The following is a 72,089-nucleotide window of genomic DNA, read 5'->3' on the forward strand; positions in this document are numbered from 1 at the left end:
CTGTCACATTACTACAAGGAGGTAACAGAGTAAAGGCATACCTTAGGCAGGAAGAGGGCAGAAGAGGGCTGGAAGCACAGGAAGCAGTTTATCTAAGTACTAATAGCAGAAACAATAATATGAACTCGAAAGCTGTAATACTCTAAAAATGCTCTCTCTCCTTCTAACCTCAGAAAGATTCAAATTGTACTTGACTTTCCCTAGAAGACTCACTCATCTCCTTCCTCCATAAAACGAGACTACCAGAGGAATCCTGTATTTTAAAAAAGTTTAATTTTAATCCTTCCTAGAGGAATACAGATCTGAATGAAATACATTCATTCCATACATACATTAGCAGCAAATCCTTCCCACCAGAGTCCTCTACTCCAACCCAGAGGTTGTGCTTTGAGCAGGAGAGCATGTTCCATCAACCCTGTCAACTTAAGGATGGGTCTGCTTCTGAAAAATGCTGGATATGCATGGGAGACACAATGACCAGGGGCACAGGTGACTTAACTAAGCTGGGACCCTGAAAACAGACCCATATGGTGACCATTCAGCCTTCTTTACCTTCCAAAAATACTTTGGCATCTTCCATGCTTCTCTGATGAGGTTCCTCAGCACCAAGACAACTGGGAAGACCTAACTTTGCACATGCATTAAATAATTTGTTATTTTGAGTTGGCAAAGTTTTAATACTTTTCATAAGGTAAATGAAACATAAAAGATTATTCCCTTCCTTCCCTTCCTCAGTTGAGTCCACATGTACTCGTCAGGAGACAATCCAGCAGGCATTATTTGGGCTCTCTATATCTCTAGGCCCCCTTTGTCTGAATGGCTGGAAGCTTACCAGAGACAGAGAGCCATGTCTAAACTTACAAACACCTCCATGTCACAATAACCAGGTGACTCACGCAGGCTTCCATCAAAGCTAATTTCTTTGGCAGAGGCCAGGCATCTCTCCTCTTGTTCTCTCCATCGTTGACTACTGACTGACTGACTGCTGCTTTTTTATTTGCCCTCCAGGCACCTGCTGAAACTTTGGAAAGCAAGATCTACCCTAAACTCCCAAGTAGCCAGGAGCAGTTATGGCAGGTGCTGCTTTAAACTTACTAGCTGCCAAGTAGCACATTTATGCTGCTGTGTCCCAATCCATAATGTGGTTAAGTCACAGGAGTTTGCATAAAACACAGTCAATCAGGATGGCTATGGGGCAAGGACCAAGTTTAGAATGTTACCAAGTCACAGGACCAGCAGGAAAATGGAATAATGGAAGAATGTGAAATAAATCTGATTTGTTTGAGCAAAAGGCAGCTTTGATTCAGGCATAAATGCATCTCCCAGATTATCATGTAAATAAACAACAGACCTCAGAAGTCGACACTTCCCTCCCAGTCCATCACTTAAAAATAGGACACATGCTCAATTTTCCCAATTTTTTTAAAGTATTTTCATTAGGATATTCTTCTGTAAGTGCTTTATTCATTCCCAGTCTGTTGCGATTATTGGCTGAAAATAAATCAGGAACCATTTTATATAAAAACCATTATAGTAGATAACTGGTTATGCATGGTTTTCCATTTGCATTTTCATCCAAAATAGCTTGTTTCTTTTCCTTTTATTTATGTGCAGAGAGAGACTCATCCGCTGAATATACAGCACTGTTAATCCTACAGTCTTCTGTCCCCACAGAGTCTGCTAGATCTTCCTCCTCTGAGTCATCCTCTTCTTCCTCCTCTGGTGCTGATGAACTGGAGGTGGGCCCTTTGCAGGTTTTCAGGTGGCGAGTGAGATGGTATTTGGTTAGATAAGCCTTTGTACATTTTTCACAGACATAATCCCGTTTTCCTTCATGAGAATTGAGATGCTTCTTTAAGTGATTTGTTCTCAAGAACAGCTTATCACACTTGGGACACTTGATCTGGCGTTCTCTAAGAGGAACACAAGAAAAAACATTTGATTTGGGGTTACAAATAACAACTGAGGCAACACTTATTCTTCATAATCGCAGGCCTTTTGTCAGAGCAGCTCTATCCTTCCAAATCAGGCTTCTGCATAGGCGATATATAGAAGACTCATAAAACGAGTATAGTTTAAAACAGTGTAGGCTGATTTTGCCTGTTTTAGAATACTATGTAAATTCTTGAATTCTATGTAAATTATATATGTATTTCTTTTGTCTTGCTGCATTCTCTCAATATGAGGCTTATAAAATTCATTCAAGTTGCTGTATCAATTGTTCCCTTCCACTGCTGTATACTATTTACAAATATACCACAACTTATCTATGGTACTGGATTTGTCTCTAGCTAATGAATATTTTGGTGGTTTCCAGTTTTTTATCATCACAAGCAAGAGTGCTATGAATGTTTTTAAATTTTTTAAAATTATTATTATTATTTTTTAGAGACAGGGTCCCGCTATGTTGCCCAGGCTGGAGTGCAATGGCTATTCACTGGTGTGATCATCGTGCACTGCAGCCTTGAACTCCTGGGCTCAAGTGATCTGTCCACTTCAGCTTCCCAAGTGTCTGGCTCTATACGTGCATGCCACTGCACCTGGCATTTGAACATTTTTATACTTGTAAGGTGCCCTGCAATACATATGTTTCTCTAGGGTATATACCCAAGAGCTACATAGCTAAATCAAAGGATATGCACATCTTCAACTTTACAAGATAATGACAAATGGTTTTCCAACGCAGTTGTTTCAATATACACTTCCATCATTGACGGTTCTGGTTGTCCCATATTCTCAACAACTGGAAGACTCAAATTTGAAAATGTCTGCCAATTAGCCAGTACATAATGGTCTCTCATTACGCTGTTATTTGTACTCCCTGAATGCTACTTTTATGGAATTGCCATTTTTCTGTCCTTTTCTTAGACTAGTGGTTCTCAAGTAGGGGCAACTGCCTCTATAGGGGCATTTGGCAACGTCTGGAGGCCTTTCTGATTGTTATACTGGGGAGGGGCGGTACAATTAGCACCTAGTCGGAAAAGGCCAAGGATGCTGCTAACCATTCTACAATGCACAGGGCAGCCCCACAACAAAAAATTAACTGGGTCAAAATGTCAATAATGTCAAGGTTTGAGCAACCCTGGCCTAAACACTTTAGGGCTGAAAAGAACCTCAGAGATCACACAGACCAGGAATTTTTTAACTTTTTTTTTTTTTTTTTTGAGTAGCTGAACCCCATGTCTTTATGAAAGCTCAATATGAAACAGTTAAAGCAAGTGATTAATGAAATCCTGGAAGGACTGAGAGGGTGCAGTCGGGCGTTCTGAAGCCTAACTTCCTTAGCATTTCTCCCATCCTCTTCTAGCAACAGATGGCACTGAAGAATCCTTGGAATTCCCCGGAGCAGTTTTACAACCACCAATCTAATCTAGCCTCTTAATTCTGCAGATGGGGAACATTATGTGCATAAAAACTACAAAGGAACTTGCCCAAGGCCACAACAAGACCCCAATCAAAAGTCTGACTTTTAATCTTCTAGTCTTATGGTTTTTAGAGGTTTATTCAACACATATTTACTGTGTCTAATATATGCCAGGCACTGCTCTAGATACTAGGGCTATAGGATGTAGGTAAGCTAAGTCCCTGCCTTCCTGAAGCTTACGTTCTAGTGGACAGATTATACCATAAACAAATGTGTAACATATCAGATAGCAATAAAGACTATGAAAACATATGAAGCCAGGTAAAAGTGAAGGGGTCCTATTTTAGATAAGATAGTCAAGGAAGGCCCTCCTGAGGAGATAACATTTGAGCAGAAACCCGAATGGAGGGAAGAAGACACGCAGGTATCTGGAGTGAGAAGTTTCTAAGGCAGAGGCCCTGAGAATGGATGTGCTTAGTACACTCAAGGAGTAGCAAGGGGAGGGTCAGAGTGGCCAAAGCAGAATATGAAAAGTCATAAAGGTGAACGGGAGAGGTAGCCAAGTACTATTACCATAACATAAAGGGCCTTCTGACTATAGTAAAAAGCTTTTAACACAAATACGACGGAAAGCCACCAGAGACTTATGAGAGGAGACAGGCACAATCTGACTTACATTTGAAATGGATTGCTCTGGCACTGTGGACAGAAAACTGTGTGTGTGTGTGTTCATCTGTGTTGCGCAGTAGATAAGGAAAAACAGAAGTAGTAGCAGAGAGATCAACTGGGAGGCTATTGAAGCCATCCATAGAAGAGAAGCTGGTGGTCTGGACAAGGTGATAATTGAAGGAAGGAAAAACTGAGTTGAGAATTACTTCAAGGTGTTTGGCTTGACCAGTGAGGTGAATAATGGTGGTGCCATTCAATGAGCTGCTCAGTACTGGAGGAAATCAAGTTCGTGGGGTAATATTGGGTTGAGTTTGGGACACATTAGATTTAAGTTGCCTAGTGAACATCCAGCATCAGAGCTGCTGAGTTACGGTGAGGTGTACAAGGGTGGAGACATAAATCATAAGATGGTATCTAAAGCCATGAGACAAGATGACCTGGGGAATAAACATCACTGCTCTTCCTCTCACTTCCTCTTTCTTACAGGATGAGCAAAGCCAGGTTCTGTCACAACCCTTCCAACTCTTGGGGGAACACTGGGGCAGAACTCCTCTTGCATTTGGCATTAGGGTTGTAGCTGTTTTCTTTTTAAGTAGATAAATAAAAAGACGCCAATACTACTATATCCACTTTGAAATGTCCCAAAGTAAAAATACAAGCATCTGAAAATTTTAACAATGATCTCCATAGGAAGCCTAAAGCCTTATTCAAAAACAGTTTGAGGGAACAGTGCTTCTTATATGAATGACTTATACCAGTTTTAAGTTTTGACTGTCCAAAACCTTCTTTCTAGCCCATGAAAGTTTGGAAAAGAGGCTTACCATATTTTCTCATCCTGATAGAGAGTCCATATCCACATTTGTTAAGCAAATGTAAAATGAAAGGATAGAGGCTGATATCAGCTTGATTCAAGCAAAACTTTTCCTCAAATTTTAACTGTGTGATATTTAAGAAATAATACATCCACTTGCCAGAGACACTGTGGAAATCAGTCTTGCACATGGATGAAGTCAGTAGTCCTTAACCCTGGCTGGGCATGAGAATCACTCGGGGGGCTTTTTAAAATACCAAGGCCAGGGCACTAACTCTGAACAATTAAATTAGAATTCCTGGGTGGAGTCCTAGCACCAAATGTTGTTTTTCACATTTTCCAAGGAAATTATAATGGGCAGTCTCCTGGACAAATATTTGTCCCCCTCACCCCAAATTCACATGTTGAGGCCCTAACACCCAATGTGAGGTGGAGCCTTTGGAAGGCAATTAGGGTTAGATGAGGTCATGAGGGTGGGGCCTCCATGATGTGGCATTAGTGTCCTTATGAGAAGAGATCAGAGCTCTCATATTCTTTCTCTTTCATTCTCTCAACAGAAATGTATTTTCTCACAGTCCTGGAGGCTGGAAGTCAGAGATCAGGGTGCCAGTCAAGGGGCCCTCTTCCAGGATTGCTCATGACTGCCTTCTCTCACTGTGTCTCTCCCCTATTGTTTGAGCCACAAAATCTGTAGTGTTTTATTACCGCAACCTGAGCTGCCTAGACGGGCTGTTAGACTAGATGATCCAGGGATCTCTTTTGGCCCCAATATTGCACAATTTGATGTAATATTTGATAATTTCTGTCTCATTTTACAAAATTTCACACCAGCAATGAAACTAAAGAAGTCTTTGTTTTAGAATGTCCTTCTGAGAGTTATGAATGTAGATCCAGGCTCCTTGGCTGTTTAGCATCTCAGGCTGCATTGTGATGAGGAAGCAGACAGAAAAACTGATATCAAAGCCAAGTGTCCATCCAAATTCTACATTAAGAATATAACGTTTTCAGTGAAGATAGATTTCTAAAGAGAATCTCCATAATATAAGCTGAGAATGTCTTCTTCCTCTTCTAACACTTGTTAAAAGCTAAGGACAACAAAATCCATTCCTTCTTTCTATGACCACTGTGACTAATGCAGTCTAGACATTTAATTACACTTGGATTCATGCAATAAATTCCTAATTGGTCTTCCAATATTTAGGCTTCTCCACCCTCAATCATCCTCTGTTCAGCTGCCTGAGTAATCTTTGTATTAACAAAATGGGTATGTCACTAGGACACTCCTTTCCTTAAAATCCTATAGTGTTTGCACAACAATGTGAATATAACTAACACTATCGAACTGGGCGTTAAGATTTTTTTTTTTTACTGCAATTCAGACACACACACACACACACACACACACACACACACACAGAGAGAGAATAGTTCCGAAATGGCAGGGACTGGCAGATCCTTCAGTGTCGCCATTTTCTAAAATGAAATAGAATTTTCTTAATAGGACCAAAGGCTCTTCATGGTGTGGCTGCTGACTCTTACTCTTTTCACTCCATCACTCTCTTATGTGCACACTATTGTCCAACTATAAGCAACCACTTGTAGTCAATAGTCCTTTTTGCCTTTATGTTTTTGTAGGTGTGAAAAAAGAGTACATGTGAAAAATAAGAAAAAGAAGCCAACAACTGAAATCTTCCAGGATAACACCAAAAACAATGTTCCAACCTTGGCTTGGCTACATAGAACACAGAAGGCTTCTACCATGGTACCAAGGCAGGAAACAGATGACGAGCCAGGAATCCCCAGCCCTTCAATCAGCAGGCAGGCTGCAGCCACACAAAGGCTCCCCACCTGAGGAACAACGTCTTGGCTGCAGGATAACTTACTGAGTGTGGATGAGCACATGCTGCTTGAGGTCCTGCCTCCGCATAAACAACTTGTCACAGTAATCACACTTAAGATTCTTCTCCCCAGTGTGGATAACCATGTGGGACTCCAGGTGAGCCTTCTGGGTGAAAGACTTGTCACACAAAGTACACCTGTAGTTCTTCTGACCTGCAAATCAGCCCAAAGTATCACACCGTGAAGAAAACAACTGCTGGCATCCCCAAGACAAACAGGCACACATATGGGCATGCAGCAGAGGCAGCAACGAAACAGAGTTGACTGGTAAGTGGCACTTGACTTTCTAGGGTTGTCTATGCAGGACCATTCAGAGCCCCCGAGTTTATATTCTGCAACTAAAGCTAGTAAATTAATCTGATCTCCTTTAGGACCTCTGATCTAAATATGTATTGTTAAAAATGTACAGGTGATACATAAAACTTGAAAAAAATGAGTTATAATCCTAATGCCCTGCTAACACAAACATTAAGCAAAAAAAAACAAAAACAAAAACAAAAACAAAAAAAAACAAAAGAAAAAAACAACCTCATGAATTCTAGGACTTGTCTATAGGGAAACATACATTTACAAGCTAGACTCCATAGTTTTCTATCTTTTAAAACATGTAATATTGCCTTATAAACCAGGGATGAAACAAAATCCTTCCAAGAGTGCAAAAATAAGATTCCTTTAAGCCAGGGGTCAGTAAAACTTCTCTTAAAGGCTAGAGAGAATTTTACGCTTTGTGGGCCATAAGATCTCTGTTGCAAAAGGATGAAGAAGAAACTTTTGAAGATTTGGAGAAAAGATGACCCAAACAAGGAAGCTAAAACCATCAGTTATTTTGTAGTATGTATTAAAAAAAGTTAGTGGCCAGGCACGGTGGCTCAGGCCTATAATCCCAGCATTTTGGGAGGCTGAGGTAGGCAGATTGCTTGAGCCCAGGAGTCCAAGACCAGCCTTGGCAACATGGCAAAACCCCATCTATATTAAAAACACAAAAATTAGTCAGGTGTGCTGGCGCACATCTGCAGTCCATGCTACTCAGGAGGCTGAGGTGGGAGGATCACCTGAGCCCTGGAGACAGAAGTTATAGTGAACGAAGATGGTGTCGCTGTACTCCAGCCTGGGCAACAGAGTGAGGCCCTATCTCAAAAAAAAACTTTTTTCTTAAAAAGTACTAAAAGAAAGGTGTTGGTTTGAATGGAATTTAGAAAATGGAAGCTCAAAAAATAAATTGTGGCAATATTTATTGAGCAATAATATTAAAGGAGAGAAACTAGCTCTGGCTGGTGACTGAGGTGAGCTCTAACGAGAGGCTCAGACTCAGAAGCTTCTATTTAAGTCCAAACACATTGATCGATTTCCTGATTATTAAGTGCATTTTCCCAGGCGCCTTCCAACTATGGTGGGGAGACCTGGAAAGCAGAACATCCTAATAACTGGAAGTGACAGCCTCCAAGGAATCTCAGTTAAACCACAAAGGTTTCCACCCTGAATTCTTTCTCTGACATCAAATCTCAACTCCGCCTACTGTCCCTCTACAAAGCCTTTACTATCACATTTTCTAATTGTTGCAAAAATTCCATTCTGATGGGCCAACACAACTTACCTGTATGTATCTTGAGGTGGGTCCGCAGATTGCTGGGATCACTAAAAGCCTTGCTACAGAAATCACACTTGTGGGGCTTCATACCCATGTGACCCATAAAGTGGACATGAAGTTTGGAAGGAGAGATAAAAGCTTGGGGGCACATTGAGCACTTCCACTTCCTTTCTTTGCTGTGACTTGGCCCATGGCTGCCGCTATGGCCCTGGGTAGGAAGATGGTTATGGATGTGGCTGGTCAGATGGGCTTTGAACTCTGTGTAAGAATTGCACTCCTTGCCACAGTTACAGAGGTGCACATCTGGGTGTTCAGGAACACCTTTTAAAATAAAAAATTACTCATTATCTCCTGATACTTGAATCTTAAAACTTGTTCTTGATATTAACAATGATTGCTTGCAGTTCTCCTTTCTCCCCAAATTTCCAATTTGCCCACTTCCTATAAAACTCAAATGTCTTATTCAGTGCTCTATCTCCAGCATCTAAAATAATGTACTTAGGGCCAGGCACAGTGGCTCATGCCTACAATCCTAGTGCTTTGAGAGCCAAAAGTGGGAGGATCACTTGAGGCCAGGAGTTTAAGACCAGCCTGGGCAACACAGCAAGATCCCATAAAAAAAAACTTAAAAATCATTAGCTGGGCAGGCACGGTGGTGCACACCCATAGTCCTAGTTAATCAGGAGGCTGAAGCAGGAAGACTGCTTGAGCCCAGGAGTTCAAAGTTATAGTTGGCTATGATTGTACCACTATACTCCAGCCTGGCAGAGTGAGACCTCATCTCTAAATACACACATACATACATAAAATAAAATAGTGTACCAGGCACCAAGAAACCACTTGGTAAATACTGGATTATAAGGTCTCTTTTATAAGCAAAATATTTAGATTTTGTAGCATACACAAACTCTTAAACACCACTTGTCATCATGAAACAGCACGGCAAAGAGAAAGCCTATGCAGGTTAAATCAAACCGAGGGGCTTTGCTGTCCTTCGTGAGTTTACATCTCAATGGTGCTAGCTCGAAAAGTAGCCTTAGGAACTTCAATGCCCCAAACCAAAGTCCTACCATGAAAGACCATGTCATATGAATTACTGGTCAATAACATTCAGCTTGTGAAGAACCTCACAGATTTTAACACCTCAAATACAGAAGTAATAGTTTGCTTTTATACAAACAAAGGTATATGATTTGCTTCAGTTAACATGTATATCATAACCAAAACTTTAATCCTGGTCTTTGGTATTTTTACCATGCTAGATTCATGATAAACATATATTAACTTACCAATCTGCTGAGCATAATCTCGGCTATAATAAAAAAGCAGTTCATTTTCAGGAGGGATATCTTGTGAGGTGCAGAAAAAGATTTTTCCATCATGAGGATAAGCCACCAAATTCTGCTCTTCCCGGTTCCTGAGTTATCACATTTAATAGATGAAGCACATTAATTGTGAAATTCATACTAAGCACAACATTCCCCCCATTCCAAAATCCTAATATGAAAGATCAGGCAGAACTATTTCCTCTGAAATGTTTTTGTAATTTCCCATCCTATCTATGAGGAGGCAGTTGTAGAGAAACGGAATTCTTACTTCAGCATATTAGCTGATGACCTTTTGTAGTCAAAAATACTAGAGTCTCTTATTGGAAGCAAAGTAAATAAAATGAAATCTTTAAAAAACATTATGACAATGACATGGAGATAGCTAGCTAAACAAGGATTAACTCCAGTAACTCAGGGGTGGACTAACAGCCAATATAAAGAAAAGGCACCCACTTGCAAATTCAGTGCAGCTAACATGTATATCAGAACTATATTGTTCCTTAGTAAGTTTTTTTTTTTTTTTTTTTTTTTTTTTTTTTTTAGACAGGATCTCACTTTGTCACCCAGACTGGAATGCAACAGCACCACCATAGTATGATCACAGCTCGAACTCTTCAGCTCAAGTGATCCTCCCAATAGCTGGGACTACACGTGTATACCACAACACCCAGCTAATTTGAAAAAAATTGTTTTAGAGATGAGGGTCTTGCTATGTTGCCCAGGCTGGTCTCGAACTCCTGGCCCAAAGCAATTCTCCCACCTCGGCCAACCCAAGTGCTGGGATTAAAGGTGTGAGCCACCATGCCAGGCTGCCTTGGGCTTTAAGTATGTCCAGGTGTTGGTGTAATTTGGATTCTTAACTCTTTTCTCTTTTATGCAAAGTTTCCTACTGAAAAACATCTAAATTGTAACTATTTTTCTCATCCAAGACTACTCATACCTGGCTTTGCGTACAAACATCATCCAATTACATTCATTTTCGTCAGTTGTAATGATGCAGAATTCTAGGACACCATTGTGGTATATCTGCCAACAGAAAGCAAGCACACGTCAAATGCACTGACATGCAATAAAGTACTACATTACACTTAGGCCAGCAATCATCTCATTTACTCATTTGCAGTAGGTCCCAGCTTTCTTGGTGTCAAAATATATTCCTACCTTCTCCAACATGCTGTCATTTCAACATTCTCCCTATTTCCAGCAATACAGTAAAGACCATCAGAGACCTACAGTTAGTGCTCAGTGAAGAGACTGACTTTGTTTTTGATTATTCAAACTTTGCCTGGAAAAGACAAAAAACCAGTCTACCTGTCCACCTGTCTTCATCACCTATCACACAGTAGGCACTGAATGACAGAATGTCCATTAAGGGCAGAGGATCATCCCTTCTCATGATTTTCTCACATGGGCCTAGCATTCCAAATTTAAAGTTCCCAATGACAATGGTACCTTACCTTTCCAATGATCACAAGACCCATTTTCCCCTTACTTCAAATTTGCAAGCATCATTCCCAATAGATATCCATGTGAAAATCTTGCATTTTTAACCCCTTTCATTAGAAAACTAGAAAAATAGGCCAGGTGCAGTGGCTCACGCCTGTAATCCCAGCACTTTGGGAGGTTGAGGAGGGTGGATCACTTGAGGTCAGGAGTTCAAGACCAGTCTGGCCAACATGGGGAAACCCCATCTCTACAAAAATACAAAAATTAGCTGGGCATGATGGCAGGTGCCTGTAAACTCAGCTACTTGGGAGGCTGAGGTGGGAGAGTCGCTTGAGCCCAGGAGGCAGAGGTGGCAGTGAGCCAAGATGGCACCATTGCATTCCAGCCTGGGCAACAGAGCAAGACTCTGTCTCAAGAAAAAAAAAAAAAGAAAACTAGAAACATAATCTTAGCTTCTTATTCCAGAATTATTTCCTAAGGTAAATATTTGAGGAATGTTTTAGTTAATTGTAAAATGAGACTTTTATCATATAAACAAAGTCCATGGTCTCAGCTGCCACAAGTAATTCAAATGCATTAAATGGTTAAAATAATTGGATTAACTCACAAAATGGAGACAAAAACAGTTTGTCCTCTCTTTCCAGTACCTGGTGTTTTGCTGTATATTATAACTTGGCTACCAAGAATGATGAATGCACTTTGGGAGGCCGAGGTGGGCAGATCACAAGGTCAGGAGATCGAGACCAATCTGGCTAACACGGTGAAACCCTATCTCTACTAAAAATACAAAAAATTAGCCGGGCATGGTGGCAGGTGCCTATAGTCCCAGCTACTTGGGAGGCTGAGGCAGGAGAATGGCATGAGCCCGGGATGCAGAGCTTGCAGTGAGCCCAGATTGCACCACTGTACTCCAGCCTGGGCGACGAGCAAGACTCTGTCTCAAAAAAAAAAAAAAAAAAAAAGTACATTAAATAAATGATGACCAGTGAATGGCACTGTATCAGTTCTGGCTGATTTTGACTTTATCATAACTTTTAAACTACCTCTTACTAAGAAAAACAGCCAGAAGCCACAGAAAAGTTTCATCAGGACTGACCTTCCAGATATGGTTAACTGCCTTGTCTGTCCATTCTGCTACTTCCATGGAGTGACTCTGCTGGCCAATTAGAGGCCCAAAGCAAGTTCGCACAGGAATGGTTTCTCCAGTCCATACACCTATCAGTGGAAGGACACCAACTACACAATCAATGATTTAAATAGCAGGATATAGAAGACAGAGGTGCTTCACCCATGCAATGAATCTTATTTTCAGTGAACTTAAGAACCAATATGTAGGCTGGACATGGTGGTTCATGCCTGTAATCCCAGCACTTTGGGAGGCCGAGGTGGGTGGATCACCTGAGGTCAGGAGTTCGAGATCAGCTTTGCCAACAGGGTGAAATCCCGTCTCTACTAAAAATACAAAAATTAGCTAGGTGTGGTGGTGCACGCCTGTAGTCCCAGCTACTTGGGAGGCTGAGGCTGGAGAATTGCTTGAACCCGGGAGGTGGAGGTTGCAGTGAGTGGAGATCAGGCCAATGCACTGTAGCCTGGGCAACAAAGCAAGACTCCATCTCAAAAAAAAAAAAAAAAAACCAATATGCTAGCACTCCTCAGAAGTGGCTAAGCCTTGTGGGTCCCAGCCTGTAAGTATATAAAATGTAATGAACAGATAACACAGGGCTCACAATAAATGCTGAGTAAGAAGCAGTATCAGAAATTCCTGAACCTAGTTTTATCCACAGGGAATCTTACCATGTCTCTCCAAATACATTATTTTGGAGTTAAATATAAAAAAGTTTGGGCATGGTAGCTCACACGTATAATTAGCCAACACTCTGGGAGGCCAAGGCAGGACTGCTTGAGGCCAGGAGTTCAAAACCAGCCTCGGCAACATAGTGAGATGCTGTCTCTACATAAAAAATATATTTTTTTAAATTAGCTGGGCATGACTGCACATGCCTGTAGTCCCAGCTACTTGGAAGGCTGAGGCAGGAAGATTACTTGAGCCCAGGAGGTCCAGGCTGCACTCAAGTTACTGCACTCCAGATGTCGGGCCAACACACTCCAGCCTGGGCAACAGAGTGAGACCCAGTCTCTTAAAAATAAATAAATATTAAAAGTAACAGAAAACATTATTCTATTGTAAAAATATAAAGCAATTACTATAGAAATAAATCAAACTTCTAAAATCTTTTGTGCTTAAAGCACTGCTGTATTTTACCTAAACTGTCTGATGCTTTCAAATGACTCACACCCAAACTGCAGCTAAAAGAATAATGAACCTAATTTTATATTTCCAAAGAAATGTCACAGTAACTCAGAAGCCATGCTAAATTCAAATATTGGTAAAGTCTGGCAATCTACATTCTTTATTCCTTTTTTCTAAGGAGCATTATACAATTTACAAACATTTGATCTAAATCTGTGTCAAGGTTATCAGTGGTGAATTTTCCATGTTTCTATAAAAGAAACTAAGTTTTAAGAAATGGGTTGTTAGAATAATTATTAGTGGATGGGACAGTTGAGAATAAAAATCTTCAAAGACTCAGTCTAGGACTTTTTGCTTTACTCAATACTGATTCTAACAAAGGAGAGGTTTCCCAATAAAGTTTTTGACTTGATTTATTGCTATCATCAGTGGACAAGACTAATATTCCATAAAAGCATAAACCTTAAGCCATAAATTGACTTCTGGTCCAAATAATTACTAAATTATACACATCCACTTTTATAACTGTACCCTACAAAGGAAGAAGAGATGTAACAGTGTTTTACAGTTCCAAGGTTCTTACCAACTTCTGCTCCCACAATTGACTGACGGAGAACAAGCTGCTTTGGGAGAGAAAGCCTTGCTCTGCTCTCTATTGGAGTGTCAGGAACAAAAGTCACTGGTCCATGTTCGGGACAGTCTGAGGGATAGGCGCGGTCACAGAGAGTGCACCCTGTAGATGGCAAATTCGAGCAATACAAATTGGGTTTAGCTCAAGGAGGCTAAATTACCACCAGGCTTTTTTTGTTTTTTGAGACGGAGTCTTGCTCTGTCACCCAGGCTGGAGGGCAATGGCGCGATCTTGGCTCACTGCAACCTCTGCCTCCCAGGTTCAGGCGATTCTCCTGTCTGAGCCTCCCATGTAGCTGGGACTACAGGCATGTGCTACCACACCTGGCTAATTTTTCTAATAGAGACGGGGTTTCCTCATGTTGGCCAGGCTTGTCTGGAACTCCTGACTTCAGATGATCCACCCGCCTCAGCCTCCCAAAATGCTGGGATTACAGGTGTAAGCCACCGTGCCCAGCCCCAGGTTTTAATGTAAATGCTAATTACTAAAATGTATCCAGTAAGAAGCATGGTTCTAACAGAGATATGCTGATCAAAGACTCACTTCCTTACACTAACATATATATCCACTCTTACACCACTCTTCAGACTTCAATAAGATCTGATTTTTTTCTTTTGATCCAACAGGACAAGTTTCCTATTCAGTGCATAAGAGAAACATTGATCAAAAAATTGGCTGGGTATGGTGGTTCATGCCAGTAAACCCAGCAGTTTGGGAGGCTGAGGCGGGAGGATCACTTGAGCCCAGGAGTTCAAGACCAATCTGGGGTAACATAGTGAAATCCTGTCTGTTTAAAAAAAAGTTAAAAATAATAAAAGAAAAAATAGCACCATATTACTTCAACAATCAAGTACATTATCCCTTACATTAAGTAGATAATACATTTAGGTATGACGTCCTAAAGTCCAAAAGATTCCAATTCTGAACTGTAAGAGGAAACTGAGTTGAAATGCTGTTATGCAGAGCCAAAATATGGCCACAGTGGTACAGCTGGCTCTGACCTCAGTGCCTATGCTCTGACTGTGCTATGAACATAGGCCACTGGGGTCAGAGCAGCTGCACCACTGCACTCTTTTGCTTCACTATAAATAAGATGGTCAACCAAGTTTTGATGACACATTCTTAAGACAAAAACAATCTGCAGCCTGCTCTTTCAAAGGGCAGACAGAATTGTATTCTTGCAGACATTATTTGCTTAAAATTCTTAGTTTCTTATTTTTCATATGGTCTTTCTTTCTGCATTGGCAGAGAGGATGCTGCCTTTATATATTGTTCTCTATTCTAACTACAACTTCATTTTCACAAGTTTATGAGTGTCCTCCTCCAGTTTTGCTCTATTCTTTACACTTTCCACTCTGCTAAAGAACAGTATTTACGATACTATTATTCAACCATTACGTTCAAACTCCAAAACCATTCACAAAATAGCTGGAATACATAAACCTCAGAACCACAGTCATCTATCTTATTATTTTTTTTTTCTAAGATGGGGTCCCGATCTGTCACCCAGGCTGGAGTGCAGTGGCGTTCCTGCTTCAGCCTCCTGAGTAGCTGGGACCATAGGCATGCACCACCACGTCTGGCTGATTTTTTAATACTTTTGGTAGAGACAGGGTTTCGCCATGTTGCCTAGGCTGGTCTCGAATGCATGAGACCAGATAGCAACATGGCAAATCATCTCTACCAAAAATACAAAAAATCAGCCGGGCATGGTGGCGAGCACTTGTAGTCCCAGCTACTGGAGAGGCTGAGGTGGAAGGATGGCTTGAGCCCGGGAGGTGGAGATTGCAGTGAGCTGAAATTGCGCTACTGCAACCAGCCTGGGTGACAGAGCCAGACTGCGTCTCAAAAAAAAAAAAAAAAAATTAATTAACTGTTGGCAAAAAAAAAAAAAAAAAAATGTAGAGAAATTAGAACCCTCATCCACTGCTGCTAAGATGCTAACATGGCACAGCCACTTTGGAAAACAGTCCGGCAGTCCCTCAAAAAGTTAAACACACATCAATTTCACTCCTAAATATCCAAGAACATATGTTCATACAAAAACTTGAGAATAGGCAGAAGGAGGGAATGGGAAGTGACTAATGATTATGAAGTTTCTTTACAGGTTGACCAAAATGTTTTGGAAGGAGACAGTGGTGGTGGTTGCACAGCCTTGTAAATATACCAAAAAACCACTAAATTGCACATTTAAAATGTATACATAAATTATATCTCATTGTAACACACAAACACTTAGAAGAGGTTCCATTTGCCCCCTCAGGAAAAAAATCAGTAAGTTTAGGCCACCTCTTACCTTCTGCTAAATTAATGAGCCTTACATTCATTACATTCTTCGATTAAAACATTTTAAAATTCTAAATTTGAGACTTTAAAAGGTTAAAACTAGTCTCCCCATCGCCTGGATTTTGTGGCACTGAATGGTTCTGGGCTTCCTATTTTTGGCGCTCCCGTTGAGTCTATTTGGAAGCTCCTCTTCTGCTGCTGTATCTTGATATCCCTAGCCCTCTTCTCATTCCACACACTTACTAGATAATTCCGTTCCACTTCTACAGACACAAATAACATCTTAATGTTGATAATTCTTAAATATTTCCAGACAGATCTCTCTCAGCTCCACACACAACTTTTCATTAGACATCTCTACTGGGTGTCTTACAGACACTGAAATCAACATGTCTAAAACTTGACTAATCATCACTCCTCCCAAAATAATAAAAATCAAAATCGAATTCTCCTCTGCCGTTTACTACTACCCTACCTACTTAGTTTCTGTTTGTTTGTTTTTCCGGAGACAGGGTCTTACTATGTTGCCCAGGCTGATCTTGAACTCCTGGTCTCAAATGATCTTTCTGCCTCAGCCTCCCAAAGTGCTGGGATTATAGGCGTGAGCCAATGCATGGCCTTCTCTACTTATCCAGTTTCCGAAGCCAAAAACCAGGGTTTTCTCCTTAATCCTTCCCTCCTCCAACTTTATCCAATCAATAAGCTCAACTGGGATCTCTGAAAATGCCCTCTACTCTTCTGCATCCTAATTACCTCTACTCTAGATTGGATAATCATCACCTTTCCCATAAATTACAGTATCTTCCACACCTCCTTGCCTCTCAACAAATTTATTCTCACATTGCAGCAAAAGCCCTACCCCAACCCTTACTCCCTAAAACTCTTGACCTGGTCTTAAAAGAGCCTTTGTGTTCTGGCTCCTACTTCTCTCTCACCACATGACCCCTCTCCTCACCCTCATTGTATGCTTCAGCAGTTCTGAAACACTCATGATTCTTTTGGTTCTAGGCACTTACAGGTGCCAACTCCTGTCTTCCTGACTCTCAACTGCCCACACCTTTCTTGTCCTTAAGGTCTGTGCTAAGATGTATGCTACTTCCCTTGGTTAAGTCTTCCCTGACCCTTCCATGGCCGGGCTAGTTGCTCCCCTTCAGGCTACTTTAGTACCATGCACTTAATCCCATCTTCACACTTATTATTACACTGTATTGTAACAGTCTCCTATGCTTCCTACCAGACTGTAAGCTCCTTAAAGGTATGTACACACACCATCTCTTGGTAGATTGTTCTATCCCTAGCATCTAGCAGAGGCTGCCACATAGTAAGCACTAAAGAGCCCGGCATGATGGCTCACACCTGTAATCCTAGCACTCTGGGAAGCTGAGGCAGGAGGAATGCTTGAGTCAAGTTCAAGACCAGCCAAGGCAACACAGCGAGACCCCCATCTCTACAAAAAATTTAAAAAGTAGCCAGGTGTGGTGGTACACACTTGCAGTCCCAGTTACTCGGGAGGCTAAAGCGGGAGGATCGCTTGAGCCCAGGAGGTTGAGGCTGCAGTGAGACGTGCCCTAGCCTGGGCGACAGAGAAACCCTATCAATAAAATAAAATAAGCACTCAACATGTTTCCTGCGTGAATGAAACGTAGTGACACTAGTAAATCAACTGTTTTTATATTGCTTTTTGTTGCTGTTGCCCAGTAAGAAAAACTTTTACATGCCCAAGCATAATAATTTATATGCACCCTGAGCAAAGAAAAAAATGCATTTACATTCACCTACATTTTTCCATAGGGTTATAAAAGTGACCTAATAATTTTCACAAGGCATGTCACAAACAACTTTACTAGAATTTACCCCTGTAACTCTCTATTTGTGAAATCTTGGGAAATACCTTAACTATTACTGGGCTAAACTGACCTTTTTAAAAAAAATACTGTATTATCATTAGGATTGTTTTTCAGAGACAGGGTCTCACTTTGTTGCCCAGGATAGAGTGCAGTACTATTCACAGGTGTGATCACAGCCCACTATAGCCTGAAACTCCTGGGCTCAAGCAACCCTCCTGCCCCTGCCTCCAGAATAGCTGGGACTACAGGCACACACTACCGCATGCTAAGCTTATCTGCAAAATACAAAAATGACTACTTCACATTTAATTTATTCAGGAGGATGCTGTAAGAACCAACTAAATGCATGTATATCATTTGGCTTACTTGAAGAAAAAGCACCACATTAATATAAGGGACAATACCAAGGCAAAGAAAAGTTCCAAGGTCTAGTTACTTTCTATACTCCCTTAATGCCAAACTTTGTGACTTGTTAGGGATGGTGGCCCTTTTTATGAATATTTCCAAAAAAGAAAGGCTAAGCACACTCACAAATTGTAAACAAGGTTGCCATGTTTTCCTTGTTTGAATTGGAGTCTTCCATTTGCAGCGAAGGTGGTACAAAAGAAAGACTGTCTGAAGATACATCTACATGACCTGTCCCCATAGCAACCTCCTGGGTGATGGAGGAGACAGCCACAGGTTCTAGGCTGAGGCCAACTTCATGGAGTGAAACAGATTCTAGGGAGGCAAGGTTGTGTGAGGTAGAGAGTGCCACGCTTACAGAGTTGGTGCTCATGGCCACAGTGTGGATGGAGTCACTGAGGGCACTGTCAGACATGCCATTGACCCGACTTGCAATGTGGTCTGTCTCCATGACCACAGGGAGCTCCAGGCCATTCCCATGCATGGGTATCACACCACCATGTCCTACAGCGTCTGCTGCAAGGTTGTTGCTCACAGAATCCACAGACAGAGGTTCATGACTTCTGGAGCCAGTTGGGATTTGGGAATGGTCGCCTGCAACACCGTCCATTGTAAGCTCCTCTGCCATTCCATCTGTCGAAATTGGGCTGGTAACCCTAGAAACGTTCTCCATAGTGATTGCCGTGTCCAAGGCCACATCATGGCCATCACTGGGATGAAGACTTTGGGCACCATGTGTGTTCACAGAGCGAGAATCTATTGAAACAATGCCTGGTTCTAATCCAACATTTCCATTGGACTGATAGGGATCTAGTGATGAAGGGTTATTGGTGATAGATAATGCTGTATTACCATCAACATTTATAGAGTTGGGGTGGATGTACTGAGGAGGTGGTCTGTCAGCTAAATAAGATAAAATGCCTGAGAAAAGGAAAAGATATCAGAGACTTTTAGTACATTATTGAAGAATTCCAAGCACTAGAAGCTATTTCCTTACAAATATTACTAAGTTCAAATAATCTCCTGCTTCTTTAATCAATACACATTATTTTATAAATAGCAACAAACATATACCATAATTGAGTTTTTCCTGTAAAACTCAAAAATCCTTAAAAAGTTAACTATGTTCCTTTGAAGCTAACTGGGAATCACTAACGAAAACACTGCCTTTAAAATACATATGGCTGCAATTCCTGGGTCCTAAGGCGTAAAATTTGCTCTACTAATTATTAAAAGGTAAAATGATTTAAGAACGGATCTTCTACGTGAAAAATAAAACTTAATTAAATACAATTTAATATAGTTAAACTATTATAACACAAACTATTTAATACAAGTCACAATTGTACCTGTTTTATTAAAACAAAACAAATTAACACTTGTGCTTGGGAGGATGTGGTGAAATGACACTTACTAAACTGCCAGTGGGAATGTAAACTGCTAAAACTTCTTTGTGAAGTATATATATTAAGAACCTCAAAAATGTTAATACCCTCTTGTATAAGAAATTCCACTTATGGTACTCTTCTCTAAATCCATTTTGCAAATATTATACATAAAGACATTCACAAGAGCGTTACAATGGTAATGAAAGCTGGAAAAACCAAACTGTCCAACAATAAAGATAATAAACCATCAAATACCCATTCAGTAGAAAGTAATGCACCATTAAAAAGGATAATTATGAAAACCACGTAGCAGCAAAGGAAAATACCCATGTAACAGCAGAGAAAAAGATAAAGTGAAAAAAGTAAAGATAAACAATTGTATAGAAAGTATGGTCTTGGGCCAGGCACAGTGGCTCATGCCTGTAATCCCAGCATTTTGGGATGCTGGAGTGGGCATATGGCTTCAGTGCAGGAGTTCGAGACCAGCCTGGGCAAAATGCCAAAACCCCATCTTTTTAAAAAAAGTTATTTATAAAAAAGAAAGAGAGTATGGTATGGTCTCAAGGCAGGCATGTGCCTGTAGTCCCAGCTACTCAAGAGTCTGAGGTGAGAGGATCACTTAAGCCCAGGAGTTCCAGTCCAGCCTGGGCAACACAGTGAGACTCCATCTCCAAAAGAAAGAGAGAAAGAGAGAGAGAGAGAGAGAGAGACTCTCTCTGTACTGCTTGACTGGAATTATAGCTGCAGAATTATAAAGACTGAATGAGATACTGGAAGAAAAAGAAGAAAAATTATGTGCAATTAAGAAATTCAGCTTAGTCGAACTGTATTAACAATGTGTTATATGCACATTTTAAGAGGAAAAGTACATAAATATAAACAAAGATATTTTTCCTGCCTAGAGATTAATATCTAATAGTGACAAACAGAAAAAAGTGTTATTCAGATCTTCAGGAACTAAGCTTAAAAGCTGGCGCCATTCTTTTTTTCTAACATCCCAAATAACTGTAACACTTACCAGGTAGAATGGTTCTGAAATAACTGCTCTCCAGGTGAGGGTAAGGTGGTGGAGGTAGGGTGTAGTTTCTTTCAGGTAACCCACACATCACCCCTCGATCTCCAATACCCATTGGGAGCATTAGAGACAGAGCAGAAGGCAGAGAGCTCAGGGAGGGACCCAGATTTGGAATTGCCACTGGGAGGCCTACGAAACAAAATTTTTTTCTCAGTTAAAAGAAAATAGGTAATTAAAAGTTCTCACGACAACCACTGGCTAAATTCTTAGAAAGGTTTTTACATATGGGCAAAAATCTCACCTAGTACCCCTTTTCATCCTTAGATAGATGATGTGCAAATATCCACAAATAGTCCTAAACAAAGTAGTCGTAGTCCCAAAGATAGTTTTTAAGTTAGCTCTAAACTGGGAAGTTAATACTCCAATTGTCTGTATCGTGCTTAAATACCAAAATATTAATTAATTATCGATTGATTTGAGACGGAGTCTTGCTTTGTTGCCCAGGCTGGAGTGCAGTGGTGTGATCTCGGCTCACTGCAATCTCCGCCTTGAGGTAGGGTTCAAGCGATTCTCCTACCTCAACCTCTTGAGTAGCTGGGATTACAGGCACACACCACCACACTCGGCTAATTTTTGTATTTTTGCTAGAGACAGGGTTTCACCATGTTGGCCAGGCTGGTCTCGAACTTCTGGCCTTGAGTGATGCACCCACCTCAGCCTCCCAGAGTGCTGGGACTGCCACCGTGCTCAGCGAAAATATTTAATTTAGAATTAAAAACCGAGTTTAAACACAAGAAAACAAATCATATAGAGAAAAAAATGGAAACATAAAATATTCACAGGAGTGGTCCCTAGGTAGCGATAGTATGACATTGTTTTGGTATTTTTTAAACTTTATTATATTTACCATTTTATATGGTGAGAATATTTCATTTCTACCTGGAAAATAACGTAATTTAGTTAGATGTAAAACTGTACATGTACATTTTCATACAATCTTTTGTATATATGCTATACTTTGTGATTAAAAAAACTTTAAATGTGAGATTGTATCTACTTTGACTTATATGTACTTCCAAAGTGAAGTGACTTTTACTGTGCTTAAGTATCATAATAAATACCCATCAACTAGGTCAGTGCTGATTGGCATATTTTTGCCAGGGGCAATATTTTTTTTTTTTTGAGACAAGGTTTTGCTATGTTGCCCAGGCTGGAGCACAGCAGCATGATCATGGCTCACGCAGCCTCAGCTTTCCGGGCTCAAGTGGCCCTCCCATCTCAGCCTCCTACGTAGCTCCTACATAGCTAGGACTACAGGCATGTGCTACCATGCCCGGCTAATTTTTATTTTTTTCTTTGCAGGGATGGGTCTCCTTATGTTACCCAGGCTGATCTTGAACTCCTGGGCTCAAGTGATCCTGCTGTCTTGGCTTCTTGAAGTGCAAGGATTGCAGGCGTGAGCCACTGTGCCTGGTTGGCAATATTTTTTTAACAAGTTTTCCTCCTTAACAAGAGTGCCCACTAAAAGGAATGCCTACAAAACAATCAAATGGGTTAACCACTAATAATTTTTTAAAATTTCTTTTGTGGACACTTAAATGTGAAGAGACCCTAGTTTCGATGAATCTTATTTAACTGCTGCATTTTATTAATTAAGCAAGTAATTCTCTTTAGAGAACTATTTAAACAAGATACAGATTTATTTACACTAACTCCTACTTTTGACAAAGAAAGTCCAATACATTACAATGTCATTGATCCTAAAGAACTGACAGCTTATCATTGTAATAATCAATAGGATATTTATTCATTTATATTCCATTTCAATGGAATAAGGAAATGAAGCTAGGTAGAAAAAAGGTTTTAAAAGTACAGTGATGGCTGGCATGGTAGCTCACGCCTGTAATCCCAGCACTCTGGGAGGCCAAGGAGGGCAGATCGCCTGAGGTCAGGAGTTTAAGACCAGCCTGGCTAATATGGTGAAACCCTGTTTCTACTAAAAATACAAAAAATTAGTCGAGCGTGGTGGCACGTGCCTATAGTCCCAGCTACTCGGGATGCTGAGGCAGGAGAATTGCTTCAACCCGGGAGGTGGAGGTTGCAGTGAGGCGAGATCACACCACTGCACTCCAGCTTGGGCAGTAAGAGCAAAACTCCATCTCAAAAAAAAAAGAAAAGAAAGAAAGAAAATTAGCCAGGTATACTGGCACGTGCCTATAATCCCAGCTACTCCAGAGGCCAAAGCAGGAGAATCATTTGAACCTGGGAAGCAAAGGTTGCCGTCAGCTGAGATCGTGCCCCTGCACTCCAGCCTGGATGACAGAGCGACATTCCGTTTTAAAAAAGAAAAAAAAAAAGTACAGTGATAGGAAGAGAGAATTTTTCCTATACTATTTTGCTGTGTATGGAGGCTCATGAGGCGTTCCATGTAAAAGCCCCATGTAAAAGTACCACACTGCTTTCCACATAATTTTAGACCTGGTGCACCTGCAGTTATTGCCATTTAATTTCAAACCCAGTGGAATATAAAGCCCAATTCCCCATGCTCTCTGGGAAGAGTTATTAGAGTAACTTTAACTGATTCTCTTCTATTAACCCAGGGACAGAGTACTAAAGTGTGAACCAGATGAATGGGCAACCCTAAATAAAATGCCAAGTTAATTACAGCTCTAGACAAAAAGCTACCAACTTAGAAGAGGACTATCAGAAAAAAACTGCTACTACTATTCACTAGAATTCTAATATTCTACCTCTACAAAAACCTTCTTTTCCATTACCTATCACATGTTGAACCACCATTCAGGCCTGCTTACCTTCTCCCTTCTACCCTTAAAGGGGCTCTGATCTCTTCTAGACTCCATTTAGAATTGATAACACAGTTAAATGTTGAAGGCAGTAGGTCTCCCTTACCACTCACCTGGGGCAGGGATGGCACTGTGAGTGGGTGAGGCAGCCAATCCCAGGTGACTTCCTGAGACTGGCAAGGCATTGCTCACAGAGGATGAAGTCAGCTGCTCCATCCCCACTGGGCTCAGGTTCATTTCATTCATTCTAGAAAAGAACACACACAACTAGTTACGCAAAAATTTACTCCGATGACTCTGTATTAAGATACTGAAGAAACTGAAACAGTGGGGATGGGAAAATGGGACTTGGCCAACTATTCACTTTTACACTCAACAATTCTCTTAGACAGCTAGTGCCATATTCTTTCTACTGATAAGAAAACTGAGATTGAGACATTAAAAAACTCAATTCAATGTCACATAGCAGAAATAGGATCTGAATTCTGCCTTGCTCGAAACTCTAGGCACACCATCTAAAGCAAGGTTTGCAATCCTTAGAGCACATGGCAATGACAGTTTGTTTTTTTTACATCACTCAAGCTTCGTCTTTTACAATATTTATTTCTCTCCAAATGGCTTATTATTTCAAACCAGTAGTTTTTTAGGCAGTGCATTTTAACTTACTCAAATAAATTTTACTTATCATTTCCAATAGGAGTTAAAGATCCAAATTATCAATGATATGAAAAGCACCATATTTTCCCCATTCAGAAACAGTTTACTAAGATTCTGTATTAGTTTTTAATGTCCTAATATTAATGTCCTCCATATATTGAGGGTCACTATGCAAGCTTTGCTACCACTGCATTTAAAATGACTTCAAATCCTCACACCAATACTGCAACGTAAGATAGATGAGGGAATTATGGCTCAAAGAGGCCACGTCATATGCCCCAAATCACATAGCTGTTAAGTGAAAGAACACAGATTAAACTGCAAAACACTGCCAAAAAGTTTTTCATTGCACCAAACTTTTTTTTAACTACAGACTATTTTTGGCAAGGTGGAGAATCTAGGAATCACCTTTTCTATGCAATCCATCTTGCACTGCCATTACAAATGTCTTTCGAATAAGAGTAATACTGATTTGAATAAAACAGCACTGAAGGCTGTTATCAAAAAGTATTAGTTATTTTATCAGAATTCAGAGACCGCCATATTACAAACATTATAGAACCACTAGGCTAGCCAATAGGTTATCCAAAAGGGGCTCTCTAATGACCTCCAGTCCTTACACTGAGCATCATAATAATGAATTATTCTCTGCGTATGGGAGGGCTGAAGCAGAGAAGCAGAGAAGAGGAATCAAATGAGGTTACATATTCCTCAGCAGTGAAATCAAATCTAAATAGGTTTTTAATTCTGAAAAATGGCAACGCCATTTTATCAATCAACCTGAAAATAATAATAGCTAAAATTTATGGCTCCCTTACCATGTGCTACGTATTGGGCTAAGTGATTTACATGTAACTATCTCTCTTAATCCTTTTGTTTTTGTTTTTGAGACAGGGTCTTGCTCAGTCGCTGCAAGCTGGAATGCAGCGGCATGATCACAGCTGACTGCAGCCTCTATCTTCTAGGCTCATGAGATCCTCCCACTTCAGCCCCCCAAGTAGCTGGAACCACAGGCATGTGCCACCATGCCTGGCTAATCTGTTTTTATTTTGAAGAGATGGGGTCTCCCTATGTTGTCCAGGCTGGAGGTCGGTATTATTCTTAATTCCACTTTAAAGATGAGGAAACTTAAAATTCAGTGATGCTAAGAAACTTAACCCAGAATCACATAACCAGTAAGGAGAGTTGGGATTTAAATTCAGATCTAATTTAAGAAACCAAAGCTCTTAACTATAGTAAGAAAAAGACATTACAATAAAGGAACTATATTGCCTTTTACACAGTTGCAATACATTAGGGCCTATCTACTTATATTGTGGCGTATATTTAAAGTTCCACATAGACCTGTTTCCTGCATTATGATACACCCATAAGTTTCACCCTTTTCCCTGGCCATGTATCCCATAAAACTAAGCTCTAAGACATCAATAAAATGTAAAAGGCCAACGTAGCACCTTGTATAGAACAGACATTCTGAATTGTTTTTTCTAATTGGATGGAGCAATGCTAACTCATCATCCTTATCAGAAAGACAGCTAGAAGCACCTGGCAAATAAGGTACACCTTACGAAGAACAGCATGCTAATAAGTTTTTATTAGACTATAAAGCAGGCCAGGTGTGGTGACTTACACCTGTAATCCCAGCACTTCGGGAGGCCAAGGCAGAAGGATCACTTGAGCCCAGGAGCTGGAGACCTCCCTAGGCAACACAGTGAGACCCCTGTCTCTACTAAACATTTTTTTTTCAAACTTAGCCAGGCTGGTGGTTCCAGCTACAGGGGAGACTGAAGCGGGGAAGTCGGGGCTGCAGTGAGCTCTGCTTGCACTTCTACACTCCAACCGGGGTGACAGAGTGAGACCGTGTCTTAAAAACAAAAAAAAAAGCAAACAATCCCTGTAGCCTAAAGAAAACATATCTCCTTAATTTTGAAAGCTGCCGGGCTTGAGTTGATTTAAAACAGACTTTTCCCATAACTCTTTATAGCTACAACCATAATTAAAACACTACAATCACTACAGCCATAACAGCCTACTTAACAAATTGGTTACAATATTTTTTAAAAGTACAACTACAGGTCTGCACCTTCAACTCTCATTCTGAAAATTCCTGAATATTTATTTAATCTCAAGATAAAAATCAGCATGGTGTTTCTAGGTTGAGTCCTAGGCCTTCTCAAACCAGAGTTTAATGCGAGAGGCTCAGCAGATTTCTGCTTTGTTGTGAGTCACTAAAACGTGATGACCTCAGCAGCCATAAACCAAAGGTAATGAGTATCCCACAGAGAGAAGGCAGATGAAGGGAATGTACAATATGATCCTCATAAGACTTTCTCATTCTAAAATGCAATTCTATTCTCATTTTCTTTCTCCTATGAGATTCTAAGAAGCAATCCCGGAAGATGGCAAGAATCAAGATACTAAGCTCTATCTTACCTACTCATTTAGGGTAAAATAATTTCCTACACAGTTCTGCACTTTATGTGTGTGTTTCTAATTGATCTATGCAACCATCTGCCAGGTGCTGATTTTACACCTCTTCGCATAAAATATAAAACTAACTGAAATGCAGCCACTTTGCAAAGTGGGGCTTCAATAATTTCAATGAATTTGTGCCTTATCTTCTTCATTCTAAACATATGGCCTTTGAAAGGGTCTTGAAAAAACAGCCAAATACAACAATTTCTTTGGCCTGCTTCTGTACTTAAAAGTACTTTAAACATCAGCACGAAGCTTGCAGAATTAAGAACTTAATTCCCTCACTCTATCGTCCCTGCCATACCAGCAAAACTCAAGGTGAAGCATAATGAGATAATAATACACGTTGGAATCTAGAAAAATATATTAAACGCTCAAATAACTGAAAGACACAGGAAAAAGGTGTCAACAAGCCAACAATAAACGTGTGGCTATTGGGAACAACTTTTCACATGTGGAGTAAATTAGGATGCACGAGATTACATTCCATCCAATACTTGTTTCTGGATTTCTTGTTCCCTTTGCAAATCACACCTGTAACCTTCTTAATGGCACCAAAAACAACGGCACTGACCCTGGACACTCACTTGCTAGATAGTTTCCAAAGATGTCACCAGTGCTGAAGCCCACCTCCCTACTCACCTGTGATGCATCGGCTTGGGGCCAAATGTCAAGAGAAAGGAGCGCTCGGGTGGTGGGGAACAGGCATCAGGGTTTGCGTTCCAGGGTCACGTGCTACCGCATCTTGCTCACAACCGCTGCACCGACGCGGCCACTCGTCCCCGGGGTCGCCCGGGGCCGCCCAACTTCTCCCGACGGCCGGTGGCCGTGCACCCCGTCACGGGTTGGGGCATGTCGGGGAACACCCGGGGCCTTCCGTCCAGAAGCTTCGGGAGAGGGGCTGCCCAACCTGGGGGAGTGGGACAAGAGCGGTCACCAAAACCACAACGAGGTCGCAGCTCCCATCTTCTAGCCACCTGAGAGCCCCAGGCGCTGCCGACACCGCTTCCCAAGGGCTGCGGATTAGCCCGCCGGCCGGGGGCCTGCAGGCCGGGCCGCCTCTCCCCGCCCCGCTCCGGCTGGGCCCGCGCGCAGCCCACCTGACAGCTGCGCTGGGGGCGCGCGCGCCTGCCCCACTGCTTTGTTCCTCATCCGGGCAGAGTTCGCCTCGGGGCCCTGCCCGTCCCCTCGGCCCCCTCACCCCAGGGGCCGTTGCCCTAACGTTTCCCGCCCGGCCCGGCCCGGCCCGGCCCTGCCCGGCCCGCTGCTTCCTCACGGCCGCACCCTCCGCGGCGCGTTTCCGGCTCCTCAGCCACTCTCGGCATCCGCCGCTCCGCCCCCCGTGCGTGCGCCCTCCCCGCCGCAGCCCGCAAGCTGCGCCCGCGAACCGCCTCACCCCTCTCCCAGCCCAGGCCTCTCCGCGCGTGCGCGCGGCAGACGCGCTGGCCGCGAAAGGCTCCGCCGCGAGCTCTGCGTCTCCATCCGGCCGGCTAGAATCGAGCGCCGAGCGATCGACCTGTGGTTGCTAGGCGACCAGGGTTGCTATACCTGCAGGGAGTGAGTTTTGAATCCCCTGAATCCCGCAGACTCAAGATTTCAGTCTTCATGACATTCCCCTACTAGAGAAGCATGGGTCCACACAAAGTCCCCAAAATTCGAAGTACGGGATTTGGCCCCAAGAGTTGCCTCTGCTGCCCAGGAGGAATTGAGATTCTATCCTGAATATTTTTCGCCGTCTGCTACGCCTGAAGGCTGTCCAGTTTGCCTGCTTCCCGTCGTAAATGCTGGGGTTTGGGATTTTAAACAAATTTCCTTCCCCTTTTCTCTGCCCTTAGTTCTCTACTGCGCGCCAGGCACTGTGCCTAACGCTCGGAGTACCGAGATGGCTTTAAAGGAAAATGGTCCCAAGCTCCTGAGCAGTAGACGTTGAAACTACACCACACTGCCTGGTGGCTCCCTTACACCAGCAGAACAGCAGATCCAGGGATTCTTCCTCTCATTCACAAAGCGTTTGTTAAATTAGATCTCAAACCTAGGGATACACAGCAAGGCACAAGCCCTGAACTTCACCTGCCTGCAATCTAGTGGGGACTGATGAATTTTGAAAATTCAATCTAATATGAAAAGGTAGAGGCACATGCAACGTTTTGGACGAGAGTTGGGTGGGATGTCAACCCCCAAAATGTTTCCCTTCCTTTACTTCTCATGGGGAGAAAGCACATTCCAGATGAGGAAACTTCACTGAACATTGGCAGGCAGGTCACATTGGTTTTGCTCTCTGTTGACAACAAATAGAAGTCTAAATCAAGAAGGTCATCACGCCAACTGAGAGACAGTATTCCTTGAAATGCGACTTCAGATCTGGAGCCTAGAGAATGATGATGTGTCTTATTACCAGCCGAATACTTTCACTAGGTTTGGGTTTGGATGTCTATTCTTTTGGAACAATTTTATTAAGTTGAGAGGTGAACATAAAAATCAGGTCACATAATGTAAGAACTAAAACCATAATACTTAAGAAAATAAAGACAAAAATCTTTGTGACCTTGATAGGACACAAAAATCACAAACTATTAAAAAATTGGACCAGGTGCAGTGGCTCTCGCCTCAGCACTTTGGGAAGTTGAGGTAGGAGGATCGATTGAGCCCCGGTGTTTGAGACAATCCTGGGCAACAAAGTGAGACCCTGTCTCTACAAAAAATAAAAAAATTAGCTGAGCGTGGTGGTATGCACATGTAGCCCCAGCTACTGTGCCCAGGAGTGTGAGGCTGCAGTGAGCTAAGATTTTGCCACTGCACTCCAGCTCAGGTGACAGAGAGAGACCCTATCTCAAAAAAAAAAAAAAAAAAAAAAAAGACAAATTGAACTTCATCAAAATTAAAATGGTTGATCTTGAAAAGATACTGTCAACAAAATGAGTCAAGCGAGAGACTGGGAGAAAATATTTTCAAAACAAATATCTGACAAATCATTTGTATCTTGAATTATAAAGAATCCTTTAAATACAATAATAAGAAGACAATTAAATTTTAAAACTTAGGCAAAAATCTCAACAGCCATTTCACCAAAGAAGATATATAGATGGCGATTAAGCACACAAAAAGATGTGCAGCATCATTAGGTATCAAAGAAATGCAAATCAAAGCACAACGAAGTCATATTACACACTTACTAGAATGGCTAAAATTAAAAAGACCAACTATAACAAGTGTTGGTGCAAATATGGAGCAACTGGTACCCTCACGTTTTGTTTTTGGGAATGCAAAAAAATGTCACAGCCATTTTAGAATGGCAATTTCTTTTCTCTCTGTCTCTCTTTTTTTTTTTTTTAGACAGAGTCTCACTGTTACCCAGGCTGGAGTGCTGTGCTGTGGTCTTGGCTCACTGCAGTCTCTGCCTCCTGAGTTCAAGTGATTCTCCTGCCTCAGCTTCCCCAGTAGCTGGAATTACAGGTGCTCACCAGCATGCCTGGTGAATTTTTGTATTTTTAGTAGAGATGGGGTTTCACCATGTTGGCCAAGCCGGTTGCAAACTCCTGACCTCAAGTGATCTACCTGCCTTAGCCTCCCAAAGTGCTGGGATTACAGGCGTGAGCCACCATGCCTGGCTGGCAATTTCTTATACTTCTTATACCATACAATTCTCCATACTCCTTAGGTATTTACCAAAGAAAAATAAAAACATATGTACAAAGACTTGTACACCAATGTCCATAGCTGCTTTATCATAATAGGCCAGAACAGGAAATGACCCAAATGTTCATCAACTGGTAAATGAATAATGATAGTATACAGTATCTATACAGTGGAATTCTGCTCAGAAATAAAAAGGAACACGCTATTGATACATGGATGGATCTCAAAGCCATATTATGCTAAGTGAAAGAAATCAGACACAATAGACTACATATTATGAGTCCAGGTATATGAAATTCTAGAAAAGGCAAAATTGTAGTAATAGAAAGCAGAGAAGTGATTGTCAGAAGTTGGGAATGGGTTGGGGGATGAGATTGCCTACAGTGGCGGCATAAAAGAACTTTTAGAAGTGACGAAAATAGTCTTGATTGTGGTAGAGGTTATACAACTGTATACATCTGTCCAAATTAATCGAATAGTAAGCTTGACATTGGTGAATTTTATTGTATGTAAAAATACCTCAAAAAGTCAATTAAAAAATTATGTCAAAAATGGAAGTGTTCTGACTCTACTCCCCAGACTAGGCCCACTGTATGCTCTCTCATACTACCGATGTTTATTGTAATTAATTGTTTAATTTTCTATTTTGCCAAATAGATTTTAAATTTTGGGGAGAAGATTCATGTCTATCTTATTTAATGCTATACAACATAGCACTATACCTGGCATATATTAGATATTCAATAAATTTCTGATGCATGAGGGAAGGTCGAACTGGCATAATTTGAAGCCACACATATTGACTCACATATCTATTTACTTGGAGATGTACAGCAAATGGTTGCTCAAAGATTGCCTTAACTGCTGATTTGGGGTGACTTACCCCTTTAAGGAGACTCCACGGTGTTGTTAAGACAATAAAAACAATGGAAAGGCCAGACACAGTGGCTCATACCTGTAATCCTAGCACTTTGGGCAGCCAAGGCTGGTGGATTGCTTGAGTCCAGGAGTTCAGGATCAGCTGAGCAACATGGTGAAACCCTGTCTTTACAAAAATTACAAAAATTAGCCCGGTGTGATGGTACATGCCTGTGGTCCCGGCTACTTGGGAGGCTGAGGTAGGAGGATCCTTTGAGCCTGGGAGGTTGACAGTGCAGTAAGCTGTGATCAGGCCATTGCCACTGCACTCTGGCCTGGGCAACAGGGCAAGACACTGCCTCAAACAACAACAAAAATGGGAGAAACTGGCCAATCACACAAGTAGAAATGAAGAGCTTTGGCGTGGCAGAGCAAGGAGGATATGTTCTGAGGAATGCATCCTTAGGCAATTTTGTGGTTGTGCAAACATCATAGAGTGCACTTACACATACCTAGATGGTCTAACCTACTACACCCCTAGGCTAGATGGTATGGCCTATGGCTCCTAGGTTACAAACCTGCATAGCATGTTACTGTACGGAATACTCCAGACAATTGTAACATCATGGTGTTTGTGTATCTAAACATATCTAAGCATAGAAAAAGTACAGTAAAAATATGGACAAAAGATGAAAAAATGGTATGCCTGTATGGGGCAGTTTCATTATAATCTTATGAGACCACTCTTGTACATCTAGTCTGTCGTTGACCAAAACATCATTGTGTGGCACAGGACTGCGTTAGCATGATTGTGAAATAATGATGGAGAGTAAAATCAAGGGTAGACCTTAGAGATAATATCAATGAAGACAACCAGATAACAACCACTAAGATTTTTCCTGGACATCAGAGATAGACACAGAGGGCAAATTACCTTTAAACATTATCTCCTAGCACTAAAGACAAGGACAGTAATGGGTAAACTTGGCCCCAGATTTAGCTGATCAGGATATCTTACTTTTAACAGACCCTAATTAAGGTTTAAAATCTTGCTTCCTATTCCTTATGGTAAGGAGGATCTACAAATAAAGACCTTTTATGTGGGTAAACCTGTTCTTTGGCATTCTTGGGATTCCTACCATAAGTTTGATACAATTATAATGTATAATGTAAGGACTGACCTCCTTCTTTATTTAATATTTGCAGAGAGGCATAGAGTTTATTCTACAAATGTTTGTTGAGTGTCTACTATGTGCCAGGCATTGCTCTAGGAACTGGGGGTATATAGTAAACAAAACAGGCAAAAAATACCAGTTCCTCTGGAGCTTACATTATAATGGAAGAAGATAGGTAATAAAGAAATAAATAATTAAAATACACAATATTCCAGATAGCAATACATAACATAAAAAAAAAAAAAGAATGGCTGAGAAAATGGACAGAAAATGCCTGGGGATGGGCCTGCGATTTTAATAGGGTAGACAGAGAAGTCATCACTCAAAAGGTGACTTTTAAACCAAAGGGAAGGAGAGAGTGATCCATGTAGACATCTAGGGGGAGAATGTCTCAGTCAGAAAGAAGGTCAAGAGCAAACGCTCTGAGTCAGGAGACTGCCTGGTGGATTTGAGAAATTGCAAGGACACCAGTGACTCTAGAACTGTACTGCCTAGCGTGATAGCTGCTACCCACCTGTGGCTATGGAGCCCCTGACATGGGCCTAGTTTACATTGTGCAATTATTTTAGAGTGGGGAGTAAAATAGAGAGATTTTGTCAATAGCCCCAATTCTTTACTCCTCTCGGTAACCAACCTTTTTTCTCTCGGGAAGAAATGGAGTTCATTTTTCTGCCCCTTGATTCTGAGTTTTGCCATGTGGGACATATGCTTGAACTGAGCTGAGGTCAGGCCAAATCACTGATTCTCGGGCTCAAGAGCTAAATATGTGCTTAATGTTTTATTGACAGCATTCTGAGGAGGCTGCTCCCCTTATCTTGGCTACCACTGAGTCTCTGCTCTGATCTTAGGAAACTGACACATGGGTATAGAGGATTAAGCACTAGTACTTAGAACAATATTTCTCTTAGATTAATGTCCTCAGTACTTGTTCAACTCCTCTAAAAGCTGTAGAATTACTTGTTTTCTAAACGCAGTATATGTGGCAGTAGAACTGGGGTAATCTTGTGTGTTCTGTTAACTCTTAGGAATTTTTTTTTCTTTTTCTTTTTTTTTTTTTTTTTTTGAGACAGAGTCTTGCTCTGTCACCCAGGTTGGAGTGCAGATGGCATGATCTCGGCTCACTGCAACCTCTGTCTCCTGGGCTCAAGCAATCTTCCCACCTCAGCCTCCCGAGCAGGGATTACAGGCATGCACTACTATACCCAGCTAATTTTTGTATGTTTTGTAGAGACGGGGTTTTACCATGTTGCCCAGGCTGGTCTTGAGTGATCCTTCTGCCTTGGCCTCCCGAAGTGCTGGTATTACAGGCATGAACAACCATACCCGGCCAAGTCTTAGGACTTTAAAGGCTGAACACATATGGTTTCAGACTAATTCAGTTTCTCAGATCTGAAAGAACTGTACTAATTTCTGTGAAGGTCATGCACAATGAATGAACCCAGACTCTACTCAGTCTTTCAAACAACACCCCTCTAACTAGATTGAGCAGAATAGGAAATCAAAGAGTGAGCCAAAAAAAAAAAAAAAAAAATACATCATCATCAACACCACGACACAGAGGGTTTCTATGACCAAATGTGGGGTGGTTTTCCCCACACACCAAGCAAGCAGTCAATTCTGCAACACACACCAACTGGGTGCCCTCCAATTTAATTCCAACATTATCTACCTGGAGATAGCGTCAGATCCCACAGGTTGAGGGCTCAGTCCCATCAGACTTCCCCCTGACCTTTCCTCATCAGACACCAGTCACAAGTCCGGGCCTCTGGAACTTCTGACCAACCGGCTTCAAATTGGGGTTTCCATGACTCCCTCTTTGGGTCCCATTAATTTGATAGAGTGGCTTACATAACTCAAGAAGACACTTAACTTAGGTTTACTGGTTTATTACAAAGGATATTACAAAGGATACAGATGAAGAGATGCACAGAGCATGGCACAGGGAAGGGGTGCAGAGCTTCCATGCCCTCCCTGGGCGTGCCACCCTCCGGGAACCCCCAGGGGTTCAGCTATCCAGAAGCTCTCCAAACCCTGTCCTCTTGGGCCTTTAACGGAGACATTATTGGATAGACATGACTGACTACCATGCAGAAATGTAACTGGACAAAAAGGGTGTGATCCAATACTAGTAGACTGAGTGGGGAAACCCAGCAAGGCCTGTCTGCTCACATTCTTCCTAGTTTCATCCGTGCAGCGTTCCTTCCTCCAGGGGATGGGGCAGGACTCCTGAATTGAGGGTCTCATGACCCGCGATTATAAACGTGGTGGAAGATAAGAGTTCTGCTGTGGGCTGGTGTAAGAAGGGCAGGGCAAGTTCAGAGAGAGATTCTCTTTTCTGAGGCCTGCTTCTGAGTGCCCTAACATTATAACAAAAGACTATAACAAGAGCTTAGGGAGTTATAAGCCAGGAACTGTGGACAAAACCCAATATATCATAATATCACAGAGGGGAAATGATTTTAGGAGTTTAGCCAAAGAAATTTTAATGTTGATATCTCTGAATTTTAACCTAAAAGGATAAGGTTTATTTAAGCTTTGGGTTTTAATTTATGCCTAGCAATTTGATAATGAGGATTTTTTTTTAAATTTGGAGGATTATTCTGTGGGTAATTTATTTGACTGCATAACCTCTGGCCAGCTATCCTGGAATGGCCTTCATTAGAAATAGCAAATAAAATCAGGAATGAGTTTTTGACCTGGGATCCACCATATTTTGGGGTTAATTTAACTGATGTACTGTTCTGATTCATTTTAGAAGTTTAAGGGGCAAAAACTGAACTGCCTGTCCGTGAATCTAAGATGATAAACAAAGGAACAGTAGTTGCCATTGAAGGAAGCTGGAAATTTAAGAGAGAAAGACAAGATCGCTGTCTTTGTTAATGGCCTCCTAAAATTCCAACAGCAATGATAAAGTAAATGAAAAAGTAACTGAAAATTTACCTCCAAAGATGGTCCATAGACGGGCACAGTGGCTCATGCCTGTCATCCCAACACTTGGGAGGCTGTGGCAGGTGGATCACCTGAGCTCAGGAGTTCGAGACTAGCCTGAGCAACATGTTGAAACCATATCTCCACACAAAAATATAAAAATTAGTTGGGTGTGATGGCACATTGCTGTGGTCCCAGCTACTCGGGAGGCTGGTCGATTGAGCCCAGGAGGTTGGGGCTTCGGTGAGCCAGGATCGTGCCACTGCACCCCAGCCTGGGCGACAGAGCAAGACTCTGTCTCAAAAAACAAACAAACAAACAAAAACCCATATGTTTTTTGTTTTAGCAACTCTCCAAGGAACAGATAATTTTCATATTTTACAAATGGTTCCAACACCTAGAAACAGATGGAAAGCCACTCAACTTATTTTTAAGAGTTTGAAATAATGCTGATATCAAAAAAGGAGAGCACAAGAAAATGAAACTATGAGCCAATATAACTTGGGACTATAAGAAAAAAATTTCTAAATAAGATATTAACAAATTGAATCCAGCAGTGTATAAAAGAATTATGCCTTCACTGGATTTTATTCTAAGAATGTAAGATGGCTCAATGTTGGAAAATCTATCCTAGCAATTCACTACAATAACAAATAAAAAAAAATACATGATTATAGACATTAACAAGCATTTGATAAAATTTAATAGCCATTCCTGATAATAACAAACAAATTTCCTCAACTTGGTAAAGAATATCTACCAAGATAGTGAAACATCAGAAGCTTTCTTATTGAAATACCAGGATGGGCTGGGCGTGATGGCTCACACCTGTAATCCCAGCACTTTGGGCCACCCACTTGGGAGGCCCAGGCGGGTGAATCATGAGGTCAAGAGATTGAGACCTTCCTGGCCAACATGCTAAAACCCTGTCTCTACTAAAAATACAAAAATTAGCTGGGCGTGGTGGTGCATGCCTGTAGTCCCAGCTACTCGGGAGGCTGAGATGGGAGGATGGCTTGAGCCTGGGAGGCAGAGGGTGCAGTGAGCCGAGATTGTGCCGGTCCATTCCAGCCTGGGTGACAGAGTGAGACCCCATCTCTCAAAAAAAAAAAAAAAAAAAAACCATCTTGAGTGGGTGTTATTTCACAAGTGTATAAATTTATTCAAAGCTCATTAAATTGTATATTTATCATCCGTGCATTTAATTGTATGTAGATCTTATCATGATTAAAAATCATTAGAACTAATAAGAGAGTTTAGTGAAATGACTGGATTAAAGATTAATATGAAGTAATCAGTAACTTTGAATAACAGAAAAAAACTTATTCGCTATAGCAACAAAACCTATAAAACATCTTGAAATAAGCATAATAAAATATGTTCAAGACCTACATGGAAAAACCTTTGAAATTAATTAATTTATTTATTTTTATATTTTGAGATGGAATCTTGCTCTGTGGCCAGTCTGGAGTGCAGTGGCGCAATCACGGCTCACTGCAACGTTTGCCTCCTGGGTTGAAGTGATTCTTCTGCCTCAGCCTCCCGAGTAGCTGGGACTACAGGCACGTGCCACTACGCCCAGCTAATTTTTGTATTTTTAGTAGAGACGGGCTTTCACCATGTTGGCCAGGATGGTCTTGATCTCTTGACCTTGTGATCTGCCCGCCTTTGCCTCCCAAAGTGCTGGGATTACAGGCGTGAGTCACTGCACCTGGCCAAAATTTACTAATGAGCAAAAAAGAAGACCTGAAGAAATGAGTTCTATTATGTGCATATATGGAGAAATGCAATGTTTTTAAACAAAAGGTGATTCTCTCCAAATTAATCTTTTTAATGGAGACAGGGTCTTGCTCTGTTGCCCAGGTTGCAGTGCTGTGGCACAATCACAGCTCACTGCAGCCTCGATCTCCTGGGCTCAATCAATCCACCCACCTTAGCCTCCTGAGTAGCTGCGACCTCAGGCGCATGCCACCATGCCTGACTACTTTCTGTATTTTTTTGCATAGATGGGGTCTCCCCATGTTGCCCTGGCTGGCCTCAAACTCCCAGGCTCAACCGATGTACCTGTCTAAGCTTCCCAAAGTGTTGGAATTGCAGGTGTGAGCCACTGCACCTGACCCAATTTAATCTTTCTATTTAACACAGCCTCAATTAGAATCGCAAGTGGTGGTTTCTTCCTCATCAATATTAAAAGTGCACGTTGCGTTTTTTGGTCTTCTTTTCCGAATTTGGGCAATCCTTGCCCAAAAGTTCTTCCAGATGAATTTTAGAGTCAGCCATTCATTCTCCAAGCCTTGAGTTTGGTGCCTCTTCATAATTCACACCAGGGTGTTATATAGACGAGAGGAGGCCTTGTAAAATTTGCGGTAGGAGAAGGTAGCCTTAAACAAGGAAGAGCAGATGAAAGCTAGAAGGAAAGGATTAAGATATACTTGCCCATCTGCCCCCTTTCATGAGCAGACCTAAATAAGACTACACAAACCCAGCCTCAGTTGCTCTTGGCAGGTTAGCATATGTGTTACTTGATCTAGCCAGCCTTAGGACAGCTTTAGGTTGGAGAGATTGTTTATCTGGGTCAAAACTGACTGGAGAGTAATCAGGAGTCAAAACTTCTTCTTTTGATCTCTTACATAAAGAAGGTAGCCCCCACCCCATACCCTGCACATCATGTGAGTAAAACAGTCCTATTGCTACTGGAAAAGTCACTTATTTTCAATGCTTTTGTCCTTTAGGAAAGAATGCTCTGTCAGCATTCTTTGTGACCATGCAGTTAGGTCATTATATTACTTGGATCCTATAGAAAGACCACTGTAGGATCAGGATTTGACCAGTTTTTTTAGATGGAGTTTCACTCTTGTTGCCCAGGCTGGAGTGCAATGGCGCGATCTCAGCTCACCACAACCTCCACCTCCTGGATTCAAGTGATTCTCCTGCCTCAGCCTCCCGAGTAGCTGGGATTACAGGCATGCGCCACCACACCTAGCTAATTTTATATTTTCAGTAGAAATGGGGTTTCTCCATGTTGGTCAGGCTGGTCTTGAACCACTGACCTCAGGCGATCTGCCTGCCAAAGTGCTGGGATTAAGACATGAGCCACCACGCCTGGCCTTGACCAATTTTGATTGTGGTATTAGGAGAGAGAGAGGGAGAGAGAAAGTCTTGTAGCTACTTCTTCCTTAGAGACAGAATTTATAAGGAGCCAGAAATCCTGATCCAAGAGTTCTAATTTCTAATGATAAATCTGTTGGTTTGGGCCAGATCAGGGGGCGTTGTCTGAACTTTCTACACATTTTCTCTTATTAAGTTTCACTGAGTTATAAAAATAAGTAATAGTGCTTTTATTAACAAGTTAAACAGTAGAAAGATTTATGAAGAAAAATGAACATTCCCCCTTACCCCCCAATGCCACCCTTTCTTTTTAGGCAACCAATGCAAAAAACTATTTAGTGTATGTCTTTCTATTTCATTCTCTATGCTCACAGAAACACATATAAAGGACATACACATCATGTAGAATTGTTTTTATGTTCCCGCTGCATATGTTATTCTGCAATTTGCTTTTTTCACTTAACACATTGTGGATATGTCTGCAAGTTCTTACATATAGATTTTACTCATTATTTTTAATAATAGCATAATATTCTAAGATTTTTAACTCTTTTCCTATTGATGGACATTCAGGCTGTCCAGGCTGTTCCCCTTTTCTCCTCCTCCTCCTCCTCCTCTTCCTCCTCCTCCTCCTCCTTCTCCTTCTTCTTCTTCTTCTTCAGATAGAGTCTTGCTTTGTCGCCCAGCCTATCTCAGCTCACTTCAACCTCCACCTGCCGAGTTCAAGCAATTCTCTTGCCTCGGCCCCCTGAGTAGCTGGGACTACAGGCACATGCCACCTTGCCTGGCTAATTTTTAGGATTTTTAGTAGAGATGGGGTTTCACCCTAGGGGTCAGGCTGGTCTTGAACTCCTGACCTCAAGTGATCCACCCACTTTGGCCTCCCAAAGTGCTGGGATTATAGGCATGAGCCACCTCACCTGGACTCTTCTTTTTTTAAAATCACTACAAATGTTGCAATAAAGATTTTTGTACACATAAATAGGTATTGCTACATTTATTTTGGTAGGACAAAACAGGACAGATATCTGAATCAAAGGATGTGCTGTGCACTATTAATTTTAACAGTTTCTTTAGCTGGGATGTGGAGGCACAAGCCTGTAGTCCCAGCTACTCAGGAGGTTGAGGGAGGAGGATCCCTTGAGCCTGGGAGGCGGAGGTTGCAGTGAGCAGAGATTGCATCACTGCCCTCCAGCCTGGGTGACAGAGTGAGACCTGTCTCAAAATAATAATAATTTTAATAGTTTCTTGAAGCAATTTATGCTCCCACCCTTTCCTCAAATCCTTGCCTGCCCTGAATGTTAGCAATCTTTTAAAGTTTTGCCAATCTAAGAAGGAGAAATGGCACCTCAACTGTTCTTCCTTTTGCTCTCTTCCAGTCTAGTCCCCAATCTGCAGATACAGTTATCTTTTTTGAAACACAGATCTTCAAATGTCACCTCCCTGCTTAAAATATTTCATTATCTTCCTGTCACTCTCAAAAGTTAAAATATTTGACGTGGCCAAAAAGCACCTTGTGGTATGACAGCCCACCTGCCTGTGTGGTGGACTTTTCTCCTAATAGAAAAGGCTTTCTCAATTCTACTAAGAAATTGTGATGATATATTAGGCTGTTTGCCAGTACAAACCTCATTGGGAGCTACAACTGTTAATTTTTCTTTCTTCTTTTTAAAAGATGGGGGTCTTGCTACGTTGGCCAGGTTGGTCTTGAACTCTTGGCCTCAAGCAATCCTCCTGCCTTGGCCTCCCAAAGTGCTGGGATTACAACCTTGAGCCACTGCACCCAGCCAAGCTACACCTTTTAAAATGTAACTGACTTATACCTGAAAGGAATAATTATTTCTATTTTATTTGCCTTGTTTTTCGAGTTGCTTCAGGCAGATCATTTAGAACAAACAGGGAAGCACAGGACTTGCCGAACTAAAAAGAAAAACATGTTAGGGCAGCACCTTGTCTGCTGAGGTAGGCAGAAGGTCTCATCATTAATGTAGGGGGTTTTTGCTTCTCTTGTTTTAAAGTCGGACTTTTAAAGTAGAAGGCGCCTTTAATGTACTGGTTTGCAGAAGAGGAAATCTGATTTTCAGTGTGATAACGTATTCTTTGACATTAACCAGCACAGTTGGATTTTTAATGACACTTTCATCTTCAAAGGATTTACCAACACGGATGGATTAATTATTCATTTTTGGGGGGTTGTGTGTTAAAAATACAAGTCTTCAAAGATGTCATCCTTTCTCCTTGGAACTGGGGGTCTCCACCTTTCAAATGTTGCTTTCCTGCCCCCAAGCGAGAAAATAAATGGCATTTTTTAAAAGAAGAAGAATCCAATGGAAAAATACTCTTTGCGCTATGGAAAGATGATGTCCTTATATCCTGGGTGAGATTAGAAGAGGAGGTTGGGAAGCAGTATTTAAGATGTGTTTACAGTAAGCACTGGGAGAAATTACCGGCTAAGCGCGTTTGTTATTGTTCAGTCTTTTGATGTGCTCTTAAAAAGTCGCATATATCCGTAAAACACCCTGAGTCAAACATAAGTTGGAACATAATATGCAGACCCTTATATTCTTTGCTACAGTCTGTATTTTTCCTGTGCCCTTCAGACATGCCTCATTGGGTTTTTAAAAGATTCCGCTTGGAAGGAGACAAACCTCAAGCCTCGCCCCGGGTCTTCCTTGACTTGACACATTTGATAACCGCAAGAGAGCAGTTTTTCCTTTGATGAGGCTAAGACCCCAGAAATGAAAGAGCAAGTGTAAGTTTGCAAACACTCTAAAAGCTCCTTCCATTAGACCTGGTCGCGGGAAACCACAAAGGACAGTCAAGTGATTTTCAAGGAGAAAGCCTCTGGTCCACTTTCCCTCCGCCGCCAGGAGGTCTGCAGGTTCCTGGAGGAGCTCTTCTCAAATCCTGAAGATTGCTAGGCTCTTGGCGAACGACTCGTCTCTTGAAGATCTAGAGTGGTGGATTACAGGCATTGAAAAGCTTTTGGTGGCTTTGGAAGATGACTGCGGTGTGAGCTCACCTTACCAAGCTGGGGGACCAAGCAGAGGAACCCCCTTTGTTATCTTTTGAAAGAAGATCAGCGGGGAAGACGGGTTTGAAGTGTGGATTAGGAGGTCCTACGTCTTTGCCTACCCCCTCTGCTAAATCTTCATAAAAAGATCGAGGAGTGCAATGAACTTCAGAAATCATGCACCGCTTCCTTGAAGCCTGTCCAGGAACCTAACTTCTGGACCCAGAAACTTCTCCAAAGACAGACCCGCTGAGCCAGGCAGTCTGCACCAGCACCTCTGCTTCTAAGATTCTGTTTCGTCTTTTATTGAGAGATTGACCTCTTGGGTGATTTGTGTGCTTTCCGGCAAATGATGGAGACGCGTAAACCGGCGGGACTGCTGGCCTTGCCATGCTCGCTGCGCGCCGCGCCCCTGGGCGTGCCGGGGACCCTGGCCGGACTCCCGCGGAGGGAACCCCTAAGGGTCGCCCTGCGTCTGGACGCCGCGTGCTGGGAGTGGGCGCGCAGCAGCTGCGCACGGAAACGGCAGTACCTGCCCCTGCCGCTGGACGGCGCCTTCGAGCCCGCCTGCCTCCGCAAGCGCAACGAGCGCGAGCGGCAGCGGGTGCGCTGCGTGAACGAGGGCTATGCGCGCCTCCGAGACCACCTGCCCCGGGAGCTGGCTGACAAGCGCCTCAGCAAAGTGGAGACGCTCCGCGCCGCCATCGGCTACATCAAGCACCTGCAGGAGCTGCTGGAGCGCCAGGCCCGGGGTCCTGAGGGCGCAGCCGGCGCCGTCCCCCGGCGCAGGGCGGAATGCAACAGCGACGGGGAGTCCAAGGCCTCTTCGGCGCCTTCGCCCAGCAGCGAGCCCGAGGAGGGGGGCAGCTAGCGAGCGCCCGGGCCGGCCAGGACCCCTGCGCCCGCCGCATAGCGCGCAGCCGGGCGCTCAGCCTAAGGTCCTCTTCGAAGGTGGTTTACATTCTTAATCTGGTATCTTCTCCAGGCCTAAATCTTAGGAAAAAGAAATGGGTACTGGGGTTTGGGTGATGGGGGAGGTGTTTTTACCTTTGGGGATTTCTCCCCTGCCCTTATTGGTTACGTGCCTGCAACTTATAGATACTTATTAAGGAGACTCTTTTCCTATACTTCTAAAATGCAAACTGTTCCAGATTCTGAGCGCCTCATTGTAAATACGATTATTCTAAAAACTCAAAGGGCGAGAACAACTGGAATTTCCCACCTTCCGTGGTGTGGGTAGATTGTGTACATAAATATTAAACCTTAACCAAAGAAGAACTTTACTGCCACCAAAACAGAAACAACCCCAAACAGCCAAAAACAGCCCTTAAAAATGAGAGGAACATTTTCTTGCATTCTTTCCTTTGGAAATTGTATTCGAAATGTAATTGAAAACAATTGTTGACCTCCTGCTTTGGGTGAAGGAGACTGTAAGCTGCTACTTGAGAACGAATTTGCCAGCATGTGCTGTTGACTGTGTGAATGATGGTACCAGGGAAGCCATGGCTTGGTACACACTGTTTCAGTCAGTGGCCACGTGGAAGCTTCGTAGCATTGAGCAGATAGTAAAATATCTTAGAATTAATGATCTCTTTGGAAGAGAGCCCAGATTTGTATGAAAACTTGTTTTTCCTCTCAATTGTTTTGTTCACTGTTTTCTTCATTTTCCTTTTCTCTGCATTCCGCACCAGCGCCCCCGCCTGCCGACCTATAACTCTCCATCTAAGTTTTGGATAAACTAAAGTGGCACTGTGACTTTAAAAATAAAAAAGAGATCTACTTGGAAGTCCTTTTCGAGGGTTGAGCCGGATGGGGGAAAGATGTGGGACAAAAGGGATGGATTGAAGTTGGGTCATTCTCAAATATTTTTATCACCATGGAAGCTTCCAGGTACAGTATATGGAAATGATATATGGCCATGTTAAAAAACCTTTTTAAAATATTTAATTTGGGTCTTTCTTTTTCCTGAGAAACAATTTTGAGTTCGGTAGATAAGTTAAATGCTTGCTAATGTGTGAAAACATCCCTAAGGTTGTTTTCTAATATGCCGAATTATCCTTTCCATGGAGGCAGCTTTGGTTTGTGGGGGAAGAGGAAGGGGAGATGGAAATGGACAAAGAGAACTAACAGTGGTAGTGCATCCTCCAGGTGGATTTTACTTAGATTTGATTACCCCCTTTTACAGGTGTAGCAACTAAGGCAGGCTATATATTCAATGGACATCTTTTATGTGCTAGGAATTTTGTTGTGACTTTTTACATTTTGTCCTATTCAGTTTCATAAATTTGTGGGGTGGGTATGACAAATATTTTGTGATTTAAAAAAAATATGAAGCTCAAAGAGGTTACATACCTTGACCAGTTTAGTGTTGCTAGGATTCCTTGAGCTGAGATCAAGTCCTGAGCCTGAACCCAAAGCCGAGGATTTCTTTCTCCCTTACTGTGCTGTCTCTTGCTCTGTCATTTGCTAGCAGAGCAAATGTTGCTACAACTCAGTTTTCTTACCTGTACAGAAATGTTTACAGAAGTGTATGTGAAAGACCTTGGTAATCTGCAAGGCTCTAACCAATGATAAATTAGTAGTTTGATTATTTTGGGGAAAATACTATTTCTCAGTTTATGGAGAGTAAAGCCTGATTAAGAATAAAATCTCCAGGTGGAGTTGGTGTGATTTCTTCAGTGTTTCAAAAGAGGGACAGAGTGACCACACTCTCTTACCTCCTTTGGTAAGGTTCTGGGATACATGCTTTGAACGCTAAATCCATGTTAAAACATATCATTGGCTGGGTGCAGTGGTTCACCCTGTAATCCCAGCACACTGGGAGGCAAATGTAGACGGATCACTTAAGCTCAGGAGTTTGAGACCAACCCTGGTACTGGAAACCTTAATGTGGTTTTATTTGAAGCCCTGTTGAGAATAAGGCAATGATTTTCAGAAACCTTTTGGAAAAATAAAAATAAAACCCTCTCTCAGCTGGGTGTGCTGCCTTTTGCAATCATGTAACTTTTTAAAAGAAAAAATCATGCAGTTTTTCTGGGACGTTTCTCGTGACTTACAGGAGGAGCACCAATCCGGGAACGAAGCCTTTAAAAAGGTTTGACCTCTTTTTCTGTGAATGATCATTTCATTAACCCTAGAACAATTTGACTTTCAAAAAGAACACAATAAATTTCCAGTGAATTTTGTGGAAGCAAGAGTGGAGGGGAGTTTCATGGCAATGAAGCATTCATAAAAGGAGAAAGATTTTCATGTCCTTCAACATCTTCCTTTTTTTAATTTTTCCAACTCAGCCCAGACATATCCCTTGATTGCACTTGATTGCACTGGTACACCCCACCCTGCCCTACCCCGAGCGTGCAAAGCGGGAGGGGCTGTGTTGGGATGTGGCAGAGCGTGCCCTGGCCCTGGGACTGGATCCAGCTCTTGCCACTCATTGGCTTGGTGACTTTGAGCAAGCCCCTAACTGTTGTGTTCTCAGTTTCCTATGCTAGGACACATGAAGAGTGGATCACATTATCTTTTAGACTCTTCCAGCTGGAAAACATCCTGCATCCAACCTGTGCAAATCCCAGCTGGGGGAAGCGAATGTAATAAGGCATGCCCACTTCCTGCCACACAGCATGGTGCTTTCTGTTCCTATATTTCCCTCTTCCCAGTAGAAAGATCCAGCCCTGAGGCTGCGGCCTACTTTTTTTGTTTTTTGGTTTTTTTTGGACTCCTAGTTGCTGTTATCATGCCCAGTTAAAACAAAACAACACAAAAAAAATCACCGAAAGCTTTATAATTTTTTTATGGAATGGAACTTGAAGACTCTTTACAAGCTGGTGGGGAAATAGACCCATTTTACCTCAATATGAGGAAAAAGGTATAAATGGTATAACTGATATCCAAAATGGAAGATATGCTACAAGGAGCCAAAGAAAAGAGGGATTTGGTCCAGCCTCAAGTGAGAAGGGAACAAGAAGGAAAGGCTTTGGTGGATGCAGCGTTTAGTGGATAAGAATGGAACGATAACTCCAGGCAGAGGGAACAAGAGGAACAAAGTTGCTGAAAAGACAGGAACTGTTTGGAGAGCCCAGAGAGGCTGAGTAATAGGTAACTACACATGGTGGCTGAGGCAAGACTCTAGGGACATTGAAATCCAAACTAAAACAGCTTAGAGTTGTTTTTTTAACCAATGGGGAACTATTGAAAAAAAAATTGAGGAACGGTTTTGGAGAAGGTATGTGGTTGAGGATCATGGTACCCCATTGGTAGGAAGCAGCGGACCAATAGGGTATTGCCATAATTAAGGGAGAGGAAATGAAGTGGGGGCCTGAACTCTGGCAGTGTCATTGGGAATGGGAAGGGAGGGATGGATTGGCAAGGGGAACTGATAGGTCTTGGCAACTCAGAGGAGGGGGACGGGATGAGGAAGAGGGCGAAGTTAAAGACAACTGTGGTTGAAATTGAGAGCACAGAAAGAGAAGTGGATTTAAAATCTAAGAGTCTTGTTTTGGAGATGCTGAATGTAAAATACTGGTAGGCTACTCCTGCCCACAAGCAACTGAAAATGCTGATGTTGAGGTCAAGAGAAAAGTCAAGCATAGCTGTTTCTTTAAGAGCCACACACTTATGGGGAGTAGTCGAAGTAGGTGTGATCTCCACAGGGGAATGTTGATGAGAAAAGGAGAAGAGTTGGGCATGGTAGCTCACACTGGGAATCCCAGCACTTTGGAAGGTCGAGGTAGAAGGATCGCTTGAGCCAGGAGTTCAAGACCAGCCTGTGAAACACAGGGAGGCTCCCCCGTGTCTACAAAAAATATTAAAAATTAGCCAGGCATGGTGGTGCATGCCTGTGGTCCTAGCTAGTCGGGAGGCTGAGGTGGGAGGATCACCTGAGCCCAGGAGGTCGAGGAGGCAATAACCACGATTGCACCACTGCATTCCAGCCTGGGCAACAGAGTGGCACTGTGTCTCAAAAAATATATATAAATAAATAAATAAAGAGAAGAAAGCAGGGAGAGGCCTGCATTGAAGGTGTGTCAGAAGAAGAAATGTCTTTGAAGAGAGCTGAGAAATAGGAGCCAGAGAAGTTGGAAAGAGAATCAAGCTGGTATGAAATTGTGGCAATTAAATGAGGATATAATTATATAAGAAAGAGGGAGTGGGTGACAGCATCCTATGAATCAGAGGGGTCAGGTGGTTTAAGTATGAGGGGAACTCACTGGGTTGAGCCCTTCACTCTGGCCCCAGTTTCTCTGCAATGTGCTGCATGAGGCAGGGCCTAGATTGCTGTCCTGACTTCAGCACTCTCTATTGCTAGAGACCTCTGTAAGAGCAGAAATAGCACAGTGGATTGAAGAAATGAGAAGTAGAAGTCAACTTGAAGACTGCCCTTTCTAGGTACTTCACAGTAAAGGGAGAAAGAGAGCTGGGCTGGTGTGACCCAAGTGGAGGAAAGGATGGGATACCAAAGATAGTTCTGAGCCTGAGGTCTTACAGGTAAACAGGTCTAGCTGATTCAGTGGCTCAGAGGTGACAAGGCTTCAAGGAGTCTGAAATCAGGTGGAGGTGAAGGTCCTAGGAATTGGAGAGATTAAATAACTGGGAGGGCAGAGGGTTGGAAGGTAAGGCACTAAAACTAAGGTAGGTTTTTAAGTCATTGAAGAAGATGGAGCTGATTCTGCCATTTGCAGACAGTGGAGATGAAAACGAGATGAGGATTGTATGAAAAGTATACCTGCGTGGGTTTAATATTGTTCCTTGGGTGGTAACTAGTTTCAAAAGCATTGAGTGATCAGTTTTTAATGACTTGGTTATAAAAAATGACATGATCTTCTCTGTAATGGCACATTTTAAATGATACTCATATTTATTTTATAGTATAAGGTTTTGTAACCATAAATATCTCCAGAAAGTTCTGCAGTGTTTATTTATTTATTTATTTATTTATTTTCAAGATGGAGTCTCACTCTGTCACCCAGGTTGGAGTGCAGTGGCGCGATCTCGGCTCGCTGCAACCTCCGCCTCCTGGATTCCAGCAATTCTCCCACTTCAGCCTCCTGAGTAGCTGGGACTACAGGCGCCCGCCACTACACCGAGCTAATTTTTGTATTTTGATAGAGATGGGGGTTTCGGTGTGTGAGCCAGGCTGGTCTCTAGCTCCTGATCTCTAGTGATCCGCCTGCTTCGGCCTTCCAAAGTGCTGGGATTACAGGTATGAGCCACCGCGCCTGGCCTAGTGTTTATTATATGAGACAATGATAATTCATGCCACATACATTGCACAAGAATCTGGCAGCAAATAATAAGTGCTCAATAATTCATTCATTTCCTTTTGTCTGTGGCTTCTGGGGTAAAAAAAAATACACTGCTTATGTACAAAAACATCAACAAAGAAACCAATACAGAGTAATGCAATAGAGTAAGGGCTAGCAAGAAATAAATAGTACCTTACTTTCTTTCCTTTGTGGAATTTCTGGGAAGAGGGGAAGAAGAATAAAAAACCTTTCAAAGAAGAACAGGGTTTGGAGGAGAGCAGAATTGAGACGCCCTTCAGTCATCTAGATCTGAAGATATGGGGTCTGTGCCTTTCACAGAGCAGTTTTGGATCTGTGGACAACAGAACTTCAGTCTTGAACCTTGGGACTTAATTCCTGTCCTCCTGACTCCAGGTGCTATAAGCCTGCAATGGACTGTATGTTTGTCCCCCTCCACTGCAAATTCATATGTTGAAATCCTGACCCCCAATGTGATGGGGCCTTTGGGAGGCGATTGGGTCATGAGGTCATGGGGCTGGAGCCCTCATGAGTAGGATTAGTGCCCTTAAAAGGGACCCCTAGAGAGTTCTCTCATCCTCTTTGTGACATCTAAGGATACAACAAAATGTCAGCAGTCTGCAACCCAGAGGAGGCCCCTCACCAGAATCCAGCCGTCATCTTGGCATCCTAATCTTGGACTTCCAGCCTCCAGAACGGTGAGAAATAAATCGTTGTTTAAGCTGCCCAATCTACAGTACTTTGCTATAGCAGTCCAAAGGGACTGTCACAAAGTCTTAAACTGAACTTGAGGGCCAAGTTGAATCAGGCTGGGGAAAACATCTCTAGGCTGTGTCAGCATTCTCCAGCTATAACCAGTCAAGAGGTTTCAGATGGGTATGCATGCCAGAAGCTTTCTGAGCTGTTTCTGTCTAGACAAAGGTTTTCTCCAAAGCTTTCAAAGTTATCATCATCATCTCCAAAAATGGTTAACAATCCAATTTTTCACCCTAGGAAAGAAACTTTTGATAGCAATGTTGACCTGCAGAATCCTTCTCACAGTGATCACTATAAAGGCAGCCTGTTCCCCTAGGCGAGCTCTTTTGACCCTTCTGTCAACCATTGCCAGCTCTTTCATCTCCACCTCAAGACAGACAGGCTGCTGGGAGAGGGCAGACGGCCTGAAGGGGCTTTATGTTTTCTTTATTGGACCATGAAACCATAGCACTGTCTCCAGCTCTTTGATTATTGTCGCTAAGTTGTGTATGTGTGTTTTACTCACAGACTCTCTGGGTGGTGAGATTGTTTTTTTTTTAAATCCTTTCCTAGGTTTTTAGCTGCGTCCTTTGGTGAAGAACTGTCAGGGGCCTTTTCATGTTGGGTTACTCACTGTCATGAACCGTGGCCGAAATGAAACCTCAGATGCTGCACAGGGAAGTGTGTCCGGATGAGAAAACTCTCCAGACCGGTTTCTGCCCACAGAGCGGGCCTTGAGGGGGCCATTCCTGAAGTTGTTTCTCATTTCCCTGACCATGAGAAAAAGTCTCTGAAGGAGGAATCCTATCTCAGAGTCATAGGACTAGAGCGGGCCTTGGGAAATGGCCTCATCTGATCCTGGGAATTTTAGAGACATAAGGGTTAAACTGTGCAGGATGGAAGCATATCTGTTCTTTCTTAAAAGACCACCAAACACAGATTCTCCCATCAAGTAACATTTCCTGAGGGCCTATTATAAGGCAGGCTAGTCCTTTATTTTTTTAATTATTTTTTTTTAATTTTTGAGACAAGGTCTTGTTCTGTTGCTCAGGCTGGAGTGCAGTGCTGCAGTCATGCTCACTGCAGCTTTAATTTCCCAGGCTCAAGCACTTCTCCCACCTCAGCCTCCCAAGTAGCTGGGACTACAGGTGCATGCCACCATGCCTGGTGAATTTTTTAAAATTTTTTTGTAGGGTCTTGTTATGTTGCCCAGGCTGGTCTCAAACTCCTGGGCCTGAACTCCTGGGCTCAAGTGATCCTCCCATCACGGCTTCCCAAAGTGTTGGGATTACAGGTGTGAGCCTCTGTGCCCCATCCCCCCCACCTTTTGTTTGAAACAGGGTCTCACTCTGTTACTCAGGCTGTAGTGCAGGTGGCACGGTCACAGCTCACTGCGGCCTCCACCGCCTGGGCTTGAGTGATCCTCCACCTCAGCTTCCTGAGTAGCTGGGACCACAGGCATGCACCACCATGTCTGGCTAATTTTTAAGATTTCTTTTTTTTTTTTTTTTTTGTAGAGACAAGGTCTCACTGTGTTGTCCAGGCTGGTCTCGAGTTCCCAAGCTCAAGTGATCCTCCCACCTTGGGTTTTCAAAGTGCTAGGATTATGGGCATGAGCCACTGCACCAAGCCTAGTCCTTGAAAATGCTATTCCCATCTGATCTTCACAACCATCTTACAGGCCATGTATTATATTTCACTTCCATTTTAAAGTTGAGGAAACTGAGGCTTAGAGAGGTTGAGAAGCATCACACAGGTAAACATCACACAGGTAAAGCATCACACAGGTAGTAAACCACATCTTGTTGCAAAACCTGTGCTCTAAGCCTCTATTATGTCATTCATTTGGGCTTCCTCCATCTGTCTGTCCATTCATCTATCAGCAAATAGTTACTGATTGCTTATAGGAAGCTTAAGGATAATGGCTAAAAAGAAAAATAGAGAATTTTTGTTGTTCAATGACTTTCAATTACTTTTCACCCCAACATCTGTTTCCTGTCTCTGCTCTGAGGCTCAGTGCTGACCACATTCAAATAACTAGACAACCTTCAGTCATAATCAAGCATATTTTAAGATTGACATGAAGTCTCCCTGTGGGCTCTTCTTATTTGAGACCTATAGTTGTTATACAGCTCAGTATCCACACAATAAAATGAGGGACAGGTGGAATAAAGTGCATTTGGGGTCCTGGTTGATTGGGGAATTCTCATTCACCCCCATTCATATTCACAGCAACCAAGATTGATTCAGAACATTTCCTGATATATTTCTGGTTTGACATCTGAAGGGAGGGCAAAGTGTTCTCTCCAGAAAGCTCATGACTATAGATAAACCTTGACAAAGTAGAAAGGACCTGGGTTCCAGTCCTGATATTACCCCCTTAAGGGCTATGTTTCCTTGGCAAGTGACATGACCTCTCTGAACCTATTTCCTCATTTGTCAAGTTAAGTAGAATACCCATTCTGTCTCATAGGGTTGTGGTAAAAGTGAAATGAGGTTACATAAATAGAAGAGCTCTATAAAGAGCTGTTATCACTATGAACCCATGTGCAAACAAATTCTCTAATGGAAGTTTGAGATAGCTTTGCAGAGAAAATACAACTATAGTACTCAGGTATGTAGAAAAATTCGAAGCAATATAGTCAGTCATGTTGATTAAATCTTTAATTATAGTAACATAGAAGATTATTTAATGTTGTGTAACAACCTACCCCAAAATTTACAACAATGATTTATTATTCCTCCCAAGTCTGTGTGTTAACTAGTGGTCCATTGGCTTGTGTCCCCTGGGCTCATGTCTCCAGTGACAGAATGCAGCTGGTATGGCTGCATGGTCCAAGATGGTCTATCTTACATGGCTCATGGTTGGCCCTCTCTCTATATGTGGTCGTTCCTCCTCAAGGAGGTCTGGACTTCTTTCCACAATGATTTTAGAGTAGCAGGAGGGCAAGAAGGAAGGCTGCAAGGCCTTTAAAGACCAAGGCTTGGCCGGGCGTGGTGGCTCACGCCTGTAATCCCAGCACTTTGGGAGGCTGAGGTGGGTGGATCATGAGGTCAGGAGATCGAGACCATCCTGGCTAACATGGTGAAACCCCATCTCTACTAAAATACAAAAAATTAGCTGGGCATGGTGGCGGGTGCCTATAGTCTCAACTACTTGGGAGACTGAGGCAGGAGAATGGCATGAACCCTGGAGGTGGAGCTTGCAGTGAGCCAATATCACGTCACTGCACTCCAGCCTGGGCGACAGTGTGAGACTCCATCTCAAAAAAAACAAAAAACAAAAAAAAAGGCCAAGGCTCAGGAGTCACATAATGTCTGCCTTCTTTTGGTCAAAGCAAGTGACAAAGCTACCTAAATTCAAAAGGCAGGACAATAGGCTCTTCCTCTTTATGGGAAAGGCCACAAAGTAACATTGCAAAGAAGCATCCAGAATGGGAGAAATTGTGGCCCCATTGGCAAATGATCTACTGTAAGTCCTTTGTGTGTGAGGTGTCATTCTTCGTTTCAAAAATCATATATTTTTAAATAATTTCAAACTTACACTAAAGTTGCCAGAACAGTACAGAGAACTATCTCGCGTTTACCCACATTCCCTAATTGTTCATTTTACTTCTTTTCTCCTTTGCCCTCTCTCTGTAAATAAGTACTAATTATCATAAGTTGCTTGGGAATTTTTATCTTTTTTTAAAATTATAATTAAATATTAGAGACAGGGAGTCTCACTATATTGCCCAGACTACTCTCAAACTCCTGGCCTCCCAAAGTGCTGGGATTATAGGCGTGAGCCACCACGCTTGACCTGTTTCTGAATTTTTATTTATTTACTTTTATTTTTTGAGATACAGTCTCACTCTGTTGTCCAGGGAGCAGTCCAGTGGTGGGATCTCGGGTCACTGCAGCCTCCATCTCCCAGGTTCAAGCAATTTTTGTGTCTCAGCCTCCCGATAGCTGGGATTATAGGTGAGCACCACCATGCCTTGCTAATTTTTGTATTTTTAATAGTGACGGGCTTTAACCATGTTGCCCAGACTGGTCTTGAACTCCTGGCCTCAAGTGATCCTCCCACCTTGTCCTCCCAGAGTGCTGGGATTACATGTGTGAGCCACTGGGCCCAGCCTGTCATGTCTTTTCAAACTTCTTCAATCTGAAACAGTTTGTCATCACCCTTTCCCTGTATTTCATTTCCTTGACGGTTTTAAGCATGCGGGCCTTACATTCTGTAGGACAACCCTCAACTCAGGTCCATCTGATGTTCGCTTATTCATGGCAGGAACATCACAGAGATGGCACTGTGCTCCTCTCAGTGCTTCACACCAGGAATGGGCTTGTTCTACCATTGGTGATGTTGACCTTAATCATCTAGTCATGTTGGTGACTGTTGGGTTTATCTACCTTAATTTCACCTTTGTAATTGATTAGTATTGGTAGTCGGGAGAGGTATTCCAATATTATGCCAATATCCTGTTCTTTGTCACACTTCCACCAACTAGCTTAGTATTCATTGACAGTTCCCACATGAATCAGTCACCTCCATAGTGGTTGTCCAATGTTGATTCTCTATTTCTGTGAGTTCCTCCATATTTATTGATTGGCATTCTCTTGTAAGGAAGAACTTTTCCTACCCTCTCATTGATTCATTTATTCACACCAGCATGAACTCATTTAGTGAATTGTACTTGATTAATATTTATTTTTTGAGATAGGGTCTTACTCTGTTGCCCAGGTTGGAGTTCAGTGGCGCTATCGTAGCTCACGGCTGTAGCCTTGAACTCCTGGGCTCAAGTGATCCTCCTATCTCAGCCTCTCAAGGGACTATACGCATGTGCCACTGTTTCTGGCTAATTTTTAAAGTTTTTGTATAGATGGATACTCACTATGTTGCCCACACAGGTCTTGAACTCCTGGCCTCAAGTGATCCTCCTGCTTTGGCATTGGTTGATTGATTGATTGGCTGAGACAGGATCCTGCTCTGCTGCCCAGCCTGGAGTGCAGTAGCACAGTCTCAGCTCACTGAAGCCTCGACCTCCTGGGCTCAAGTGATCTGCACCACAGCCTCCTGAGTAGCTGGTACCACAGACGTGTCAAACACACCTGGCTAATTTTTAAATTTTTTATAGAGACGGGGTTTTGCCATGTTGGCCAGGCTGGTCTTGAACTCCTGCCCTCAAGTTATCCTCCTGCCTTGGCCTCCAAAAGTGCTAGGATTACAGGCATGAGTCACCATACCTAGCCCTCGGCCACTATTTATTTTTGATGTTCAAATTGTTCCTCTTTTGACCATGGGAGTCCCTTCAAGCTGGTTCCTTTTGACAAGTCTTCATCATTCATTGAACACTTCCTTATTTTCTGCCAAGGAAATAATGTTTCAGCCACCCCGACCTCCATCTCTAACAGACACACACACACACACACACACACACACACACACACACACTGACTTAACAAGGATGATTCAATGAACCCCATGTATTATACGCAAACTTTTGTGTGCATTTTTCTGGGAAAGAGTCTAGCCTAGGTATGAACAGATTCTTAGGGAAAATCCCTGACCTCACAACACTTAAGGACCATTGATTAACATCTCAAGGGACTCCTGGACATTCTTTCAGAGCTCTTACTTATCAGGTTAATTATTGGGTAGCCTGGAGGGGCTTTAGCCTTCTTAGTATCTTAATTACCTCCAACGTAAAACAACCTCTAGCTTACAGGAAATGCTCAGTATATGTTAGTTATTAAGATTATTAGGGAAGATTCTCCTTCTCTGTTGCTAGATGCCTCAGGGTCTGAGTCCAGAATATCCTAGTGGAATTTCCAGTTCAGCCGGCTATATAACTAATAAAAAATTTTTTAAAAAGGAGAAAAAGGCTAATTCTTTTTGGATCATGTGAGAAGGCAGGTGTTAATTCCTGCAGTGCCCCAGGTGGAAGTTTATTGAGTCTTATGAAGTAAGCAGCTCTGGGATGGGAGATGTCCAACAGCCACCTGGATGGCCTCAGCTGCCTTGCTCCCTCTCTACCACCCACATAGTTGACAGTGGTTAGTTTCTTTCAGGAAAGATGGGAAAATATATGCTGTTCCCAGAACCCTCACACCTGAAGTGATCTTGTCCTCTCCTGAAGCCATAGCATGCATTGTTTCATCTTCAGTGAGTCATGAATTGCCTTGTGGAGTTCATTTCACTTCATTGAATATTTCTAAGTGCCTTCTCAGGGCAGAACTAGGGCTTGCTTTTTATTTTGTCAATTGTAAGACACAGTCACCCAGCTTCTCAGCAATGGGCTGAGTGAGGCTGGCAAGTTCCTTGGTGTCACTGGACCTCATTTCCTTGTGGGTCCTGGGAAGCTGGATTATGGGCCATCTAGCTTCCTTCAAGCTCAACATTAGGTAACTCTATCATTGTTAGCCCCTGTGTTACTTGACTTTTCATATGTAAATAATGAAGGATTTTTGCTCCTTATTTCAGCTAAATCCGAGTTCTTGTGTCACGACCAGGAAAAATTAAGCATATGGACACATTGAAGGATGAGGACAGCAGAATTTACTGGGTGAAAAGGAAAACAAAAACCCTCAGCAAAGCGAAAAGGGGTCCTGCCAATAGGCTCCCATCTCACAGACTGAATATCAGGCCATCACACACAAGGTGAAGAGGCCGGGCTGCTCCCCGCTGCACAAGGCAGGAATTTCCCCTGGCTCCACCCCGTTCTCCCAGGCAGATCCCCAGTCCATTGCAGGCATGTGCAGACAAGACCCTGGGCAGGTTCTCTCATCTGCACAAAAGCATTTGATGTAAACACTTGTTGGGCAGGTTGGAGATTTTCCAGCGACCTTCCCTCATCTGCCTCCTGCATCTATCATTCTCCCCTCTAACAAAGTCCATCTAACTGCCATTATTATAAGGATAAGGATAAGGACAAAGACTGATCTTAACTACTTCCTCCTGACAGGGGGCGCTGATTTGGGAAACCGGCAGTCAGATCTCCCTCAGAGGCCTAGCTAAGGCTTGCTGACAAAACGGGCCATCATCTGAGGCTCCAGTTGCATGACCATATGGAGTTTGATTGCCTGAACGCGAGAAGAGACAAACCGGGTTATTAGAAAGCATGTGTCAAAATGAACCGGGTGGTAAGGACAGCTCAAAAATCCCCAAGGCCTTTTACTGATTTGCACAGGGAGAGGGAGGTCAAAAGTCTGACTGGTAAAAAAAGAAATTTTACCCTTTTGCTGACATATCAGGCCTCTGGGTTCCCTTCCCCCAAGCCCAATCCTAAGCCAATTTAAGTTTTGGGAAATTAACTTTTTCTAGTTTGGAGGATGGATCCGAGGAGAGTGTCCCGTAATACAGAGACCGATCAGTGAAGAGAGGACAGAGGAGGAGAAAAGAAAAAAGAAGATATTTTTTTCAAAGCAGTCCCAGGGATTCAGGATGCATTCGAAAGGGCTACAGACTGAAGATGAATGTCTACTCATCTAGAAAGAGGGGAGTGAGGCATCCAGGTTCCCTTCTCTTCCTAGTGAATACTTGAGGTACATGAGGGAGAGAAAGTGAGGCACCACTCTCTTTCTTCCGGTCTCATATCCCCAAGTCCTGGCGACTGCAACAGTGTGCTTGCTGCTCATGGGTGTCAAAGCAGCTTTCACGCACGTTAACGTAGGGGGTTGGGGTCGGGAATATCCACTCTTATCCAGATACGCACTATTTCCCCTGCTGTTAGGAGCCTTTGACTTCCCTAGACTTCATGTACACCATGGATACTAGCATGACTTTGATCCATGAAATAAGAAGGTTGGTTTAATTGGCAGGAATTAGTCATGCTCACCTGTGCTGTGTCTTTTAACTTACATTATTATCTGCCTCTGGATCCTTCAGATCCAGTTTTCTTTTCTAGAGCTTTGACACAAAGCTTGGAATTGAGTTTGGGACAAAAATGTGTCTCAGGTGGGGGGTTGTATGGACTCCTTACCTTAAGCCGAATGCTAAAGTGAAGCTGTGGAGTTGAGTCCTCCTTCAACAAGGGAGAGAAAAGGATGGCTTGTTACATGCCCAGATAACTAGTGGCTATAGTTACGCTTGCTAAGATTTTGGTGCATGGGGCTTGGCTTTGGTTAGCTCCCTTGGTCTTACTTTCCCAAAAAGGAAACCTCCGGCTGATGAGCACCCTATTTATTCACATCACCCGGGCAGGATTTGCAGGATAATTGCTTAGAACTAGAATATTTATCCAGATTTTTATGTCACCCATCCCTTTTGTTCCTTCTGAGTTGCAGTTGGAGATTGCTGGTTGGTTCACAGGAATAAGCAGGGTTAGTCTAAAATGTAGGCAAAAACTTAAAAACAACGAATGAGTCTGGAATTTAATGACAAATGTATGTTAAGTTTTGAAACGTAATTTCTCTAGCCCCAGTCCCCATTTTTGTTAGAAACAAATCAGGATAGGACTGAATTGTTTGCAAAATAGATTTTAGTCTTATACTTGGCCTGATTATTTGTATAAAGTACACCAACAATAATTATTTTTATATAGGCCTTAGATTGGTTTTGATGAAACTCAGTTCCACAAGGAATATCAGATAGGACTTTCAAAGCTGGGCCCAGTCGTGGGTTTGTATCCTCAAATACCTGTGAGTTGGGTAAAATCTTTTCTTCTTGAGGTCCCAAGAGCACAGGGTTCCTGCACCTCTTAGAAAGTGACATTCTTGGCTGAGCATAGGTGGCTCATGTCTATAATCCCAGCACTTTGGGAGTCTGAGGTGGGTGGATCACCTGAGGTCAGGAGTTCAAGACCAGCCTGGCCAGCATGGCAAAACCCTGTCTCTATTAAAAAATACAAAAATTAGCCAGGCATGGTGGTGTGTGCCTGTAATCCCAGCTACTCAGGAGGCTGAGGCAGGAGAATCACTTGAACCTGGGAGGTGGAGGTTGCAGTGAGCTGAGATCATGCCACTGCACTCCAGCATGGGTGACAGAGTGAGACTCCATCTCAAAAAAAAAAAGAGAAAGAGAGGAAAGAAAGAAAAAGGAAAGAGAAAGAGAGAAAGAAAGAAAGAAAGAAAGAAAGAGAGAGAGAGAGAGAAAGAAAGAAAAAGAAAGAAAGAAAGAAAGAGAGAGAGAGAAAGAAAGAAAAAGAAAGAAAGAAAGAAAGAAAGAAAGAAAGAAAGAAAGAAAGAAAGAAAGAAAGAAAGAAAGAAAAGAAAGAAAGAAAGAAAAAAGGAAGGAAGAAAAGGAAGGAAGGAAGGAAGGAAGGAAGGAAGGAAGGAAGGAAGGAAGGAAGGAAAGGGAGAGAAAAGAGAAAAATACAAACATTCTTTACTTACCACAAGCCAGGAACCCTGTATGGGGACTGTGTAGACAAGGAATGAGGTCAGTTTTCCCAAGGGACTTTTATTGGCTCTGCAAGTCGAACTTGACTCCTTAAGGGAAGCATACCCTTCCAGTCAAAGCCTTGGTAAAACAACTCATTTGTCTGTTGCAAAAGAAACTGGATTCTTATTGCACAGATGCAAACAACTATATTGCCATAAGTTAGGAATACTCACAACTAGTTTCTAAAATCTGGAGAAGCCAGGCAGAGAGAGAAAGACAAACATGCTCAAAATTTTGTTCTCAGGAATATACCTTACTCAATTATTAAAGGCCATAAATAGCTCAAAATAAGTTTCCTTGACTCTGAAAAACAAAACAAAGATCAACAATGTTCCAAGCAAAAGTCAAAAAGATTACTTCAGTTTTCTAGTAGTTCAGTCCATTCAGTTAACTCATTTTGCTTGATATTTGTGAGCATTTCAGCTCTTCATGAGTCCTGTATGTTTTTCCTTTATTCCAATGTCATAATCTCCAAAGTTATCAGAAACCTGCATTTGAGAGCACCTGTCAAAGTTCTATAGCTGATTATAAACCATCTTTTGAAGAGAATCAAAACAAGACAATTGTCTGTGAATAACAAAATATCCAGGGTAGTTACAGTCATAAACATGACTGACAGAGTAATTTGGTTATCTCCGTGGTTTACAATAACTTAACATAGCATCCTTAATTATGCCTGATAGCGTATACTCAGACACTAGAATTTAAGAAATCCCATACAATTTTTGGAACAAATATTTATATTATTCCCTAAAATATAACCTGAAGAAGATTAAACATAATTTTGGTAATCCTATGTACCTAAACATGTCAGGTGATCTGTTTACCTCTCTTCTGGATGCTCCAGGGGCCTGCTGTAGCATTCAATATCCAGGTGTCAGGAAAGATGATTTTGAAACTGAAGCTTGATTTTAGGAAGCCTGTTAAAAATGTTAGAAGTTTAAAACACTTGATGTTATAAAACAGAATTCTAGATTACCGTTATTTATTTTGCCAGAATGATGACTCAGAAATTTTAAAACAGCAAAAACCTTTTATAATACTTTACGAATTTTTCTAAAGAGCAGATAAGTGCCTTAAGAGTACCTTATTGTGCTTTTATTTCAATGCTCAATTTACAGAAAAATTATATAATACCCTTTTGAATTAATAAATTTGTTCACACATAGGATTTCTTTTCTTTCTTTCTTTCTTTTTTTTTTTTTTTGAGACAGAGTCTTGCTCTGTTGTCCAGGCTGGAGTGCAATTGTGTGATCTTGGCTCACTGCAACCTCCACTTCCTGGGTTCAAGGGATTCTTATGCATCAGCCTCTTGAGTAGCTGGGATTACAGGCGTGTGCTATCATGCCTGACTAAGTTTTGTATTTGCAGTAGAGACAGGGTTTTGCCATGTTGGCCAGGCTGGTCTCCAACTCCTGAACTCAAGTGATCCGCCCACCTTGGCCTCCCAAAGTGCTGGGATTCCAGGGGTGAGCCACTGTGCCTGGCCCCACACATGGAATTTGTTTTGCAAGATTAATTTTTACAATCCTTCCACAACTTCTTTGAACTTTTAGCTTTATCTTATCTAATTCAAAACAATCCTTTAACCCTAGGTAAAAATTTACATTTTTGTTTCAAGTGTGTCACTCTGTCACCCAGGCTGGAGTGCAGTGGTACAATCTTGGCTCTCTACAACCTCTGCCTCCCCAGTTCAAGCAATTCTCGTGCCTCAGCCTCCCAAGTAGCAGGGACTACAGGCATGCACCACCATGCCCAACTAATTTTTTATATTTTTAGCAGAGATGGGTTTCACCGTGTTGCCCAGGCTGGTCTCGAACTCCTGAGCTCAGGCAATCCACCCGCCTCAGCCTCCCAAAGTGCTAGGATTACAGGTGTGAACCACCATGCCCAGTCAAAAATTTACGTTTTACCAATAATCTTTAAGGCTTTGTTGTTGTTGTTGTTGTTGAGATGGAGTTTCACTCTTGTCACCCAGGCTGGAGTGCAATGGTGTGATCTTGGCTCAGTGCAACTTCTGCAGGGAGGAAAAATGAACATCCCCCTCTTCCTTTTTCTTTCTTTCTTTTTTTTTTTTTTAATGGGACACAAAAATCACTGCTAACAAATGCAAATACAAACACATGGGGACTACACGAAATTTTAGAGCTTCTGCATGGGGAAGAAAAACAATGAGCCATAAAAGAAGGCATCCTATAGATTGAAAGAAAATTTGACAAAATCATATCTGTGAAAGGGGTTGTTATCAAATATGTACAAGAATATACTACTATATAGTAGAATGTACTACTATAACTGGGAAAGTGAACAAAACCTAATACCCAATCTAACACCGGGCAAAGAACCAGAAAAGTTGTATCTGAAAAGAAAACTTGAAATTGACTAACAAGTCAAAGACAAGTTTCTCAACTTCACTAATCCTCACACAAATGTGTAAGTGCAAACCACACTCAGACACCTCTCACTCTACTTAGAAAGGCACTTATCAAAAACAACAAAAAAACCCATATGTTCACAGGCAATGGCCAATGTAGATTTGGAGAAAAATAAACTTTTTTTTTTTTTTTTCCCCCTAGATAGAGTCTCACTCTGTCTCCCAGGCTGGAGTGTAGTGGCACGATCTTGGCTCACTGCAACCTCTACCTCTGGGTTCAAGTGATTTTCCTGCCTCAGTCTCCTGAGTAGCTGGGACTACAGGCATGTGCCACCATGCCTAGCTAATTTTTGTATTTTTAGTAGAGATGGGGTTTCACCATGTTGGCCAGGCTGGTCTTGAACTCCTGACCTTAGGTGATCCGCCCACCTTGGCTTCCCAAAGTGCTGGGATTACAGGCATGAGCCACCACACCCTGCCAAAAGAAACTTTTATACATTATTGATGGGAATGTACATCACTATACACATGATGCAAAGCAGTTGAAGTTACCTCAAAAATTTTAAATTACAACTACCCTTTCATCTAGCAATCTCAACTCTGGTTATGCACTGAAAGCACATGAAATCTGTTATGTTGAAGAGATATTGGCCTTCCTATGGTGACTGAAGCACTATTCACAATAGCAAAGATATGGAATCAACCTACCTGTTCATCCACAGATGAAGCAATACAGAAACCGCAGTACACAATGGAATTCTCATCAGCCATAGAAATTCCTGAAATCACGTCATCTGCATCAATGTGCAGAAACCTGGGGGACATGACATTAAATGAAATGAGCCAGGTAAAGAAAGAGAAACACTGCATGACCTCATGCATGCGAGAATGAGATCAACTTTATCTCTAAACAACATTATCTCTTAGAAATAGAAAGTTCAACAATGGCCGGGCACAGTGGCTCACACTTGTAATCCCAAAACTTTGGGAGGCCGAGGTGGGCAGATCACTTGAGGTCAGGAGTTCCAGACCAGCCTGGCCAACATAATAAAACCGTGTCTCTACTCAAAATACAAAAATTAGCTGGGCATGGTGGTTGGTGCCTGCAGTTTCAGCTACTCGGGAGGCTGAGGCAGGAGAATTGCTTGAACCCAGGAAGCGGAGGTTGCAGTGAGCCAAGATGGTGCCACTGCACTCCAGCCTGGGTGACAGAGCGAGACTCCATTTCAAAAACCGCCCCCCCACCAAAAAAAAAAAAAACTTGGTAAATATAACTAATCACACATACACCCAAAATCAAAACCACCACTCATATTCCATCTCACTCTAGATGGACTGGGTACTACAAAAAAGTTGAAAAATATTAAAAGACAAAACAATGATGGTGTGGATTTTCCACAAAGGGGGAACTTGTCTCAACAGTTCATGGAAACATAAACTAGTATACACGTTAAAAAAAAAACCACTTGGAGATTTCTCCAAACCTTAAAACAACAACTACCATTTCATCCAGCAATTCTGCTACTAGGTATATATACACAGCACATGAAATCAAGACACAGAAGAGCTTATCTGTGTTCCCAGGTGGAATCCAGTACTATGCAGAATAGCCAAGATAAGAAATCAGCCTACCTGTCCATCTGCAGATGAAGGGATAGAGAAGCTGTCCCACATGCAGACACTGGAATACTCTTCAGCCAGAAAAACACAATGAAATCCCATCATGGGAACCACATGGTTGCACCTGGAGGACCTGATGGTAAATGAAATGAGCCAGGCAGAAAGACAAACTGTGCATCCTCTCACTCATGCAGAAGCTGAGAAACTGTATCTCAAAGACCTGGAAAGCATAGCAGTGGTTACCAAAGGTTGGAGAGAAGAGGGGAAATGAAAAGGGTACAAAGTTACACACAGATGAGAGGAAAGAAATCCTGTTCTTCTATTCAACAGCAGGGTAACCAGGGTTAAGAGTATGGTTACATCTTCAAAACAGTTTGAAAGGAGGATACTGCAGCTTCTTGCCACAAAAGAATAAACAATGGTACAAAATAACAGAGACACTAAATACCCTGATTTCATCATTCTGCAATGTAAGGAAAGACCAAAACATCGCACTCTACCCTCTCATTGCATTCCTTTACTATTCGGCAAATTTGTTTAAAGAAATTTAAATATATGATGCTAAAATTCACATGGAACCGTGAAACACCCTGAATTTCTTCCAAAGCAATCCTGAGACATCCAGACTATGTCAGATGCATCTCACCCACTGATTTCAAATTTTATAGAAAAGTTAGGGACCTGACTCCACACAGAGCAGTGGAACATGAGAGAGGACCAAGAAGTAAACTCACACACAAAAACCCATCTGATCCTTGACAGAATCCACAACAATAAGCAAGGGGGAAAGGATGCCCTGTTCAATTAGTGGTGGTGGGATAAGCGGCTAGCCATGGGTGGAAGAGAAACACGGGGTCCCCGCCTCTCACCAGACACAAAAAGGAACTCCAGATGGATAAAAGATCTAAATAGAAGATCTCAAACTATTAAAATCCTGCAAGAAAACATACAAAATACCTTTCTTCACATAGGCTTTGGCGAAGAATATACGTGGCTACATCCCCAAAAGCAATGGCAACAAAAATGGACAAGTCAGACCTAATACTGTAAAGAGCTTCCACATAGCAAAATAAATTAGCAACAGAGTAAACAGATAGCCTAAAGAGGGGGAGAACATGTTCCCAAACTGCATCTGACCAAGGTCTAATTCCAGAATCTTCAAGGACCTTTGCAAATCATTCAGCAAAAACAACAAAAAACCCCATTAATAAATGGGCAAGGGATGTGAACGCACACTTCTCAAAAGACAATGTGCAAACAACCAACAAAGAGGAAAACATGTTGAAACTCACTCATTAAGAGAGAAATGCTAGTCAAAAGCGGGTTGAGATACCATCCTACAGCACTCAGAATGGCAATGACTATGCAGACAAAGAACATACCCTGGCGAGGCAGCCAAGGAAAAGAAACACTGATGTGGTCTTGTTGGGGATGCAAACTAGTACAGACACTGTGGAAAGCAGTTTGGAGATTTCTCAAAGAACTTAGAACTACCATGCGACCCAGCAATCCCACTCCTAGGGATGTACCCAAAGGAAAATGCATCCTTCTATCCAAAAGACACAGGCACTTGTATGTTCACAGCAGTGTCATTCACAAGGCCAAATAAATGGAATCGACCTAGGTGCCCATCAACAGTGGATAAGATAAAGATGTGATACGTATACACAATAAAACACTAAACAGCTACAAAAAAAGACAACCACATCTTTGGCAGCTGCAGGCCATTATCCTAAGTGAACTACAGCCAGAACAGACATCCAAATGCCACACGTTCTCACTTGTAAGTGGGAACTAAACTATGAATGTACCTGAACATAAAGAGCTTGCAGCGAACGGAGATCGCCCCACTGCACTCCAGCCTGGGCAACAGTGCTAGACTCTATCTAAAAAAAAAAAAAAAAAAAAGAACTTTGACAAAAATGATATCCATAAGCATAAGACAGATATAGGATGTTTATTTCACACAATGAAAGAAAATCCACTCCCCAAAATTAAAGGCCAAAACAAAAGACCATAAACCATAAAACATTTTTAACTAAAACACAGGTTGAGCCACATGAATCTCTGCTCACCTTTGCAAAGAGTAAGAGAAACAAGCAAAAAACACCTTGGAAGAAAAATCTCTTTGACAACTGAATACTTTTCCTTCCACTGACATATACTTTATTTTATGGGTGACCAAAATCACATGCATCGAGCACTAAAAAGAAACGTGTGGGCTGCATCAAACTTAAAATTTTCTGCACAGCAAAGAAAACTACCTTTCAAATAAAAAAGCATCCTAGATATTAGGTGAAAATTTCAGGCAATAATATAATTTATGAGGGGTTGTGAAATGTGTACATACAGAAAACTCTTCAAAGTGCAAAAAAATCCAATCTAATATTTGGCAATAAACCCGAATAGACAATTCTGCAAAGAAGACATAAAATTCAGCAACAGGTAAGAGAAAAGGTCCTCAAGGCCCAGAGCGGTGGCTCACACCTGTAATCCTGGCACTTTGGGAGGCCGAGGCAGGTGAATCACCTGAGATCAGGAGTTTGAGATCAGCTGGCCAATATATATGGTAAAACCGTCTCTACTAAAAATACAAAAATTAGCTGGGCATGATGGCGCATGCCTGTAATCTCAGCTACTCAGGGGGCTGAGGCAGGAGAATGGTTTGAATCCGGGAGGCTGAGATTGCAGTGAGTCAGATCGCGCCACTGCACTCCAGCCTGGGCAACAAGAGTGAGACTCCGTCTCAAAAAGAAAGGGGCTGAGGACCCAGCCTTGCCAGGGGCAGCTTCTGGTTGCGAGGCATTGGCTGAACCTCTGTCCAGTCCCAGGGGTGGACAAAAGGCCATGGGTCTCCCATCCTGCCAGGTTCTAGGGCCCTAGAGGTTGCAGAGCGCTCCTCGTGACCCGACCCCTGAGGTCGGCTCCTTTTCCCTGGGGAGCCCCCAGGACATGCCCCGCCGTCCTCTGGACCTCAGCTTCGCCATCCGCAAAAGGAAGCGGCCTGGCTGCAGCTGGGTGGGGAGTCCCTCAAGCTCTGTCCCTCCAGGGTGGGCTGTCTTGGCCCCACTGCAGAGGGGACCCAGAGAACCACGGAAAGCTGGGGGCTGGAGGGGCAGTCCCACAATGGCAGCAGGGCTTCCCCGACCTCGCAGTCGGCATCCGTCCTGTGAGAGCTTAAGGGCCTTGCTAGGGGTTCAGACACACGCGGTGCCTACCAGGGCTGCCTTGGTCACTGGGATCCCCAGAAGGCAGGCAGGGGCCCCGGGGACCACTGCTACCCCCACTCCATCCCCACCCTTTCTGCGAGGGGCCCTGCGGACTGAACCCAAACCCACCCCTTCCTGGGGAGAGGGACCCTCATCCGCCTGTGTGACACCCGCGGGAGGGGCTGTGCTGGCCTCTCCCAGGGATCCCTCACCCACAGCTGAGTGTCAACTCCCCCTTTTCCACCCCCAATCTGAGTCGCCGCCCTCATCCCTGCACCTTCCAGGATCAGGCCCTTGACTTACCCCTCACCATCTGCCCAGAGCAGCCCTGAGGGCCAGGAAGGCCCCTTCTCTCCCTGTCCCATGGAGGCCCAATCAGTCCAATGAGACCTAGGTGCCCCTAGAGAAGGGAGCAGGTGGTCAGGGGGACACAGAGAAGTCAGGTAGGTGGGGGAGAAGGGCCAAGACACAGAGAGGGACCAGGCACAGGATCTGTGAATGGCCCTCCCTGAGTAGGGACCCCAAGACCTGGCTGCTGGAGGCCTGGAGCAGAGCAGGGGCCCTCCGCGTCCCACAGGTTTCAGGGCTGAGGCTGATTGGAGCGACACCTGGCTGTGTGTCTGTCATTCACCTTCACTGCTTCATCCCTCCACACGCCCATGGGAAGGTCCTTTGGAGTGCCTGTTGTGTGCTGGGCTCAGTGCTACACACCATGGATGCAAAAATGAATGGGAGAAGCCCCCTCTGCTCACCAAGTTCCATGCGAGTATTCTTAACAGTGAGACCCCGAGAATTATGGACAAATTCATACATGAGTGTAAGGAATAGCTTTATTCTGGGAGAAAACCTGGTAGCTTTCATCACCTTTTTTTTTTTTTTTCCTGAGGAGTTTCGTTCTTGTCACCCAGGCTGGAGTGCAGTGGCGCCATCTCGGCTCACTGCAACCTTCACCTCCTGGGTTCAAGTGATTCTCCTGCCTCAGCCTCCCGAGTAGCTGGGATTACAGGCATCCATCAGCACGCCCAGCTAATTTTTGTATTTTTAGTAGAGACGGGGTTTCACCATGTTGGACAGGCTGGTCTTGAACTCCTGACCTCAGATCATCCACCTGCCTCGGCCTCCCAAAGTGCTGGGATTACAGGCATGAGCCACCACACCTGGCCTCATCACATTTTCAAAAATGTCCATGGCCCATGAAAGGCTTAGTAACCTTAGACCTAGAGGGCTCTACACCCAGCTCTGTGAGCCTGGGCAGGCTACTGCAACTATTGTGTTCCTGTATGTGAACCACAAACCCACTGCATGGAATTATTATAAAGATGACATGGCCTGTAGTGCAAGCCTCACAGGGTGGAAATGAGGCTCAAGGGAAGAAAGGAATTAGAGGCTGCTCCTGCCTGGCTCTTCCTCAGAGGGATGATGTGAGAACAATGGTGATAGCTACAGAAATCTGAGTCCTCAGGATGATCTATGAGGTAGGTGTGGTTTCCATCGCATTTTACAGATGAGAAAACAGTCTCGGGGGCCCAGGCTGCATGCCGGGTGACACACCTAGTGAGTGTGGAACTGAGCCTGAATCTAAAATCAGAGCTGTCTGGGGGCAGTGGGAGCACTGTGCCAGCTGGCTCAAGCCAGTCGCCTATGGTACAAGGGCAAGGTGGCTGAGGCGTAACTGGGGGAGGAGAGGAGAGCCCCACTGTCTTTGTCCCTGACCTGGCAGGTAGGGATCTTTAAGGTGGCCACCCAGGAATGAAACTTCCAGAGAGCCCAGATGAGGGTGCAGAGGCACAAGGCGAGTGAGCCTGTGGCATGGAGGGGTTGCTGGGGTTCAAAGGACAGGGATCCTCCCTCCCAGCTGGAGACCTCCACACCAACACAGCAGGGGCTTCCTCCCCAGCCCTGCCCTCCTGTGGCCAAAGGCCCTGAAACACCTCCATTCGAGAGACCAGAGCAAGGGCCTGGGAGAGCTGGGCTCAGTGTGGATGTGGTGGATGTGGGAAAGGGTGGGCTGGGGGTCACATTACCTTGTGACTTGTTAAAATCCCACCATAGAGGTAACTAGGGGGTGTTTGGTGGCCCTGGAGGGATTCTGAGATTCTCATGTCCCGCAGCTGAGTTTGTCTTTCCCCACCTTGTGAAGCTTGACCTCTCCTTCGTCCCCCTAGGAAGGAAGCCGAGAACTCACCCTGATGCTCAGTCCCTCAAGCAAACCTGAGTAGAGCACACAGAAACCATGACTAGTCTAAGTAATGGGAGACTGAGTTTTCACATGAACATGGCATTTCCTATTCCTAGCAACATTATCTGAAGATAAATGTTAGATGTCATCAGGGACAGTTGGAGTGATATCCCCCAACTCTGCCTGCAGGCTTCTCCTTCTCAGTTTCCTACCAGACCTGGGTGTTGCATGTGGCTGTGCCAGGGTCTAACTGCAAAGGAATGAGCCCTGCTCCACTGTCACCATGTGTGCATCCATCGAGTCAGTGGCTGGTCATGCTCACACCAGCCCCCGGCAGTGGGACTCCGTGCTGGGTTCAGCACCTGGTGAGTGCTGAGCCTCACTACCCTAGCTGTGTGGGAGATCTCCAGCTAGGGTGACGGGCACCAGGCTAACAACAAGGTTGTGTCTGAGTTCTGATGTGGCAGTGGACCTTGTCCATCTGCTATGGATTGGAGCATTTCTTTGGCTTGAGGTGGTCATGTTATTAACTACAATGCAGTATCTTCCTGATTCTTTCCTGCTTTGACCAAGTGCTGAAAAATGACCCCAGCACTCGCAGATGTTGACCTACACTGTTCTATGTGGTGCCATACACTTCTCAGAATCTGTGAGCTGACCAGAAGAAGCCTGTGGGCTTTCTACGTGTATTTCACAGTAATGACCATGCCAGTGTCTGTTCCCTGTACCTTTTGCTACCCTGGGTTATGTGACCACTGGGCCCACCTTATGATGATGGGCAATGCTCGGCACATTTTTAGGCTGTCACAGTTCCAGGTGTACTCACAGATGCTAGAACTCCGTGGTGTGGGACCTTATCCCATGCCTGAGTGGTGATACCGTTGAGTAACAGATGATACCGTTGAGTCAACACTGGAACCCATGTCTGGGTTCATGTTTTCCTCCTCTATTCAGGTGTCAAAATCTGGGTTTATTCTTTTATGCACCATCTCCATCTAAGGAGTAGGAATATTAAACTGACCTTCAGGTACAGCTGTGGTGAGGGAGGAAAGAGGTGATTTATGTGAAGTATATGGTGGTGTTGGGTTTTTTTTTTTAATTCAAAAAATGACATGATTGAGGTTTGAGGGTCACTATAGGACAGGAATTCAAGAAAAGTGACACTTGTACTGTGCTGTGCATGTGGGTTCACATTTCCTGGGGAAACACACACACTGACAAACACATTCACAATCACTACACATCAACTCACCCCTAGTTACTTCCCAACCCTCCTGCACACAAACCCACACCATCTAAATGATAGGCTGTTTCCAGGGACTCTAGTGGATGGTCATAGTTCTTTATTGACACTTCTGTTTCTCACACCACACCTCAGAGCCTCACTCCTATCAGGAAGCTGAAGCCAGGAAGGGTCTCTAGACAAAAGCAGGCAAGAGAGTCCCTGCTTTCTCATCACTTAGATTTGTTGTCAGCAAGGGAGTGCTCTTAGAATATGTATAGTGTTTTTTTGGCTGTGAACTCCACCTGCAATGGGAGAAAGGAAAACACCCTGTGGATCAGATCATGGCTGTGTCCTATTTGCACAGGTCTTTTATTCACTTGGTGACATTAGAGAACCAGATGGCAAAAAGTGGCCGAGGTGCTGGCCCCATCGTAAAGCACAGAGGATGCTTGTGGAGAAGGCAGTGAGTTTTCATGGAATGTTTTGCAAGTCCCTGTTGACTGGAAAACACAAAATGTTTTCTCAAGAAGAAAAAGTTGCTGCTGAGAAATATGCTCATTACCAGACAGTTTGTAAGTGATGCTGTCATTTTCGACTCTGTCATCCATCAGTCCTCAGTTGGTCATGGACTCTAGTTAAAGGTCACTAAAGGTCACTAGAGTCCATGACCAACTGTGGCCTGATGAACGATGAATATCAAGTGCAAATGATATTCACTTGATATTCCCCCTCACCAAGAAAATTGTATTTGTCATCTATAATGTACATGGTCAGATTTTTTATTTATTTTTTATTTTTATTTTAGACGGGGTCTTGCTGTATCACCCAGGCTGGCATGCAGTGATGTAATCTTGGCTCACTGCAACTTCCACCTCCCAGGTTCAAGGGATTTGCCTGCCTCAGCCTCCCAGTAGCTTGGACTACAGGCATGCACCACCATGCCCAGCTAATTTTTGTATTTTTAGTAGAGATGGAGTTTCACTATACCGGCCAGTCTGGTCTCAAATTCCTGACCTCAGATGATCTGCCCACCTTGGCCTGTACTGGGATTACAAGTGTGAGCCACCGTGCTCAGCCATGATCAGATTTTCCTATCTTCATTTCATTAATAAGGAAAGAAGCCCCTGAAAAAACATTTCTTTTCTAGACAAGGAAATGCAACTTACTGTGATAGGTGGCACCTCCTCCTCTGGATTATCACCTGCACACTCCTCCTGTAGGTCCAGGAGAACATAGAGTGACAGTTGGTGCATTGGTGCTGTTGAGGAATCCCACAAAAGGAGCCTTGGGGGATATGGACCAGGGCTGGAGTACATGGAGGTCGGTTGTTGACAAGCATGGACTGAGCTGCTGCTGGGCCATTCTCCTTGGTGGTGAAGGAAGGAAAATGAGAGCGTCAGAAAGAAATGAAGACAGAACCTTGGCTTTTTAGTGAGGGCAACTTCATCAGCATGAAATAGTCACCTGAAGAACTGGTCTGTAATCTCAGCGTTTTGAGAGACTGAGGCAGGTGGATCACTTGAGGTCAGGAGTTCGAGACCAGCCTGGCCAACATGATGAAACCCCGTCTCTACTAAAAACACAAAAATTAGCTGGGCATGTTGGTGTGCACCTTTAGTCCCAGCTATTCGGGAGGCTGAGGCAGGAGAATGGTGTGAACCTGGGAGGCGGAGGTTGCAGTGAGCCGAGATCGCGCCACTACACTCCAGCCTGGTGACAGAGTAGTACTCCATCTCAAAAAAAAAAAAAAAAAAAAAAAAAAAAAAAAAAAAAAAAGGAAATTGCATAATAATTAACTTTTCAAAACAAAAACAAAAAACACTACGTCCTGATGGTTTCACTGGTAAATTCTACCAAATTCTTAGCAAGAAAAATCGAGTCTTACTATGCAAGCAAGTAATCATAAAATCCTAAGTATTCCTTAGTTTTGTATTTTAAAAATTATGTTTACAAAAATGATACAGGAAGGTTTATAATATCTGTATTCATACTTGCCCAAACTGAAAGCAAATATCTAAACATTTAAGATGTCCTTTACTATTAAAAGTGAACCAGCCAGGCGCGGTGGCTCTTGTCTGTAATCCCAGCACTTTGGGAGGTCAAAGTGGGCGATCACGAGGTCAGGAGATCAAGACTGTCCTAACTAACATGGTGAAACCCTGTCTATACTAAAAATGCAAAAAAATTAGCTGAGATCGTGCCACTGCACTCCAGCCTGGGTGACAGAACTAGACTCCGTCTCAAAACAAAAAAAAAACCAGTGAACCAAGCCTGGGCAACATGGTGAAACCCCATCTCTAACCCCCACCCAAAAAAAAGAAAAATTAAGTGACCATGATGGCACATGCCTTAGTCCCAGCTACTCTCGACACTGAGATGGGAGGATCACCTGCCTCGGGGAGCTCAAGGCTGCAGTGAGCCATGATTGCACCACTGCACTCCGGGGTGACTGAGTGAGTCCCTGCTTCCAAAAAAGTGAACCAAACTTTAAGTCGTCAATATATTTTTACTTGTGTAGTTGTACCACTATTAATTGACTTAATACATTTAAATTGGCACACATAAAATAAATGAAGAACATGGTATAGCATTTATTGAGTTATGTCTCTAATATGGGGCACTGAATAAATAAACTGAAATAATTTACCCAAATGAACTTTATGATTGAATTTTCACACCACCTTCATGTTCACCAGGGAGAATTTTTTTCCCAGAGGCAGATTTTTTCACCCACTACTTGAGGTAGCAACTGATCTTTGAAGCCAATGCGGACAACTTCTTGCATCTTCATTTCAAGATGCTAGGAAATGTCTTACAATAAAGACAGCTCTTGACATCTTGCTGGCAGAGGACCACAGAGAAATTAGTAAAAACTTATTCACAGATCAAACTTTTGATCCTGTTTTTCACTGTCTGCTTTTCAATGCCACCTGAAACAGAGTTGGACTCTAGGAAGATCTTACAAGGTTGGTTGCACTTAGAGCCAGACTGACTGTGCAGGCAGATACATTTATTTAGATGAGACAATATAGAAAGGCAGCAGATCTAAGTCACCAAGAATGGCCTGGGTTCAAATCCTACTTAGAATCTGCACGTATCTGGGAGAGTGATACGAACCCATCTGTGCCTCAGTTTCCTATTCTGAAATGTGGAAATGTTAGTATGGTCTAGGCTATGGCGTATGGCTAAAATGGATGAAATACAGATAAAGCCTTAAGAAGACTCATACTTTGTAAATGTCCAAGAGTGTTCAATCATTCAATGTCTGGAAGAATAATCCAGATACTCAGTAGTGGCTGAATACAGAGAGGGAGCTTGCATGGCTCCTGGGCAGGGGAGGATGGAAAATGACTTCACCCTTTGTGTGGGCATGATGCTTTCCAGCTTATGGAGGAGATCTGTGATTTCCTGTGATCCCTGCATGAGCCCCGAGGGATGCGTAGAGCAGGACTACAACTTACATTTTCCAAATCAGCGAGTTAAAATGTAGACATTTTCAGTGACTTTCCCAGAGTTACCATGGTGAGGAGTAATAGATCTG

General features: G+C 42.9%; 2 protein-coding genes across 4 annotated transcripts; one reads left to right on the forward strand and one right to left on the reverse strand.

Moving 5' to 3' along the window:
• Window positions 1-251: 251 nt before the first annotated feature.
• PRDM4 (PR/SET domain 4) lies at window positions 252-28,261 on the reverse strand. Of its 3 annotated transcripts, none has more exons than XM_037996582.2 (12): window positions 28,149-28,261; window positions 27,507-27,774; window positions 23,846-23,979; window positions 20,932-21,117; window positions 18,652-19,446; window positions 13,940-14,089; window positions 12,202-12,341; window positions 10,600-10,685; window positions 9,621-9,748; window positions 8,338-8,652; window positions 6,728-6,896; window positions 252-1,913 (listed from the first exon to the last, which is right to left on the reverse strand). In XM_037996582.2, exons 2-12 carry the CDS (start codon window positions 27,515-27,517, stop codon window positions 1,601-1,603), a joined length of 2,427 nt encoding a protein of 808 aa, XP_037852510.2. In that variant the 5' UTR covers window positions 27,518-27,774; window positions 28,149-28,261; the 3' UTR covers window positions 252-1,600. The 3 variants fall into 3 exon arrangements, with proteins under 3 accessions (XP_037852510.2, XP_008002755.2, XP_008002754.2); XM_008004564.3 differs by having other exon boundaries at window positions 12,202-12,320; window positions 27,965-28,155; XM_008004563.3 differs by lacking the exon at window positions 28,149-28,261 and adding an exon at window positions 27,965-28,110.
• Window positions 28,262-41,419: 13,158 nt separating this feature from the next.
• ASCL4 (achaete-scute family bHLH transcription factor 4) lies at window positions 41,420-43,367 on the forward strand. The gene has a single exon (XM_008004567.3). It carries the CDS (start codon window positions 41,932-41,934, stop codon window positions 42,451-42,453), a length of 522 nt encoding a protein of 173 aa, XP_008002758.3. The 5' UTR covers window positions 41,420-41,931; the 3' UTR covers window positions 42,454-43,367.
• Window positions 43,368-72,089: the final 28,722 nt, after the last annotated feature.

Source organism: Chlorocebus sabaeus, chromosome 11 (genome assembly GCF_047675955.1).
Source record: "Chlorocebus sabaeus isolate Y175 chromosome 11, mChlSab1.0.hap1, whole genome shotgun sequence".
NCBI classification, from domain to species: Eukaryota; Metazoa; Chordata; class Mammalia; order Primates; family Cercopithecidae; genus Chlorocebus; species Chlorocebus sabaeus.

What these genes read in the sequence shown, in the direction of transcription:
- ASCL4 (XM_008004567.3), top strand. Translation starts at nt 41,932, where the DNA reads ATGATGGAGACGCGTAAACCGGCGGGACTGCTGGCCTTGCCATGCTCG.
- PRDM4 (XM_037996582.2), bottom strand. An exon ending in CAGTGCCATCCCTGCCCCAG is followed by an intron (nt 21,118 to 23,845) that starts GTGAGTGGTAAG and finishes TTTGTTTCGTAG; the next exon opens with GCCTCCCAGTGGCAATTCCA. An exon ending in CAGTTAACCATATCTGGAAG is followed by an intron (nt 10,686 to 12,201) that starts GTCAGTCCTGAT and finishes TTCTGTTGGCAG; the next exon opens with ATATACCACAATGGTGTCCT.